At 44.8% G+C, this 72,089-nt stretch overlaps 1 protein-coding gene and 2 pseudogenes across 1 annotated transcript; all 3 read right to left on the reverse strand.

Moving 5' to 3' along the window:
* Nucleotides 1-1,846, reverse strand: part of LOC103633887 (uncharacterized) — a 3,676-nt pseudogene extending 1,830 nt beyond the window's left edge.
* Nucleotides 1,847-9,375: 7,529 nt separating this feature from the next.
* LOC103632387 (40S ribosomal protein S8-like) lies at nucleotides 9,376-28,892 on the reverse strand (annotated as a pseudogene).
* Nucleotides 11,783-28,274, reverse strand: LOC103633886 (demethylmenaquinone methyltransferase). The gene is made up of 7 exons (XM_020541310.1): nucleotides 28,189-28,274; nucleotides 13,007-13,056; nucleotides 12,569-12,802; nucleotides 12,324-12,473; nucleotides 12,099-12,194; nucleotides 11,970-11,990; nucleotides 11,783-11,890 (listed from the first exon to the last, which is right to left on the reverse strand). The coding sequence occupies exons 1-7, from the start codon at nucleotides 28,265-28,267 to the stop codon at nucleotides 11,783-11,785; spliced, it is 738 nt and encodes a 245-aa protein (XP_020396899.1). The 5' UTR covers nucleotides 28,268-28,274.
* Nucleotides 28,893-72,089: the final 43,197 nt, after the last annotated feature.

Consider the following 72,089-nt stretch of genomic DNA (forward strand, 5'->3'; position numbering starts at 1 on the left):
TTGCACTCATGAGGTATATATGAAGTGTGACATTGATATGTTACTGTTGGGGACTTTTTCTCAATGCTATGAGTTAAGAACAAGGCAACACAAAATGTTAATTGTTAAAGCCCTTCGTCCTTTGAAGCATTATCTTCATTAGGATATAATGATCTTCACACGAAGGTCATGAAGCACGTACCTTCATCATCACAGTATATATTAATGAAAGAAGAAACATATGAAACATGAGGGATAGCATGAATAATTATATGATATCCTTAATATATCTTTATTATATCATCATAAATGAACACGAACAATATTGAATTACATTTGTACCTTCGGCTTGACAGAAGGCAAAAGTCCAAGCGTGACGCACGAGTGGATACAAGTCAGCGTGAACAGTATGGGGGTACTGTTCATCTATTTATAGGCACATGGCGCAGCCTATGTAAAATTACATTCATGCCCTTTATGTTTACTATTGACTTAGGGACAATCCAGCGAGGACTAGATAGCCTTTTTCCCTTTAAGTCGGTTCCTTTTTCTGCTGCTGAGCCGAAGCTCCGTTGCGCATAGCTTCGGAGCTGGTTCAACCTTCGTCTTGGCCATGCTTTTCATATTGTGTACAGCTTTATTCCGAGTCCGAAGGTTCCTGTACATATATTACACTTGGGAAACATTATTAATCATGTTTTTGAGGACCTTCAGAAGACGAAGGCCCCCAACAGTTACTATTGTGGTAACTAGGTCTGTTGTACGTTGTATTCGTCCTGCACCTTCATAATAAGAAGGTTGTGAAATCAAGTGGTGGTAAAGCAATGTTCTTATGTGGTTAAATATTTTGATATTATTTTACTTGCTGAGACGTGTCATCTCACTCTTGCATTACTCAATGCAGATACTTGATTCATGTTGGGAATGAGGGAAGTAGCAGCACGTCCACCTTCACTCTCATAATAACGCTGCCTAGGCGCAGCCATGTTTTAATTAGAAACTTCTTGTCAAAGTATATTTGTTTTTAACTAGTCGTGTGCACTGCTAATTCAGTTCATGTCGTTATGGTTATCTTCCCATTGCTAGTAGATTATTAATGTCTAGTATGTTTTCTTATCATGATATCTATTTATACTCTGTTGCTTCCTCATTTATGCAATTTTCAAATGAGATGCTATAGAAATTTTATATATGAATGTTAGATGTGTAGTTTAGTAGCATCCCGGGGTGTTTATGGATCCCGGGGTCTTACAGTTGGTATCAAAGCATAGGCTTTAGATTCTAGGCAATTTAAAGATAAATTTGACACACTTGCACATATAGGAAGGCTATAAAGTCCATCCCAATCTCATCCCATTTCCACTATAAAGTCCATCCCAATCTCATCCCATTTCCACTGAGGAATCTGCAACGACTACAACAAATCTGCGGGCCTATGATGCTCTGCCTTGATTCTCTAACAGCTGTCGCAAATGGAAACATACTCTGGTGTCTCCATTTTCATTCTGTACCACCAGACTCTTTTATTTAGTTCCTCGTACATCTTCTTGCTGCTAGGGTGTATGGAATAAGCTGTCTAATGAGCTTCCTTGAGGATCAGTTCCCGAATCGATTTGATGTTGGGAACACACATCCTAACTTAAAACCATACTACGCCTTCTGCGAATTCCTGGAAATCTTTGCCTTTCCCATCTAAGATCAGCTGTCGAATTTCATTGATCTTCTCATCATCTTTCTGGCCCTTCTTGATATCTTGCTCTGTAGTGGGTTCTAGCTCAACTGTCACTCCTTGAGTGTTGTTCCGAAATCCAAGACTCAGCTTGTCGAATTCCTTTGCTAGCTCATATGGCATCGGATGAGCGGCCATCATGTTGACATGGTTTTTTCTGCTCAAAGCATTCGCAACTACATTAGCTTTGCCTGGGTGATAATGTATCTCCAACTCATAGTCTTTGATTAGTTCTAGCCATCTTCGCTGCCTCATGTTTAACTCTGACTAGGTGAAGATATACTTGAGACTCTTATGGTCCGTGTAAATATCACATTTCTGCCCATATAGATAATGCCTCTAGGTCTTCTGAGCATGAACCGCTGCTGCTATTTCCAGATCATGAGTACGGTAATTCCTCTCATGAATCTTCAACTGTCGGGACGAGTATGCCACTACTCTCCCTTCTTGCACTAACACACATCTCAGACCAGTGTATGAAGCATCACAATACACTAAGAATGGCTTGTGAACATCTAGTAGAATCAACACATGTGCTCTCGTCAACTTCTTCTTCAATGTCTCAAAGGACTCTAAAAACTCTAGGGTCCACTTGAATTCAACTTTCTTTGCCAGCAAGGCTGTCATTGGTGTGGCAATCTTGTAGAAACCTTCAATGAAACGCCAATAGTATCCAGCCATTCCAATGAAACTCTTGATTCCTCGGACATCTTTTGGTGCTTTCCAATCAGAATAGCTGCTAGCTTCTTACAATCCAGAGCTAATCCATCTCGGTTTATAATATGACCCAAGAATAGGACTTCGCTGATCCAGAACTCACATTTGTTAAGCTTGACATACAACTGACAATCACGTAGCCTCTGCAATACTTTCCTCGAATGCTCTTCATGCTCTTGCTCATTCTGGGAATATATGAGGATATCATTAATGAACACTACTACAAATTTATCGAGATAGTCCATGAACACGCTATTCATCAAGTACATGAAGAAAGCTGTCACATTCGTGAGACCAAATGATATGACTATGAACTCATAAAGTCTATACTTGGTGATAAATGTGGTCTTTAGTATGTTAGAAGATCGGATCCTGAGCTGATGGTAAACTGACCTCAGATCTAACTTTGAGAACACACTGACTCCTCTCAACTGATCGAATAGATCTTCAATTCTGGGCAGGGGGTACTTGTTCTTGATACTGACTTCATTCAGAGCTCGATAATCTATGCACATCCTTTTTGTACCATCTTTCTTCTCCACAAATAACACTGGGGCGGCCCAAGACGAGGTGCTGGGTCTGATGTAAGGCTTCTCCAACAACTCGTCTATCTGCTCCTTGAGTTCCACCAATTCTGGTCCGGACACTCTATAGACTCTCCTAGAAATATGGGCAGTACCAGGGTGTAACATCCCAAAATTTGTATAAAAATAATAATAATAAAATAAATACATGAAGAAATAAAATAGTAAATTCAAATATCTCAAATTATACTTGAGTGTTGAAAATTGAGAACTGAATTTTTAAAACCAAAATTTTTTTTAGAAGAGAAGTAATAGAAAAGCTTTCTATTCAACTAAATGATTATGCATTTCATTAAATGATGCACCATAAGCATTCATATACCTGAATATTTGATTTTGAAGTAACTTTTACTTCTTACCCCACATTCAAAATACTATTTTTCTAAAAAGAAAAAAAACAATACGTGTGTTTCATATTTCAAACATCTACCAAACAAATAAAATAATTAAAATAAACATATATCTATTGCATCATGTTGGAGTTAATTGATTGTGCATTTAAAAATAATAATAATAGTAATATGGATACAATAATAATGAGAATTAGGGTTAAACCTAAATTGAATCCTAGAAATAAGGACTTAAAATGGAAAAGAAGGAAACAAATACTATAAAACACAAAATAAATCCATAGGTAAATAAATTCATTCCACACTGGTATAGTCAAGTATTTAATGTGAGTACAAAATTCACAACCATATTTGAAATTCAAATTGGGAATTGAAAATAAGAAGAAAAAGAAAACCAGAAAAAGAAAGAAAAGGAAGGATTGGCTTCGTGGGCCGGGGAAGACCATTTTGGCCCAATTCCCCACTCGTTCGCGCGGCCCACTCATTTCCACCGCGCGCGCTACCGACCTCTGACACGCTGGCCCCTTCCGTCAGCCACGCAATGACTCAGAGTGCATCACTCTACTGACTGACATGCCGACCCCACTAGTCATCCCTGTCGGCGCGTCAACCAAATGCGCGGATTGCGCGATGTCGTTTCTCCGGTGGAATCGCGGGCCACGAACTCTTCCCTCCCCACTAGTCTCTGTGTGCGGGATTTGCGCTGCCTTCTGTTTCTCTGCTGTGTGGACCCGAGGGGCCAAGCCACGACTATGGCGGCTCTGTCGGCACCATAACAGAGCCGCCACCTTCCGCGAATGGATCGGTGGGTCGGATGCAATGACCAAGTCTGCCAGCTGGGGGTCTGTAACAGCCTCAGGCTATAAGTCGCGCCCCAAGCCTCTGGATAGCGCCTCTGTTCGCCCAACTCTTGACCGAGGAGAAAGGGGGCGGGGGAAGATTGCGGCTGTGGGCGAGAATCCGTTTGATCGCTGATTCGACCCCGTGGACTAGGCCAGGGGAAAACATAGGGCGCGGGGAAGATACTCGCGGGCGCGGTCAGAACAATCGAGTCTCAGGTTGGTGGGAATTGCTCGTCGTGGTTCGTCACCATCGCGGATCCGTGCCACCACGTGGACAGGAGGATCTTCACCCCGAACTGTGGTAAGTTGAGTACCTTTCTATCCGCCCTTCTCTAGGCATCGTGTAGGATCTTTTAATTTAGGTTTCGCGCAGTGATGGGCCATGTTGGCCGTCGCCGAAGACGCTGTGTCGGCACTGGTGTCGGGCACCATCGGGAAGGGGAAAACCACGGGGAAGACGGCTCCTGTGCCGTCTGATACATTTTAGATGGTGTGGATTAGATCAGCGAATAACCCTTCGCTTGAGCAGATCGTGACCATAGATTAGGAGTCCTATGGTTGCGAATGCTTACCGATTCGAAACTTTGAATCCAAGCCACTAATTCCAAATCGTGGGGCGCAAGTGAGAAATCTAGTTAGTGATTTAATCCTGACTGCTAGCGGTTGATCAGACCGTCCATGTATGCTCGTACCCCTTCGACTAGGAACTTTGCTAAAGAGTCCTCGGGGATTCTAGGAATTAACCCGCAATCTAAAGATGTTGTGCGCTGAGTGTTGGGAAAATTGTAGAATCACCCCGAGATTCCCAGAAAATCATGCGTGCAGTCCAGTCAGGGGGGTAATTAATATAAAAGAGATTAGAAATTGGTTTTTGGGTATAAAAATAATTGCATAAACCCATTTAAATCATATAAAATTCATATTAAATCCTTTTTGACCCATTCCAAATTCTATAATTTGATATTAATATTGTTTATCACTCAGTGTCTCTGTTTTGACATGAAAATCATATTAAAATTTTATCTCTTAATTAATCTCGTATAAAATACATAGAACATTCGGAAATTCATAACTCCTCCGTTTTAACTTCGATTTGATCCGTTCAAGTTGCGTTAGTCTCGTATAAACATTTACTATGCAATAACAACATTTATTGTACCATGTCTCGTTCTTTTATAATTAGATCTTTATTCAACTTATGTGGGTTAGTCTTGTTAATCTGCTTATCATTATAATCTACTAAAATATGATCTATGGTCAAATTATAATTTGGATTAAAGTTGAATTAATTACTACTTTAGGTTATCTTTTCTCTGGAATTATAAAATAAACATGGAACCTAGTTTAATCATTTAATCACATCATAACTTGATGACCACGACTCCGATCTTAGTAGTTCTCGATCCCACGATCTCGTAGCAACGCTTAGATCATTATTATGCAGTTTGTTCTTACGTATGGTGTGATGTTAATTTTGTCTATACTATGTTTGTTTGTATTACTACAACTAGCAGTGAGGTCACGAGGATATGAAGAATCACCCTAGTAATTGGAATCTCAAGTGCCAGGCAAGTTGTGCCCTTGATCACTTTCATTTACCCAATAATATTCTTTATTATCACTATTCAATGCATAGGTTTAATTTTGATGGGACCCAATTGGTCACCCTAGTCTGTTTATCCTGTTTACCTTGTTTACCCCTGATTCACTTGGGTAGTTATGCTATTGCATTATGTGGTTTCGGGTTAATATTTCATTATATCCATGTTCCTATTATTCTATTATGTTATTTATGTTCATGGTAAGATCATTATGTTAATGGGAACATGGAGCGACCACCTGGGAAAACAGTGCTACCACAAGGGTAGTATGGGATGCCCTTGGCTGATTAACTTGGAAAGCTAGTGGATGACTACCTTACCCGAAAGGGGCAAGGGCAGTAGGGGAGTGGTCAGTGTAGGGATGTCCTTGGGTTGATTTTGCTGCGATGGCGGTCAGGCAAGGGATCCCTGCATTGGAGCTTCCTATAAACTATAGCGGGTTTTCTGAAGCTAGTGGAACATTGTAAAGGCCTCGTAGTGTTACTCTGCCTCGCTTCCTTGGTAGAGGTGGATGGGATTCATGACCCCTTGGCAGATAGGTAACATGACTTGTGGGTAAAGATGTGCAACCTCTGCAGAGTGTAAAACTGGTATACTAACCGTGCTCACGATCATGAGCAGCTCGAACCCTCACATGATTAATCTATGGAATTAAAACTCAATTTGTCATTTGCATCGCATTGGGATTATTTTATTATTACTTTTACTTATTATTACTAAGGTTTGGTATTTACTTATACTTAGTAATTGCTAATAAAATTTTGACCAACATATAAAAGCAATGCTCAGCTTCAACCTTTATTTTGTTGATCAACCTTACACTTCACATGAACTCCCACCTTTGGTGAGTTCATGCCACATTATTCCCCACAACTTGTCGAGCGATGAACATGTGTGAGCTCACCCTTGATGTCTCACACCCCCCATAGGAGAAGAACATGTGGTTCAAGAGGAGCCACTTAATGAGGAGTTCGATTCGATATAGGTGGCGTCTCCCAGTTGACTTTGTGGCGCCAAGGATGGATTTTAGATCCTTTTATATTTATCTTTTATTTTGTAAGACTCCCGCTATGTAATAAGTACTCTGATGTTATTGTGACATTAATCTCTATACACTCTGTTATTATATATGTTGTCTTCTTTGGCGCATATATGAGATGCACCTGACTTTGTCCCTTAAATCTGGGTGTGACAGAAGTGGTATCAGAGCAATGTTGATTGTAGGATGAAACCTAGATAGAAATGGACATAACCATTACCTACTTACCTTACTATGATTCTTTCTATACTTATCTTGATCCTGTTTCACCTTCTACTATTCTACTCTGATTAACCTTACCTTTGCTACTTTGATTCTTTTCTAAACTTTTCTTAATCTTTTCTCATATATTTCCGCTTTACTCTGATTATTCTTACATGTTCCTTCTAAAGACAAAAGTGGATTTCACACATTGAAATCTTGTGCCTAAGGTGACTTTAGGAGTAGGAGACCTACTCTTAGGAACAAAAATAAAACTATTTTTATAGATATCTATACGCTTGAGTGTTTGTTCTTATGAAATCTGTCTAATTTGGATCTTTGATTGAGTGTGATTAGTTGTGGAGTAATGACCATAATTACGTCTGCATATACTTATAGGCATAAATGGAATTCATAAGATAAATAAACAACTTAGATTATCCTCCATTAAAATGTATCTATTTCATAGAGACCCCTCTTATCTTAAAAGACTCTCTCTTACCTTAATAGATTCATCTTGTCTTAAAAGGTACTCTCTTACCTTAAAAGATCCATCTCATCTCGAAAAGATTTTTCTTACCCTAATAGATCTAACTAATCTCAAAAGATTCTATCTTATTCTTAGAGACTCATCTTGTCCTAATAAGCATACTTATTCCCACCACCTTGCTTATCTCATAATAGGGTAACAAACATGATCTATTCCAAAATAAATTAAGTAGATCTTATCTAGTCTAATCTGATTACACCAATTTGATTCTGATCTCATCTGGTCAGATGTAATCTAATGGACAAACATGTTAGATAATACTGGTAAAATAAGATTGGATCCCACTCTTATAAATATGTTTTAACCTAAATTGGTGCTCTAGATTAACTAGACCACATACAACTACCACCATATGCGACTACCTTAACCATCAGATAGTTGCATAACCCCTCTGTTTTAACCTGACAGAGATTCTGACCTACCTACACTATATAATTCATCCTATCTCAAAGGATTCTAACATATCTTAATAATACATATTCTACCCTGGTAGATTTATCTGACTTAAACTAAGTTTAATCCAGTTATATCCAATCTAATCTAGACCCTACGTAATCTAATATGGTCTAATCCATGTTACAAGTATTAACTAAACCATATTCTTATAAATGAGTTTTAAAACCTAAAAAAATTGGTGTCTTAAACTAACTCGTCCGTAAAACCATGACCTCACCTATGTTATAGGTTGCCCAACCCATTTATCCCGAAAGCAAAGTAAAAACTCTGTTTGACCTATCTACTCCATGTACCCGAAGTTGTTATCCCAACTCAGATAATGGCATAAAAAGAATTTTAGGTGTATAATATATATATATATATACTGGAATTTCAAAAAGAAAAGGGTCAGCTTGGTATGCTTAACTAAATGATATTCTTAAATAGGATTATAGAATGTAATGAGAGTCATTTAACAAGTGAGCACTAGTGAAATAAACTAGATCCTACTTCTATAAACTTTGTTCTCCCCTCTTGCACTTAAACCTAAAGTTAGTGCATTAAACCAACTCAACCATGAGCACAAGAGCTAACCCAACCAATAGTGTCATGATGAATTGCATAACCTATCTATTTCTACCTAACATTAAACAAACTTTAATCTACATCATGTAGTCTATCTCACCCATATCTATCTCATCTTGACAAAATTCTATCCTACCTTGGATATTCACCTTATACGACTAGTTACCCCAATCTGGACATAAAACAAAGATTCAACCCTGCCAAAGAATCTTCAGTTCATAACCAGATACTAGCCTATTTGTTCTGTCTACCAAATAATTTCCCTTGCAAACTATTTTACCATATGCTTCTAACTTTCATGGTCAACACTAGGAAGGGAAGATTATTAGGCAACAGCAAACAGAAATGAATCCTCCAAATCCTCCACCAGTTGGAATCGATCAAGTGCTTGCCGCCCAAATGCTGGTAATACAATTAATGGTACACATGGTTATCGAAATGCAAAATCAGAAAAGACAAGAACGCGAGGAAATACGTCAGGACCAGCTGGAGATACGTCAAGAAATAAGGCAAGCACAGTTGGAAAGGCAACAACAACAACACCCACTACCTCCACCACCACCACCAGCTCCACCAAGCTACATAAATATATATATACTAGGTGAGTGCTCGTGCGTTGCAATGGAAACATATAATATTACAATAACTTATGTACAACTGTTTAAACGAGAATATATAATTTTACGATAATCTCTACTACTCTATAAGACTCTAATGTAGACCATCCGTGCACCGTGGTTCTGCCTCCCTCCCCCTCGCCCCCTCACGCAAGCCTCGCTGCCTCTGAAATGTCGCCCACACCTCGGCCGCCACACGCAGCCCCGAAACCTCGTCGTCTCCCTGGTCCTCGGCGTCCAGACATAGAATTGAAAAAACAACATGAAACAGTTACCCCGAGAAACATTAGGCACTCATCAGCTCCTTCATGTCCATCAGAGTTAATTGTCTCGTCCACATTTACTTCTTCAAGCTTTGATCAAATATTTAATGTCAATAATTAACTCTACTTTCTGTGGGTGATACTAGATACAAACATGCATCAATTAATAAATAATAAAAAAAGAATAAGGAAGAGTTAGTTGTCTCGTCCACATTTACCTCTGGAGCTTCTTCATGTCGAACTCGAGCTCTTTACCCTCAAGGATGTAGCTGGCCAATAAAAGGAAATGCCACTGTAGTTAGCCTCGAGGATGTAGCTGGACAATAAAAAGAAATGCCCAGCAACTGCGAGGAAATTTTAGGTGGAAATTGTAAGCTACTGAAGCGAGGTGAAATGGTCCAGTAGTCCTTACCCATTAGCTCGGCCACACTGCCCAGGACGAGCAGAAATGCAGGCCAACAATCTCCCACTGCCAAATTGCTCTTCAATATGAGTGTCGACTGCTCGATCCTGCTGACGCTTCTCAATCTTCTTCTGCACATGGTTACTCTTCTTTGTTTCCTCGACTATAGCCTCACCGTCTTGTTCCTGCACAAACAATAAATGGTCAGTTATAGGATACATCAATTGAGCAACAGAAAGGAAATTTTAATTTAACTATTGTTTTTCCTACAAAAACATCATAAGATGATTGCAAAAATCAAAATAGCAGCTTTAGTCTTTTTCACATAGAAATGTAAAACAAGCATAAACGAAGTAGCTAACAAAATACAACATGTTGATCATAGAGAAGGAAGAGATTCATTGAAAAACTAAGCCATAGAACTGCACATGTTAAAAACAATGCATTAATAAGATATCTATCAATCAGCTATTCACCAAATACAACAATTCATGAACTATTAATTCAATCCATTCTAAGGGCAAACAACAATTAATCCTTAAATTGAATGAATATACCTCAGTCGCATCCTTCTTAGCGACATGCATCTTCTTCTTCCTACCGATGTCCACTCCACAGTGAGTGAGGTACCACTGCTTGAATGGTGCAGCATCAACTTGTACAATGGCGCTATTCACAAGAGTCTGAGTCCTCACAAGCTCATTGTTTGATGAATTATAGACCACATCCAGGATGCGAGTCTTGCGGGTAAGAGCCTTACTTCCCCACGAGTAGTTACCGATATCCAATCAGAGAGCCCTCCACTTCACGTTGCCTCCACGGACACGGACCCTCCTCACTGTCTTATTGCTAGACAGTTTGGTGTTAGTAGGCTGGCGACCAAGCTCATACCTTCAAGATAAATGAGAACCTTAAATTAACTTCTGAAACTCATAATAATCAAACAACAAGGTTAACACAATATACAACAGTTATTAGCTTGCAGTTGTACTATGAACTGACTGAACTATTTACATTCACATTAACAAAACTTAGTGTCCAAACTTTATTTTTATATAAAAGAGATGTCTGTTATGCAAACAATTCTGCCTCAGCATCATAGAAATCACAATGTACTGCACGAACTGAAGGTAAAGTTGGATTTATATTTATGATTTAAATCACATAAGAAACTTTAGAGAATGTCTAATTACCTCTCCTCTTGAGCATGCTTTGATAAAATAGTTTTGAAGGTTGTTGGAGATGCTCCAACAACGAACTGAAGGTGACATCGAAGTAGCTAACTCATAGTTGAGTTGAAGAAAAACATATTACTGTCAGAATTGTTATGTCATGGCCTCATGGGTAACCATGATGACACGATTGATTCGATCAACTAAATTCCATTGCACAATATTTACTTAAGACCTCTGTTCCAGCCTTCTAAGAATTATTAACCCAAAATCACATATACGCTTGGCAGCACCAGCTCTTGTGCAATTTGAGATAAGTCTTGTATGTTTTATTTTCGATTTATACATCAATGCTGATTGGTTGGGTACCAGCTAATAAATATTTCAGAGTTAATTAAGGTTCATGAAAGTGATTCATGGCTACAATATCACATGAGTTTTTTTAGATTGGTTCCCTGAATCATCTGATCATAACAGTCCTAGTGTTGGACTTCATAATGTCCATGCGTGGAAGGTAAATTGGTGTACTTCGATTTGTTGTTTCACTCAGATTGCTCTACTTTATACAAGTGCAACCATCCCAGTAAGGATACAAAATTTCAAATAGTCAATTGTTGTACACCGGCCAGGCTTGGGATTTGATTGTCTGACCCAATTAGTAAGGCACGTTGCAGTGACGGTTCTGTGCCTGGGGTCTATCAGGACGGAGCAAACGTTAACAAAGCCCACTTTTCTCATCTTCTCCTCCAAATCCAGCATGTAGTACTCGTCTAGGAAAAGGCTCGGTTCTCTTCATCAGAGTGAACAAAACTTGGGATAGTTCCTAGAATACATGGAAATAAATGTCACCATCTAAGGTGTGTCGTTGAAACATGGTGCTGCTGATGGCTGCTGAAGCTTACCTGAAGTACTTTGGACTTCGGCTGCAAAGGATTTTATAATGAAAAATGGAGTTTTGTACGTTACATTCGATTCTTGAACAAGTTTGCACACTTGTACTCTATGAAAAGCGAGACAAAAGAAACTCCTACCGAATTGTCTGTTAAGGCGATTGTTCCTCCTGGGCGAAGGACCTTGAATGCTTCCTTCACCAATCCGGTTATCGCTCGTGCTGGGCACTCATGGCACTGCAGGTTTTTATAGAATTATGGTACTCCACAGAATCTCGAATATAGCGATAAATTTGTGGTAACCACTACTACAAATTTTAAATCCATGCAATAAAGAAGAAGATTTTGAATCTGGTAGAAATTTACCACATAAGCAAGGGAGACAAGGTCAAATGAATTTGAAGACAGCCCGGTCGCCTCACCATTGGCATGAACCCAGCGAATAGGCTTTGGCCGGGACAGTTTTTCTTCCCTTTGTGCCACCACAGCAAGAAAGTACGATGATAGGTCGAGCCCCTGCATCATTTAGAAACACTACTACAGTTTACTCTTTTGGTGAACATTGGTTGCTTGTGAATGATCCATGCACAGAAGGAGATTCCGGGGCTTACAACAGCTTGAGCTGATGGGAACTTCTCGGTGAGGTATCTGGTGCTTACTCCAATAGAGCAGCCAATGTCCAGGATGTCGTTTACCTGAGAGTTCCCCGAGTACTTCAGATGATGCTCCTCAATTACATTCAGCCAGTTGTCGCGGATGATTTGGCTGGCCTCTTCGATTGGTGTAGCCTCAGGTATGGCCCTCTTTGCGATTGACATTGTTGCAGGCTCGGTCTCTACTGCAACCTAGCTCATTCAACATCAAATTGTAAGTATGAGCGTGCACAAAATATGATATCCTTCATCTGTTTTTTTTCAACGGTGCCACATTCTCAAGATTTTAGAGAAAGAACGGTAACCTAGGATTGTTACGAAAAGTTATGCTGCAGATTATCAGAGTACATAAGAAAACAATGAGAAGCTGACAACAACAAATAAAAAGTGAATTACCAGCCATGATATATTCCCTTCGTCGTAGGCATGAAACGGGTTGAGATAGTCTGATCAAGAGAAATGAGGCGTTAGCAATATGTCAGTCCAGTTTACTTTACTTAATGTAGGGTATCTTTTGGTCGAATATGTCGGTACCCTGAAACTAGGGTACCCCTTACTACTGTATAAAGACACAGTAACCGCAGGGCTATCTTTAGTCAAATGGTATGTCGGTGTTTTGGGTCCAACCGCGCACCCAGGGTTGCCCCTCGAGGTGCTTTTTGGAGTAGGACGATGTTACCGACTGTAGCTCGATGGTTCGTGCTAAATGCACGATGGACAATGGACAAGGTTGTACAGGTTCGGGCCGCTTTGAGATGCGTAATACCCTACGTCCTGGCGTGAACACTTTGTGTGGTAGGTTACAAAGGGGGTTCTCTAGTATCGAGGATGTTAGAGAACTGAGTGGATGGCTAAGTAGTGAGATATGTTTTTGAGGGGATGCCCCCTGGCCTTATATATTCGACCGTGGGGTGTTACATGCGGATATGATAACAACGTGAGCCTAAGTAATAGTGAACTGACTGAGCCTATCTTCCTATAATTCTGCCGACCTATCTCCGTTTAGTTCCGATGTATGAGGACACTATACGGGAAGGTCGGATCATTGCTGCGGTTGCTGCTCAAATTCATCGGGTCGTCTGGGCTTGCGTTGATCCAATCTTGTGTCAATCCAGTTCACCGGATGTCCCTCCTCAGGCCCACGAAAGAATGACCTTGCGAACTATTGGGCCCAAGGCCTTTCGCAAGGTCTTTTGGCCTTCCATTGGACCCGGGTGATATCTGTCCCCCACAAGCCCCCAATCTTTGGGTTGATTTTGAAATAAACGGCCCAAAGATTCTAGGTCCAGCTTGCAGTTTTTGATTCTGATAAGGAATGCCTTGAAAATAAGTCTGTCGAGTCGTTGCTTCTGAACTCTGAGTGACTCGGTAAAAACGATCTTCTGTTGTTTTCTTCTGCCATAATTCATTGGTCTTCGATTTATTCCTCAGGAATCGGTGCTCTGTCTCAGGTTTATGCTTTGGAGATCAGCATTCTGCTCTTTGGAATTCAAAATTCATTGGGTGTGTATCCCCCGAGCTTCGAGTGGATTATTGGAAATAATCCACTCGAAGGTCTTCGTTTCAAGTCTTCTCAGAAATCCTTTTTTATCTTCGACTCATGCTTTAGAAGTCAGCATTGTTTTATTTTCATCTTACACTTTAGAAATCAGCATTCTGTCTTTTGGGGTTGATGATTCATTAGGTGCACCGAAGGTGCACCCAATGGGTGTAGCCCCCGAGCTTTGAGTGGATTACTGAAAATTATCCACTCGAAGGTCTTCATTTCATGCTGTTTTTAGAAATCATCCTTTCCTCTTCGTCGAATGCCTTAGAAATCAGCATTATTTCATCAACTTTATGCTTTAGAGGTCAGCATACAATTTTGCCTTTGAGATCGAGCACGCGATCTACCCATATCTTGTTAGGTTTGAAATTTATTTGATCCGCGACAGATTGGACGTTCGGTAGATGGCTCTTGGCTAGTCTTCATATAACTTCGTGCTTCAATGCTTCTGTTGATTAGACTTGTACCTCATCGGCTATATTTGGCTTTCCTCTGATCTCCATCGATATCTTCCTTCTATCTTGAGGTATTCATTGCGTATACTGTATGGATGTGACTGCTTGGGAAAATCTATTGAAAATTCCTGGACATCCCCCCAACGGGTGTGGGCAAGGGACGGCTTGGTGCGCTGAGCATTCAGCAAACTGCCCCTGAGTAGTAACTTGACGTGACCGTGGGTGTAATCATATCATCCAAATAGTTGACTTGAGTCCCAATGGGTGTCGTGTTACATGAAACAGCGCCAGTCGCCTGACTTGTTTGCAGACGATTTGAATTGCTTATTGAATATTTGCGACTGCTCAATCACCACGGTAGGAGATGAGCAGTTGCCTTCTTCTTCTATAAATAGAGCGCTTGTTTCACTGGTGTCTTCACACATCTCTCTGCCGCTTGCTGCTTACTCTCTTCTCTTCTCTTCTACTCCACCATGGGCAAGAGCAAGAAAGGCTAAAGCTCCTCGCACCATTCCGGTGACAAGCGGAAGCGTGAGCTGACTCCTCCTTCAGATGACTTCGGCGATTCCGAGTACTCGGAGGAGGAGTTCTCCTCCGAGTGCGAGGGATCGCCGGTCCATGCCTCTCCCACGGCATCGTCTGACTACTCAGACGATTCCCAGGGGATTGCTGCAGAAGTGTGGACCTACATCCGGGCTGTTGAGCGCGCTGGGCTCGAGGGCTCGAATGAGTCGGAGGTCTCCTCGGATGAGGGGGACTCCTCTTACTCGTCCGAGGAGGGGAGCGATGGCAACGACGGCGGCGAGGGCGACGGCAACGATGGGGGCGACGGTGATGGCGGTGGCGACGGCAGCAAGGGCGATGGCAAGGGCGACGGCGGCAGCGGCAGTGGCAACGGCAAGGGCGGCAGCGGCAGCGGCAGCGGCAAGGGCGGCAGCGGCAGCGGTAAGGCCAGTGGCTAGGCACCACTGGCTTAGATGTTAGTATAGTAGTAGAAGTAGTATTAGTAGAATAATGTAGTAGTAGTTAGTAGTATAGTGTAGTGAAATGTAATGTATTAGTGTAATGTACTGAATAGTGGGAAGAAGATCAACTCATAATGAGTTGGTTTTTAAGTTTGTGAAAAAACTTCCCCTCCTTATATAACGAAGAAGACTTCTCATCACTTTGTACGCGTTTCTTGCTTTTCCACTGTTTCTTTTGCAATTAGCTGATCGACTGTATTTGTGTTTAGAGTAACCGAGTCCTTTTGAGCCACCTCGGTGTTTTAGATATAACAGCCGAGTGATTATGGGTGACGTCGGCGTTTTAGAAGTAACAGCCGAGCTATACTGAGCCATGTCGGCGTTTTTAGAAATAACAGCCGAGTGAAGACCGGTGACGTCAGCGTTTTAGAAATAACAGCTGAGTTATATCGAGCCACGTCGGCGTTTTAGAAGTAACAGCCGAGTGAAGACCGGTGACATTAGCGTTTTAGAAATAACAGCTGAGTTATATCGAGCCACGTCGGCATTTTAGAAGTAACAACTGAGTGATGACTGGGCACTTTTACAATCGGTACTTGGCCCGGGAAAACCCCATTTGTACCATGCCGTCGCATGCCTCTGCTTTCTGAGCCCTAGCCTTACTTTCCGATTCCAGACCTCCTCTGTTTCCCTTTGATCTCGCTTCCGCTCAGTTCACCGACGAGATTGAGATGGCGCCCAAGCGAAAGAGTCAGAATTCCGCCGCTGCGATTAAGCCTCCCATCGATCCCAACAGTCAATTGCGTTTTGCAGGTAATCACATGTCTGTTGTTTCCGAGTCGGACCTTCTTCATCTTGTTTCTGTCGGAGTTCTTCCCCCAAAGGAGCTTTGCTCTTGGCGGATCTGTCGTGGGGTTACTGTCCTGACTGAGGATACCCACGAGTCCGTTATTTACATTCCTTTTCTCATCCGCGGCCTTGCTCTTCCTATTTCTCCTTTCTTTCGCGGTTTCCTTGATTTCTACCATCTGAATCTGACTCATCTGAATCCCAACTCTATTCTGCAAGTTTCTATTTTTGTTCACTTGTGCGAAGCCTATCTTGGAATTCTGCCTCATTTTGGCTTGTGGAAGTACTTATATCATTGTCGGCCTGGAATGTCCGAGGGGCATCACCATCTCGTGGGTGGTGCGAGTTTGGAAATGCGCCGTGGGAGGAAGACAGAGTACCTCGACATCCCACTCAAGGACAGCATCAAAGGATGGCTCTTGGAGTTGGTTTATTGTAGAGAATCATGGCAAGTTCCTCACCCTCAGTCGGGGAGACAGCCAGATGTCCGTGCTCCGAGTTGGACTGAATCCCCCACAGACTTGGAGATAACCGAATCCAAGGTTCTACATGCTGAAATTGGCTTGTTGAAGGAGAGAGGTCTCACTGCTGAAGCGGTAGTTGTAGACATTGTTTTCAAGAAAATTCAGCCAATGAAGGATAGAGCGTACCCAGTTTATTTGTATAGTGGTGTCACTGATTCTACCCGGGTTACCAACAAGAGGATTCCTGCTGTGGATTTGGTGAGCCGACTCGAGATGATTCTTAGAGGCAGAGTGTCGAATATTGGTGCTCCTATTGCATATTCTGCCTGGAATCTGCCACCTTCCAAGACTTTTTTTAGTTTTGTGTCCAATCCTCCTGCTAGCGACAGTGGCCTGGGTCTTAGAGTGCGACCCTCTCCCGAAGAAGTCGAGGCTCTGGTTGCTTCACTTGGTGATCTCCCCAATGATGAAAGGCAAGTTCACTTTGAGATGCCTATAAACCCAAGTGATGCAGAGATAAGTGCTATGCTGGACATGTTGGCTGAGGATTCATCTGATTTCGTCCCTGCTGAAACCATAGCTATTGCAACTGTCCCCGAGCCTGAAAAGACCTTGATTGCTCAAAAATCTGATGGTGCTCGCCCAAAGCGCCTTCGCCCGGCCAGTCACCCAACTGCTCCTGCCGAGGGGAAGAAGAAGAGAAAGAGGAGGCTTCGACGAGTGTCATGTTTGAATCAGGATGTCGGCCCTTCTGCTCCTGCTGCTGAAGAAGTGCTAGTGGAACTTTTTTCTGGAGCTGATCCCAATGGGTGTGACCCTGCTGATGCTGACCCCAATGGGTGTGACCTTGATGATGCTGATCCCAATGCGTGCAATCCGGCCGACGCTGACCCCAATGGGTGTGTTGTTCGTATTGTTGACGAGTATGAGGAAGAAGAGGAGGAAATCCCCTTAATTCGGAAAAAACAGTCGGCGTTACCTAGTTAGTGGGGGGAGTAGTGATATTTCTTCTCCAGCTTTGTCTGCTCTCGTTGGTCTGCAAGAGTTGTCCATAGCAAATTTTGACCATGCTCTCGAGGATATGGTTCCTGAAGATCTGTTGTCCGAGCCAACAGATGGTGGTATGATGGACATTTGCACTGACATTCCGGATGTGGAGTTAGAGTTATCCTGAGCAGCGTCTCGTGCCTCATCGACCTTGGAGTGTTGTCTTCAGAGTCAAGAAGCTGGTCTAGGTTGCTTCATTCCCATGGAGGTGACTGAGAATCCTTCAGCCTTAGAAGTGGCTGCTGCAGAGAACTCGGTCCCCAACGATGGCGCCAGCGATTACCCAGCCCCCGAGGGTGTTGCCGGCAATGATCCGGCTCGGGTGGGTAGCGCGAGCTACAACCCAGCCCCCGAGGGTGCTGCCGGTGGTGATCCGGCTCCAATGGGCGATGCAGGCTGCGACCCAGCCCCCGAGGGTGTCCGAGCGGGTTCCCATTCTCATACCTCCATGGATGTCCACGTCGGGTCTTCTCCTCCACATTCTGATTGCATGGCAGCAGCACGTGCTTCAAATCAGGAAGTCGCCTTAGAGACCGGCATACCCAACGCTAGAGTTTTGATTCCTGCTGGTGATGTTGAGTTAATCCCCAATGATGCTCTTTAGATTGCCTCGGCTGATATTCCCTCATTGAGTCACCAACAGGTTTCTCATGATTTGGGGCTTCCTTCATTCTTCTCCAATCTTCAGGTAACTTGGTTTTTCCTGATCTGGCTGTACTTCGGGCGAAATATTATCTTTGCACTCACCTGTTTTCAATACCAGGCTTTGGTTGACGAGATGGCTGATCAGCTGAGATCACAGGGTGCTTCTGTCCCAGAAAGAGCTCTCTCTCTCTGACGCATTGGAATCCAGTGCTACTTCAGCGGCGGGTATCTGAGTTGGAGATGACAAATGTTGGTTAGTGCCTCTGTTTCCTCTTTGGCTACTTGATTAATCTGATTTTTGCTGAGTATCCTTCTTCAACCATTTCTTGCTAGATATGGTTCGGCGGTACTCTGAGCTCGAGGAGAAGTACTCTTAAGGTCAGATGTACCTAGCTCGAGTTTCTGCTTCTTTAGACGACGCCAACTTATTGAATTCCTCTCTCAGTTCTCAGCTTGACTCTGAAAGGGTGGCTAACGAAGTAAGTTTACTTTGACTTCCTTTGCTGTGTTCTTATTGCCCGCTGGGTATTTGAGAGCTGACCCTTGTCTGCAGGAAGAAAAACGTGCCCTTGCAGCTTCTCGCGATAACCTTGATAGGTTGTATCGCGATGCCAACAATTCTTTGACTATCTTGGAGAAGAGCCATCGCTTTACCATGGCAGACTTGGATAATCATCGTTACAAGCTGCAAGAGTCCTAGGATGAACTCATTCGTGTTAGGCAATTGGTGTCAAGCAAAGATTCTGTCATCAAGGATTTGCGCGCTTCCAAAAGATCAGTCGCCCAGGAGCTAGAAACTGCTCGGCTGGATGTTAAGGCTGCTGAAGACACTTCTACCATCTTGAAGGCTCAGCGCGACAAGGCTATGGACAAAGCCATTCACGCGGGGCGGATCTTGATGAGAAGGCCGGGTGTGATTGTTCCTGACGACATAATTGCTGATGTCAACGCTGCTCCTGACTCTTCGAGTCACCCTTCTTCATCAGTTGATCTTGAGAAAAACATTAGTAAGTAGAAACACTGAATGCATTGTGTATGTGGTCAATGTGCTCGAATATTCTGTTAGAAAATGTTCTCGGTACTGACCGCTATTATTATTTTTCTGTTGTTTGAATTCAACAGTCGTTATGATTGCAGAAGTAAGTGCGGTGTCATGGTTTTTGAAACTTCTTCCTATTTCGCGGGGCATAGAGATCGCCCTAAGATGAGCAATCGCAAACGTGCTTATGCTGAATCGAGTAGTCGCAAACATGTCGTGCCGATTTAAGTCACTATCAACTTAAACCGGATGCTCCGTTGGTAGGGTCTAGTGGTCACCCTGAGTTAAGTAAACGTGAGCATGTCACACCGCCTTAAGTCTTTGTTGACTTAAGTCAATTGCTCCGTTAGCAGGGTATAGTGGTCACCCTGAGTTAAGTAAGCGTGAGCATGTCACACCGCCTTAAGTCATTGCCGACTTAAGCCGATTGCTCCGTTAATAGGGCATAGTGGTCACCCTGGGTTAAGTAAGCGTGAGCATGTTACACCGCCTTAAGTCATTGCCGACTTAAGCCTATTGCTCCGTTAATAGGGCATAGTGGTCACCCTAGGTTAAGTAAGCGTGAGCATGTCACACCGCCTTAAGTCATTGTCGACTTTTGCTGATTGCTTCGTTCGTAGGGTATAGTTGTCACACTGAGTCGAGTAAGCATGCAGAAAACAATTCGAGTGCCTTTGAGAATGAATTCATTTTATTGATGGGGTATCTCCCAATTACAGAATACAATGCCGTCCCAATAGCTTTTGAAATCTAGCTAGGGGTAAAACTTCCTGAGATGCTCTATATTCCATGAGTTCCCTATTTCTGTGCCATCCATTTGAGTAAGACGATATGATCCAGGCTGAGTGACTTCTGCTACTATGAATGGTCCTTCCCATAGTGGCGACAATTTGTGTCGTCCCTCCCCCGCTAGAATTCGGCGGAGGACAAGATCTCCCACTGCAAAGGATCGATGTCGTATGGCCTTATCATGATAGCGCCTCAGAGTTTGCTGATACCTGGCTGACTGAATCACTATATTCAATCGTTCTTCTTCTATTATATCAACATCCTCCAATCTAGTAGCCTCAGCTTCAACTATGTTTTCGAAGATCAATCTTGGCGCCCCAAACTTGAGATCAGCAGGCAGCACTGCCTCCGAATCATAAACCATAAAGAAAGGAGTGTTTCCATGCAAAACTCGTCTGGGTTGAGTTCTTAGGCTCCAGATCACATACGGCAACTCTCTGATCCATTTTCCTGCGAACTTTTCATTCTTGTCAAAGACTTTCTTTCTGAGTGCTTCCAATATCATTCCATTGGCTCTTTCTACTTGCCCGTTGGCTCTTGGGTGTGCCACTGATGCATATTTGATCTGGATGCTTTTTAGTTCGTAGAAATCAAAGAACTCCAAACTAGTGAAATTGGATCCTAGGTCGGTTATGATGTTGTTCGGTACTCCAAACCTGAATATTATGTCATGTATGAATTTCACTGCCTTAGCTGAAGTTAGAGAAGCAATGGGCTTGTACTCTATCCACTTAGTGAATTTGTCAATAGCAACCAGTACATGAGTGCATCCTCCTTGAGCTTTCTTGAAGGGTCCAATCATATCCAGTCCCCAGCACGTGAATGACCATGTTATAGGTATGGTTTGCAGTTGTTGTGCTGGTAGATGCTACTGTTTTGATAAGTATTGACAAGCTTCACATCTCTGGACTAACTCGGCTGCGTCACTCTTTGTCATTGGCCAGTAGAAACCAGACCTGAAGACCTTCCCAACTAGAGTCCTAGATGTTGCGTGTATCCCGCATTGCCCAGCGTGGACCTCATCTAGCAGTTGCTTCCTAGTGGCCGAAAGAATGCATTTCGTGAGGACTCCTGTTGTGCCCCTTCTGTATAGTGTTTCCCCAATGAGAGTGAAGTGAGCTGACTGCCTTGCAATGCGCTCTGGTGCATTTTTGTCATCCGGCTCCTCCTCATTCTTTATGTATCTGATGATTGGCTCCCTCGAGTCATCAGAATCTGACTCTGGTTGGCTCAGAATATTGCACTCTTCTGCTCGATCTAGTGAAATGCTCGAGCGCAGTACTTCTTGGACGAAAACTCCAGGAGGGACCTGAGTCCGACTGGATCCTAGCTTGGACAATGCATCAGCTGCCGCGTTGCGATCTCTCTCAACATGATGAAATTCCAGCCCTTCAAACTTGTCTTCTAGCTCTCGGACGACGGTGCAGTATTTCCCCATGGAGTCATTCGAGCAATCCCACTCTTTGTTTATCTGACTTATGACCACCAGTGAATCCCCATATACCATCAGCCTCTTGATGCCCAGTGATATGGCAATGTTCAGTATGTGAATCAAAGCTTCATACTCTGCCGCGTTATTGGACGCTCAGAATAGTAACTAAAGAGCATATTTGAATTGTTCACCTCCAGGTGCAATGAAGAGGATTCCTGCGCCTGCCCCCTGCAGCTTCAACGAGCCATCGAAATACATTCGCCATACTTCTGTAGTCTCCGGGTTATCCAGCACTTGTTGCTCGGTCCATTCTGATACGAAGTCAACTAGTGCTTGAGTCTTGATTGCAGTGCGAGGGCGAAATTCAATGTCGTGAGCTCCTAGCTCGCAGGCCCACTTGGCTATTCTTCCAATGGCTTCTTTGTTGTGGAGAATATCCCCTATTGGAAATCCAGTGACTACTATGACTTTGTGATCGTCAAAGTAGTGACGGAGCTTGTGTGCAGTTAGAAGTACTGCATACAATAGTTTCTGAACATGAGGATATTTCTTCTTCGAGGGACCCAGGACTTCACTGATGAAATAGACGGGATGTTACACTGGGTATGCGTGTCGTTCTTCTGCTCGCTCGACTACTAACGCGATGCTCACCACGTGAGTCGTGCAAGAGATGTATAACAGCAGATCTTTAGCCGGTTGACTCGGTGTGGCTCGGCGCGGCGGTTTTAGCACTGGTGGTGTTGTTAGGAATTTCTTCAATGCGTCTAGAGCTTCCTGAGCCTCTGAAGTCCACTAGAACTTGTCTACCTTCTTGAGCAACTTGTAGAATGGTAGGCCTTTTTCTCCCAGCCTTGATATGAACCTGCTTAGGGCTGCCATGCATCCAGTAAGTCTTTGTACTTTCTTCTGCGATCGTGTTGCCTCCATTCTCATGATAGCCTCAATCTTTTCTGGATTAGCCTCAATTCCCTGGTTGCTGACAATAAACCCGAGCAATTTTCCTGCTGGTACTCCAAAGACACACTTTTCAGGATTAAGCTTCCATCGATATCGCCGCAGACTGTTGAAGACAAGTTGTAAATCTTCAATGAAATTTTCTGAGTTTTCTGTATTGATCACCATGTCGTCCACATAAGCTTCCACACGCTTGCCCCAGTGGTCGGCTAAGCATGTCTGGATGGCTGTCTGGTACGTCGCTCCAACATTTTTGAGGCCAAACGGCATGGAGGTATAGCAGAAAGCCCCGAACGGGGTGATGAATGCTATTTTTTCCTCGTCTTCTTTTGCCAAGCTGATCTGATGATACCCGGAATAGCAATCTAAGAAAGGCAACACCGAACACCCAGCGGTCGAGTCTACCACCTGGTCTATTCTGGGAAGTCCGAAGGGATCCTTCGAACATTGTTTGTTGAGATCCGTATAGTCGACGCACATGCGCCAGTCCACTTTATTCTTTTTAAGTACAAGAACAGGATTTGCTAACCACTCGGGATGTAATACTTCTCTAATGAATCCTGCCGCGACCAAGCGAGCCAGCTCTACACAGATGGCTTCTCTCTTGTCGGGCGTGAAACGACGTAATTTTTGTCGGATTGGCCTTGCTTGGGGGGTAAACCTTCAGTTTGTGCTCGGCCAGTTCTCTCGGGACTCTCGGCATATCCGCAGGTTGCCATGCGAATACGTCTCAGCTATCTTGCAGAAACTGGAAGAGCGTGCCTTCCTATTTGTCATCTAGGCTAGAACTGATGATGGCATTCTTGCGCTCATCGGCGAACCCGAGGTTGGTTCTCTTGGTTTCTTCAGTCGGCCGCATAGAGGTCACGGCTTGAGCTTCATTCGCGGGTACCGTGAGGTCTTCCTCGGGCTTTGAGTTCGCCTGCGCAGAAGAAGTCGCCGATGGTTTGGTGGTGAGGGCCGCATGAATGGCCACTCGGAAACAATCTGCGACGCCTTGGAAGTCAACGCGCACAGTTATGATTTCTTGTGGTCCTGGCATCTTCAATATCATGTATGTATAGTGTGGAATGGCCATGAACTTCGCCATTCCAGGCCTGCCGATGATGGCGTTGCATCCGCAGTCAAAATTCGCCACCTCGAACCTTAGGAACTCGGTTCTATAGTTTTCCAGAGTTCTGAAGGTGACCGACATGTAGATGTGTCCCAGTGGATATTCTCCTTCAGTCGGCACGATGCCGAAGAAATGAGTGTCTGACTCGTGGAGCTCTTTGAGGGGAACTCCCAAGCCTTGCAGTGTCCGGGGGAAGGTGACATTGATGCTGCTTCCCCCGTCCGGGGGAAGGCGAGTATTTGCCCGGGTGGTCGAAGTTGAGCCACTGATCCGCCCGAGTGAAGGTGATCGGGTGTTCGGACCATCGATACGGGGCGGGAGGACCAGTGGTCACCACCAGTATCTGATGGTCGTTGAGCTTCTGCTGCCTCTTGCTTTCTTGCGACCCATGTCCGCCGAAGATGACATTGACTTCTCCGTCGACGCGTGGGAACGCCTCGCCTCCTCCCCCTTCTGCTGTTGAGGTTGTCGAGGTTCTCTAGGTCCTCCTCGTGGTGGGGGAGGTGGCAGAGGTTGGAAGGGTCGGCCGTTCCCATGGAGTGCTTGAAGTCTCTGCAGTTCCGGAGGGTGTGGCGCATGTCCTTGTGGTACGGGCATTGGGCATCGAGGATGTCATCTAGCGTATGTTCGCCTCCGCGAGGTCCTCCTCGGGCGCGAGAGGTGGGTGGTCCGGCGGCGTGGACTTCTTCACGAGGCCTTTTCTCCCAACGTTTGTCGGGCTGTTGGTTTGCGTCACATCGCGGTGCTGCCGGCGTGGGCTTTGCTCCTCCGATGAGATCCTGAGGTCGTTCGTCGGCGGTGATGTAGAGGTCGACTTCCCGGAACAACTGCTCGGAGGTAGTCAGCGCCTTCTGCAGTATGGCTTGGATTAAGGCCGAGTCATTAGATCCCCAGTAGAAGTCCTCGATCACTGCCACTTCTGCGACCTCGGGGATACGATTTCTCATGGTCTGAAATCTTTTGAGGTATGACCGGAGAGTCTCATCCCCTTCGCGCTTGATGGAGTTGAGGTCCCATGGCTGCGCCGGTTTGTCGGAGAGAGATTCGAAGTTGGCGGTGAAACGCCAACTGAAGTCGCTCCAGTCGTCGATGCAGTGTTGGGGTAAGTGTCGAAGCCATTGCAGTGCATCTTGCCCGAGGACGATAGGGAAGTATGCGGTCATCACATCTTCGGTTGCCCCAGCAGCTCGGGCGGCAGTGGTGTAGACGGCCAACCAGCCTCTTAGATCCTGCTTAGGCTCGTACTTGTCGATGTTGGAGACTTTGAAGTTAGGGGGCCATTGAATGGCCCTGAGGCGTGGAGTGAGCGCCGATACTCCACACGTGTCCTCCTGTCATCGATGATGACGTCTGTCCCAGGGAGGAAAGTTGTTGTCGTGGTGTCTCGACCGTCCTCGGGTTGTGCCACCAGTCGAAGCCGTTGCCAACTCAATTCTGGTGGTCTGACTCCGTGCAGGGATGTCGTGGTCTCGATCATATTCTTCTCGGTGCCGGATCTCATTCTCGTGTCGTCGTTCGCGCGAAGCGTTGATGGAGCTCTGCGTGTCCCATCGACTGTTGATGGCGTGTCGTAGATCACTTGGGGGATGAGCGAGAGGTAGAAGATGATTAGCTGCCCAAGTGAGCAGCCGCCGATAGCCCTCGGCGTCCGGAGTCCGGGGGAGGCCATCGGCTATCCGAGCCAATACTCCATCGACCTCACTCGCTGTGTTCATGGCTAGGGCAAAGTCGGGGTTCAGATTCCGTCCGAGAAGAGGATTTTCTCGGCGTTGTCTTGCTTCCAGCTCAGCTTGCTCTTGAGCTTGCCGACGATCACGTCATCGGGAATTCCTCCTTTCCCTGAAGACCCGTTCTTCTGGAGTCTCTCCCATCTCCGAGACCTCGTCTCATGACACGTGCTGCGTCAGGTCCCGCTCTCCGGCCTCGTGATGTCACCGAATATTTCGACGTCGGTTCCTTCGTCGGCGAGATTCCCGCTGAAGAGGTTCTTCTCCTGGCGCGGTTGGTTCATCGTCAGAGACGGGATTTGATTCTACTCTTCCCCCGGTGAAGAGGACATCAGGGTAGAACGGAACCGTCGTAGTGGCGAGCTTCTCTCTGTTCTCCTTTGAGGGCGGAGATACCGGAAGAGCAGTTTGACGATCCTTGACCTTGTTCACCTCCTTTCTCCTAGTGATCTATGTCCATGTCTCTGTGGAAGAGGTGGACAGCAGAGTTCTCCGGGTAGACGGACCCTCTGCTCCTGGTTTGCAGGAGATATTTTCTGTTCTGAGCGTCGGAGGTCGCACTTTTTCCTACTTCGCTCCGACTTTTCCGGAGTTTATTGAGGAAGGCTTTCTCTCCAGCGGATCCACGATGCGACGTAGAGTTCCTTCTTCATCTTCTACAGACGAAATGGTTCCGAAGCAGAACGTGAACCCGGGGCGGAGGACGATCTTGTGCTGGAAAGTGATGGCCATTGAGCTAGCTTGGATCAGTGACACACCTCTACCTGGCGCGCCAGCTGTCAATGTTTTGGGTCCGACCGTGCACCCAGGGTTGCCCCTCGAGGTGCTTTTTGGAGTAGGACTGTGTTACCGACTGTAGCTCGATGATTCGTGCTAAATGCACAAGGGATAATGGACAAGGTTATACAGGTTTGGGCCGCTTTGAGATGCGTAATACCCTATGTCCTGGCGTGAACACTTTGTGTGGTAGGTTACAAAGGGGGTTCTCTAGTATCGAGGATGTTAGAGAACTGAGTGGATGGCTAAGTAGTGAGATATGTTTTTGAGGGGATGCCCCCTAGGCCTTATATATTCGACCGTGGGGCGTTACATGCGGATATGATAACAATGTGAGCCTATGTAATAGTGAACCGACTGAGCCTATCTTCCTATAAATCCGCTGACCTATCTCCGTTTAGTTCCGATGTATGAGGACACTATACGGGAAGGTCGGATCATTGTTGCGGTTTCTGCTCAAATTCATCGGGTTGTCTGGGCTTGCGTTGATCCAATCTTGTGTCAATCCACTTCACCGAACGTCCCTCCCGAGGCCCACGAAAGAATGAACTTGCGAACTATTGGGCCCAAGGCCTTTCGCAAGGTCTTTTGGCCTTCCAATGGACCCGGGGGATATCTCTCCCCACATGGTAAAAGAGCTGTATGTGGGACCAGGCCATGACTCGCCCCAGCCTCGAGCGACTACTCTGGGCCAGCAACAGTGCCTGACCCCACCACATGGGCGGGTCCGGGGCCACCACGTGTCCAGAGAAAGTGATATACTCCAAGGCATCAACAGTGAGTGCGGACCCCCATGGGAGAGTGTCGGACCCGTGCCGGACCCCTGTATATACGATCCAGGCCTCCAAGTTGGCTTGGTCCAGGACATCCACGTGTGCAAACCGGACCCCTAGAATGGGATCCAGACCCCCCCCCGTATGGGGTCCGAGCCGCCCACAGTGGGGTCCCAAAGTTCTAGGATAGAACATACCCGGGCCTTAATCAGGACCCAGGCGGGGGTCCGGAGCCAACACGTGTCTAGACCTGGTCTGGTGGGATCCATACCTATCCGCCTACACTTCTGCTCCCCGCTTAGGCGGAGACCCGATGCTGCCACCTGGCATACTGCGCGCGGCTTGAGCCAACGAGCGGAACCTGGCATGACGCCTCTGGGCTGCACGCGCCTTCGCATTCATTTCGGATAAGACGTATGCCTGTCCATTCCACTGATAGGCGGCGTGCTCAGTCCATGATACATGGGCCGTGCAGTTACTTACACGTTGTCATATCGAGGGCAATGACTCACCATTACTCGTACGGGTTATTACCTATCAATGCTGCATGGACTGCAGTCATCATGACTCCCGCTGATTACTCATGCGTTACTCTGTCAGCATTAGTTATTCATAATATATTTCTTCCATTATGCTCCTAGGCCCGCTTGTCGGGGCTCAGCATCCTTGTATGTGCCTCCCTTAAACTATAAAAGGGAAGGCACACAACGTTACAAGGGACAGACTCAATCACACGCTCAATACTACTTACACACAGTGGAGGTAGGGTATTACGCTCCGGCGGCCTGAACCACTATAATCCCTCGTGTCCTCTTGTGTTCATCCCGAATTCACCAGACAGGTAGACCGCTTAGGCCCCCTCCTCATCTTAGGATTAGGGCAGGTGCATTCCGCCACTCGGCTGGTGGATTTCCCCTCCGACAGAATATAATGGTGAAATTTTGTAATCAATGGAATTGAAGGAAATCAAAGAAAAGGCAAGGCAAGGGAAAGTTAGCTGACAGTCAGGGTACACGAGGTTTGGGTCTTGGATTCTCTCGAACACCTCGTACACGTCTGACTCCAGCACCTCCTTCGTCATCTCCCTCCACGGGATGTTCTATTTCTCCACCGTCCTACACGCATGCATTCTCTCACCGACATCTCTGCCATCCCCAAGGAGAACAAGTGAAGAACTGCAGAAATGTCTAGAAAGAGCGACAGAGGTTTCTATTTTGTACGACTACCTGATGATGACCTCGCGGGAGGCGAGCTTCAATACCAAGTAGAGCGGCGTGAAAGCGATGAGCGCTCCAACCAGACGCGACAGCGTGGTCTCGCCGGACCACGCCGGCCGTTCTAGCGCCCCTCTGGTAAAACCTCAAATAGAAAGATACAAATTTTCACCACTGTGACCCTTCTAATAATTCATTAAAATACATACATAATTTCCATAATTTAAGTAGCTTGTTGTTCAATTAGCAGCATCACACTACGGTTTCAGGATTGAAGGGGGTAATCGATAAGGCTGAACCTCATAGAGCACTGGAGGTAAATGTAAATCTACCAAACTAAGACCCTGGCCCAGCAAAGCACTAAACAAATCTAGAGATATATAGAAAACACATATGTAAGGAGTGAAGAGAAACGACAAGCAATTACTTTCGCTTCTTGCGCCACGCCTTCTTCTTTCCACCGGTGGCCCGACGCTTGTGCATCAAATCACGTGAGATACATGCGTGAAGAAACCCAAAACAACCCACGACGCCATTAGCACTGCTACCACTACGCCAGTGCAAGCAAAACAAACGAGAAGCAGATGAAGGTGGGGGAGCTCTACCCATGGTTGTAGTGGAGGTGTCGAGGTAGTCCGGCCACTCTACTCCGCCTCCTCGTCATCCTGCGGCACCGCTGGTATGGTTGGGTACCAGCTAATATGGTTGGGTACCAGCCTCGGCGATGGCCTTGGTGACGGATTGGTGGGCAGTGGCAAGGGCTCGCAGCTCCCGCAGGGCCGCGACGCGGGCCTGGCCCTTGAGGGCCTGTCTCCTAGGCATCGCCGTGCCCTAGAGGCCGTGGACGAGATCGGTGGCACGACCGTGGAAGTCCGCGGAGCGCTTATTAAACCTTGTGTACCGGCGGGAGAACCAGGCGGTGATGAGCTGTCGGAGAGTGGCGTTGGGGGTGAGGGCATCGTCCGAGAGCTCCTGCATCATGGTCGGGCAGGTCCGGTGGCCCAGGGCGATCCACCACGAGATATTGGCCCGCTCATACGTCTGCCCCGTGCAGAGCGTCACCGGATCCACCATGGGCTCGAGGGATATGGGGCAAATGAAGACTGTCAGCACCATGGGCTCGAGGGTGAGGCTGCGTGCCCACGAGCAGGAGGGAGGTTTATGGTGGCCGCGGTTAAGGGGATCCGATCGACGTCGTTGGGGATCCGCGGGCGGGCGTGGAGGGAGCGCAGGATCCACAAGGATGGGGGATCTTATGGAAGGAGGGCGGAGGATGAGTGCAGAGGATGGAAGGAGCGTGGCTGCGGGTGGATGATGGAAGGAGCACGGCTATGGGATGCGGGGCTGCCCGGATGATGGAAGGAGCGCGGCCGTGGGATGCGGGGGAGGGTTCGGCCGCGGGTGGTTGCGGGGCGGATGCGCGCGACAGAACGTGCACCGGGGGTGTGTGGATGCCTACAATACAAACATAATTAGTAGTAGAGATTACCATTTTAGTTAAATGTTACTTTAGTTAGTGGTTGGTATGATACTATGTTAAGAGGAATAATAAGGTCTAATTGAGCCCATGTGCTGCTAATAAATTGTGCATCATGTTGAGACTTTTTGTTTGTGCATATGTGTTGAGACAATATGAGTATACACCCTTTCCTTACAAATCTCGAGGATGAGATTTCTGTTAAGGGGGGTAGGATTTGTAACATCCCAAAATTTGTATAAGAAAAAATAATAATAATAAAATAAATACATGAAGAAATAAAATAGTAAATTCAGATATCTCAAATTATACTTGAGTGTTGAAAATTGAGAACTGAATTTTTAAAACCAAGAATTATTTTAGAAGAGAAGTAATAGAAAAGCTTTCTATTCAACTAAATGATTATGCATTTCATTAAATGATGCGCCATAAGCATTCATATACCTGAATATTTAATTTTGAAGCAACTTTTACTTCTTACCCCACATTCAAAATACTATTTTTCTAAAAAGAAAAAAACAATATGTGTGTTTCATATTTCAAACATCTACCAAACAAATAAAATAATTAAAATAAACATATATCTATTGCATCATGTTGGAGTTAATTGATTGTGCATTTAAAAATAATAATAATACTAATAAGGATACAATAATAATGAGAATTAGGGATAAACCCAAATTGAATCCTAGAAATAAGGACTTAAAATGGAAAAGAAGGAAACAAATACTATAAAACACAAAATAAATCCATAGGTAAATAAATTCATTCCACACTAGTATGTTTAAGTCAAGTATTTAATGTGAGTACAAAATTCACAACCATATTTGAAATTCAAATTGGAAATTGAAAATAAGAAGAAAAAGAAAACCAGAAAAAAAAGAAAAGGAAGGATTGTCTTCTTGGGTCGGGAAGACCATTTCGGCCCACTTCGCCCACTCGTTCGCGCGGCCCACTCATTTCCACCGCGCGCGCTACTGACCCCTGACATGCGGCCCCTTCCGTCAGCCATGTTATGACTCAGAGTGCATCACTCTACTGACTGACACGCTGACCCCACTAGTCATCCCCGTCGGCGTGTCAACCAAATGCGTGGATTGCGCGACATCGTTTCTCCGATGAAATCGCGGGCCACAAACTCTTCCCTCCCCACTAGTCTCTGTGTGCGGGATTTGCGTTGCCTTCTGTTTCTCCGCTGTGTGGACCTGGGGTGCCAAGCCACAATTATGGCGGCTCCGTCGGCACCATAAGGCCTTGTTCGTTTCTGTCGGATTAGTGGGTCGGAACGATTCCTAGCCGGATTGCTTCTCTAATTTATATAAACTTTGATTAGCTGGAACGATTCCGGGTGCAAACCGATGTAAACGAACAAGGCCTAACAGAGCCGCCACCTTCCGCGGATGGATCGGTGGGTCGGAAGCAATGACCAAGTCCGCCAGCTGGGGGTCCGTAACAGCCTCAGGCTATAAGCCGCGACCCAAGCCTCTAGATAGTTCCTCTGTTCGCCCAACTCGTGACCGAGAAGAAAGGGGGCGGTGGAAGAGTTCGGCTGTGGCGAGAATCCGTTTGATCGCTGATTCGACCCCGTGGACTAGGCCGGGGGAGAACATAGGGCACGGGGAAGATACTCGCGGGCGCGGTCAGAACAATCGAGTCTCATGGCAGTGGGAATTGCTCGTCGCGGTTGCTCACTGCCGCGGATCCGTGCCACCACGTGGACAGGAGGATCTTCACCCCGGACTGTGGTAAGTTGAGTACCTTTTTGTCCGCACTTCTCTAAGCATCGTGTAGGATCTTTTAATTTAGGTTTGGCGCAGTGATGGGCCATGTTGGCCGTCGCCGGCGACGCCGTGTCGGCACTGGTGCCGGGCACCGTCGGGAAGGGGAAAACCACGGGGAAGACGACTTCCGTGCCGTCTGATACGTTTCGGACGGTGTGGATTAGATCAGCGAATAACCCTTCGCTTGAGCAGATCGTGACCGTATATTAGGAATCCTGTGGTTGCGAATGCTTACCGATTCGGAACTTTGAATCCAAGCCACTAATTCCAAATCGTGGGGCGCAAGTGAGAAATCTAGTTAGTGATTTAATCCTGACCACTAGCGGATGATCGGACCATCCATGTATGCTCGTACCCCTTCGACCAGGAACTTTGCTAAAGAGTCCTCGGGGATTCTAGGAATTAACCCGCAATCCAAAGATTCTGTGCGGTGAGTGTTGGGAAAATTGTAGAATCGCCCCGGGATTCCTAGGAAATCATGCGCGCAGTCCAGTTAGGGGGTAATTAACATAAAAGAGATTAGAAATTGGATTTTGGGTATAAAAATAATTGTAGAAACCCATTTAAATCATATAAAATTCATATTAAATCCTTTTTTACCCATTCCAATTTCTATAATTTGATATTAATATTGTTTATCACTCAGTGTCTCTGTTTTGACATGAAAATCATATTAAAATTTATCTCTTAATTAATCTCGTATAAAATACATAGAACATTCGGAAATTCATAACTCCTCTGTTTTAACTCCGATTTGATCCGTTCAAGTTGCGTTAGTCTCGTATAAACATTTACTATGCAATAACAACATTTATTGTACCATGTCTCATTCTTTTATAATTATATTTTTATTCAACTTATGTGGGTTAGTCTTGTTAATCTGCTTATCATTATAATCTACTAAAATATGATCTATGGTCAAATTATAATTTAGATTAAAGTTGAATTAATTACTACTTTAGGTTATCTTTTCTCTGGAATTATAAAATAAACAGGGAACCTAGTTTAATCATTTAATCACATCATAACTTGATAACCACGATTCCGATCTTAGTAGTTCTCGATCCCACGATCTCGTAGCAACGCTTAGATTATTATTATGCAGTTTGTTCTTATGTATGGTGTGATGTTCATTTTGTCTATACCATGTTTGTTTGTATTACTACGACTAGCAGTGAGGTCACGAGGATCTGAAGAATCACCCTAGTAATTGGAATCTCAAGTGCCAGGCAAGTTGTGCCCTTGATCACTTTCATTTACCCAATAATATTCTTTATTATCACTATTCAATGCAAAGGTTTAATTTTGATGGAACCCAATAGGTCACCCTAGTTTGTTTATCCTGTTTACCTTGTTTACCCCTGATTCACTTGGGTAGTTATGCTATTGCATTATGTGGTTTCGGGTTAATAATTCATTATATACATGTTCCTATTGTTCTATTATGTTATTTATGTTCATGATAAGATCATTATGTTAATGGGAACATGGAGCGACCACCCGGGAAAATAGTGCTACCGCAAGGGTAGTATGGGATGCCCTTGGCTGATTAACTAGGAAAGCTAGTGGATGACTACCTTACTTGAAAGGGGCAAGGGAAGTAGGGGAGTGGTCAGTGTAGGGAGGTCCTTAGGTTGATTTTGCTGCGATGGCGGTCAGGCGAAGTATCCCTGCATTGGAGCTTCCTATAAACTGTAGCGGGTTTTCTGAAGCTAGTGGAACTTTGTAAAGGCCTCATAGTGTTACCCTGCCTCGCTTCCATGGTAGAGGTGTATGGGATTCATGACCCCTTGGCAGATGGGTAACATGACTTGTGGGTAAAGATGCACAACCTCTGCAGAGTGTAAAACTGGTATAGTAGCCGTGCTCGCGGTCATGAGCAGCTCGGACACTCACATGAATAATCTATGGAATTAAAACACAATTTGTCATTTGCATCGCATTGGGATTATTTTATTATTACTTTTACTTATTATTACTAAGGTTTGGTATTAACTTATACTTAGTAATTGCTAATAAAATTTTGACCAACTTATAAAAGCAATGCTCAGTTTCAACCTTTATTTTGTTGATCAACCTTACACTTCACATGAACTCCCACCTTTGGTGAGTTCATGCCACATTATTCCCCACAACTTTTTGAGCGATGAACATGTGTGAGCTCACCCTTGCTGTCTCACACCCCCCACAGGAGAAGAACAGGTGGTTCAAGAGGAGCCGCTTAATGAGGAGTTCGATTCGATCTAGGTGGCGTCTCCGAGTTGACTTTCTAGCGCCAAGGGTGGATTTTAGATCCTTTTATATTTATCTTTTATTTTGTAAGACTTCTGCTATGTAATAAGTACTCTGATGTTATTGTGACATTTATCTCTATACACTCTGTTATTATATATGTTGTCTTCTTTGGCGCATGTATGAGATGCACCCGGCTTTGTCCCTTAAATCCGGGTGTGACACAGGGATAAGCTCTATGGCAAATTCTACTTTTCTTTCAGGTGGCATGCCTGGTAAATCCTCGAGAAACACATCCGGGAATTCTGATACAACTTTTATGGCTTTCGGTGGGTTGACTTCCTCAATATGGGCAGTGATCTGGTGACAGCTTCCTTTCCTTGGTACGAACAAGACGAACTCCACCGACACTTTTTCTCCTGACAAGGACACTAATCTCATAGTCCTCTCGTCATAGCTAAGGCTTGCTTGATATTTGGTTAGCCAATTCATCCCTAGGATGAGATCTATGGTTACATCCCGGGTACCCATTACTATCAGATCAGTGGGGAAGTGTACCCCCATTATTCGAACTCTTGCACTGGGGCAAAATCTATCTGTTTGGGTCTCCCACCAATTGAACTAATCCTCATAGGTGGATACATGAGTGCTACTAGTATGTTGTGTGTTTGTACCCATGATGCAGTCAAGAAAGAATTTGCAGAATTAGATTCGATGAAGAACGTACCTAGTGCCACTCCTGGGGTCTCCTGCAATGTGTCGGCCTCCAGGTGGTTCACCTTTCCGTACTAGGCACAAGGTTGCCCACGGTTGTTTGCTCCTTGCTGTGATGCATTCTGTCTTGCTGGGGCATTGGGAGCGGACTGCTGTTGAGCTACTTTCTTTGGGCAATGATTCATCTAGTGACCTTGTTCCCCACAGTGGAAACATCCATGGCCTCCTCTTTGAGTTGGCGTTGTCTGGTTGCTATGATTGGTTCCTGGGGTAGGAAGGCAAGGTGCCTAGTTGTTCTGGCGGTACTGATGCTGTTGCTGCTGAGGGAAATGCCTCTGATACTGCTACTGTGCTGACGCTAATGCTGATGCTGGTGCTGGTGCTGGTGTCCTTGAGGATGACTTTATTTGAACTACTGGGTTGAATTGCCTAAGAAATGGGGATGGCTACTGCTCCTGACCTGAGATCCGTGATATTGTGTTTCCTGTCTTCCATCTCCTAGCGCTTCCTCTCAGTCAGATAGCTCTGTCGATCAGATGCTGAAAGGTAGGGAAGATATGGTTCGTCATCTGTTAGTGAAGGGGGTCAACCAAACCTCTCAAGAAATGGTACTACATCTTGGCATCTATGTTGACATCCTCGTGGACATAACGAGACAGTTGCAAAAATTTATCCACGTACTCACTGACAGACAGGGGACCTTGCTTCAATACCAGAAATTCCTCCTTCCTTACTATCATCAATCCCTCAGGCACGTGGTACCGGCGGAAGTTGTCCCTAAACTCCTCCCAGGTGATGGCTTCAGGGTCAGCATGGGTGGCAAGGTAAGACTCCCACCAGGATTGTGTTGCTCCCCTTAGCAGACGGGGACCATACAGAACCTTCTCACCATCGTTGCACTGAGCGGTATGCAACTCCCGCTCCACTGTGCGCAACTAGTCTTCATCGTCCATTGGGGTCGACATAATGGGCAAAGATAGGGGGATGACCCCTCATGAACTCTGCACGCTTGTCCCTGGGCATATGCGGCATCTGCACATGCATTTGGGGTTGAGGCAGGGGTTGCTGCTACTGCACATGTTGCATAGCTGCTAGAGTCTGGCCAATCACTTGGACTGCCTGGGTCTGCATCAAAAACATCTGCTCAATGGTCATCGGGGGTGGTGGTGGCAACTGCCGCTAGGGTGCCTCATCTTGGGGTGCCTACTGCTCCTGCTGAGCACGCCTTCCACCTTGGCGCCTGTTGTCAGACATCTGTAGAAAGCATACACACGTCAGACCTAATCCTGCAGTCTTTCAGCATAAGAAAAGATATATAGAAGACTTCACAATACTGAACAAATGAGCATCTTCATTAACTCTCAACACAACCAACACATCTTCTTAGATAAAGAGGAAAGTGGAAATTAAGACTTACCAAAAAAATGATTGAATTTATTAATAACTACACCATGTTGCAGGGGATGCCCACTAAGCAAACTAAAGCTAACTAAGATTGACTAAGACTCTGATTTAAACATTATTATAGACTCTGACTCTATCGATCTAGGGCTCCAAGTCTATCTAGGTCCTGCAGTCAGGGGTGCCATAAGCATAATGACCACAGGGCGGCGAGCGGTAAGTGTGTTGAATCTCGAAAGGAGCGGGGGAACCACCCTCCTGATGGCGGCGCGCCGTGCGCTCAGCACGCAGTTCCGTAATCTCCGCCCGAGCTTTGCTCAACTCGTCAAGGGCATGGTCCAGCACGGTGTTGAACACGGTGACCAGGTTGACCATGCTGCTCAATCTAGGATTACCCTCACCAACGGGCGAGACAATCACACCTCTGGCACTACCGGTCGAATGAACGGCGAGGGTAGTACTTCTGGTCGAGGCCATCAGCTACCCCGCTGAACAACGAACAGTACTGCGAAAGTGCACACCGTGCAACATCCTGCATGGCTGCCTCGGTAGTGTCCCTCTCAATGATTGAATAATGCTCTGAGATGGCCTCTGCACCCCAGAGATCATTGTCCGGGCAGCGCACCAAGCAAGTAGCCTCCCACTAGTCCGGGTATAACCCGCGACGATGCTGGTAGACCACACAACAATACTCGATGGACCAAGTGTGTCGGTCGAAGGCCCGACGCAGCAAGGTGTCGAGGGCATCGTGGAAATGACAACAGCGAGCGGTGTCACGAGTAATGAGCCGAGCGATCCATCCTTCTGGCTCTTGTTCCTCTGAGAGCTCCGTGCTGTGGCTCGAACTGCCCACCATCATCGTCGTCTTCATCTCTATCAATGTCTCCTTCGGCAGCCAGGATGCCCTATGGTGCATGGGCATCCTGGCTGAGGCGTAGGGGAAGGCTGCCTCCTAGACTCCACCTCCTTCTGAGGCGAGGGGAAGAGTCCTGCAGCTCCTGCTCCTCGTGCCGGTGGCAGTGCAGTCTCTCTAGGTGGCTAGACTGACCCGTCACCATGCTGCGCAGTGGACGCTCCGCAAGTCGAGTGGGCAAAAAGGGGATCACCGACTTACGTGCAGTGCATCTAAGACGAGCCATCTACAAAAGACATCGTAAGCACAAGAGTGAGAATAGAACTATATGACCAGCAAGTAAACCAACAGTAAAGTGAGATAAAACTTTTGTAAGATGAGAGTAATATAACATAGAATTGGTCAAGATGACCAACTTTTGAAGTGACACCAAATATCAAGATGAGAATAAGGGTCTATAATCCTTATAGCGACCATTCTAGTCTAGGTTAGCATTCCTACAGTCAGCAAGGCTTTGATACCACTTATGTCACACCCAGTTTTGGAAGGTAAACCGAATGCGAACCATGTACATGTCTGTTGGGGGTCTTCTTCTCCACCGAAGGACCTCAAGACATGAACCATCAGCAAAATGATACTGAGAATTTCCATTTCTCTCTGCCGAAGATCCTCAAGACGAAGGTCTCGTCTGGGAGCAATGATGGCAAGCGCCGAAGCTGCCGCTAGCTTCAGCTTAAATCAAGCAGAGGATGAAAAGACCAGATAGTCCCTAGTGATTTAAGTCATGATTATAAACAAATGTTGAAGGTCATAAATTGTAATACCCAAAATGTAAATAATATAAAGAGAGTTGATCTCCTTAAATGTTTTGCCATCTACTCATTACAACAGGGGAACATCCTATTTAAGTGAACAAAAAACTAATAAAATACTCTATGCATCATGTTGGAGTTTTGTTTGTTTGTACATTTAATAATAATAACAATAATATTAATAAAAATATAATAGTGAGTTGAGAATTTGAATTGAACCCCAAATTGAAATTTAGGAAATTGGGGAATAGAAAAGGAAAGAGAAAAATACTATACAACACAAAATAAATGTATAAATAAATAAATCCATCTGATGTTCGCATGTTCCAATCCTACATTCACATCTGGGTACAAATTTACCACAAAAATTTGAATTCGAGTTGGGGAACTCAAAAATAAAAAGGGAAAACAAAACAGAAAAGAAAAAGAATAAAGAAAAAGAAATATCAACCGCACTTGGGCTAGCTACCTGGTTTCAGCCCACTTAACTACTGTAATACCCAAATTATAAGACTTATAAAAGAATTGATCTCCTTATGTGATTTACCATCTACTTCTTGAGACATATGCTTGATCATAATTAAGAGGGAATAATCCCTTATTAAAAATCCAAATAAGACATGCATCATGCTGAAGTTTTGTTTGGTTGTGAACTTAATAAAAAGAACAATAATATGAATAAAAATATAATAATAATGAGATGAAGATTTGAAGTAAAACCTAAATTGAAATTGGATTTGAAAATGAGAAAAATGAGAGAAAAGAAAAGGGAATTCAAAATAAAGCAAAATGGAAAATAGAAAGGAAAATATAAAAGAAAAAGAGAAAACACCTGCGCATGGGCTGACCACCCCTCATTTGGCTCATCTATCGTTTCCGGATACGCAGCCTAAGTCCTACGCAAGCGTCGACAGGTGGGACCCGCAGATCGGTGCTCTGTCTGCGCGCGTCTGAATGAGACCGTACTGGCGAGCCTGGGCTGTCGGTAATTCTTGTGCAGGGGTGACGCTGCAAGGCGGGCCGGCCGCGACTCTTTTGGCCCAACTAATCTTTTCGGCCGCATGGCCCGACCAACGACTCCACTGTGCCTTTGGTGTTGCTGACTGGTGGGACCCTTGGGTCAGCCACTGCGCGCTAGAGCGGTGCCCCACTTATGTCTGACTTGTGGGGCCATTGAGTCAGCCAATCAGCACTTGTTAGATCGTGCGTCGTGGCACTGGCGATGTGGGGTCCGCTTACCAGCCGCTGAATGCGCTCCCTCACCGCGGCGTGGTTGTTGCAACTAATCATCGTAGAAACCGGCCAGCTGGGGGAGGTCCGCTCAACCATATAACTGCACAGCAGGATTGCCCAGGCCATCTTTCCTACCACCACGCGCACGCCAGAGCAGTACTCCAGGAAGAAGAAGGAGCGCGGGGCGAGTTTGGGGCCACCGTCGAGGACAATTCCATTGCGGGCACCTTTATCTTCGGTAAGTCGCCCATATCCTCTACCACCTCTGCGGGATGGATTGGGGCCAATAGGATGGGAAATTGTGGTGTAGTTCATGAACTAATTTCTCACCGAACTTAATTTCGCCGCCGGATATCCCTCACCGTGTGCAGAGCCGAACTCAACCCTATCAGCTAGCATGACCCCTTTTCGTGGGTCGCTGGTGTTCCCTGGCTAGTATTCGTCTTGCGGGAGTAAGATTCTAGGACTGGGGTCCAGGCCATAACCTCCGGCCATGGCGCCAACGTGCCAAGGCGCGCCGCCGGACTGGGTTGGCCGTGGGTGAAACGTGGGGCCGGCGAGTCGGCACCGTTAGATCTGTGTGTAGCGGCCAGGATTAGATCTCGAGATATCCTTTCGACTTAACCAATTTAGACCATAGATGCTTAATGTGATGGATGTAGGTAGACCGTGGTAAAATTAAAACTGGGTCGCTGATCTTGGATCGGGGGTTGTGCGTGGATACCGGTTTGCCGGTCTAAATTATATTTAATTCATTTTACTCTAAATTAATTCATTCCAGAGACATTAATTTTGTTTTAATATTGTATATCATCTAGTACCTCTGTTTAGCCATAAAACTTGAACTAAAATTTATTACTTGAATTACTCTATTCTAGATACTAAATAACTCCCGAAATTCATAACTAAATAACCGTAACTCCGAATTTAGTGATTCTTGTTCCTACGATCTCGTTACGAAGAGTAGAATATTATCATGCATTCTGTTCTGTTGCTTAGTGTGATGTTAATTTTTGCTATACCATGTTTGTTTGTATTGTTGTGAGTAGACGAGCAAGCCACAGAGGATCCCGGGGTTCAGCAGGTGGAGACTGCTGAGCAGGAGCTCGTTGAAGGCAAGTTGTGTCCTTGATCACTTCCTTTTTACGCAGTCATGTTATTATTAATCATAATGACCTACATAGGTTAATTTTGATGGGACTCAATAGGTTGCCCTAGTTTGGCTATCTTTATATCTTGTTTTACCACTGAATTTTTGGATAGTACATGTCATTGCTTTATGTGGTTTTGGGTATGGAGATATACATATTCATGATCACACTTTTAGTATCAATTTATTATTTAATGTTCATTACAAGATCATTATGTTAATTGGAACATGGAGAACCACTCGGGAAAATGGTACTACCACAAGGGTGGTATGGGACGCCCTTAGCTGACTAACTAGGAAAGCTAGTGGAGGATTACCTTACCCGATAGGGGCAAGGGCAGTAGGGGAGTGGTCAGTGAGGGGAGGCCCTTGGGTTGATTTTGTTGCGATGGCGGTCAGGCGAGGGGTCCCTACATTGGAGCTTCCAAGAAATTGTAGCGGGTTTTCTGAAGCTAGTGCAACTTTGTAAAGGCCTCGTAGTGGTACCCTTCCTCGCTTCCTTGGTAGATGTGTATGGGGTCCAATCAACCCCATGGCAAATGGGTAACACGACTTGTGGGTAAAGATGTGCAACCTCTGTAGAGTGTAAAACTGGTATACTAGCCATGCTCACGGTCATGAGCGGCTCAGACACTCACATGATTAATTTATGGAATTAAATTCAATTTGTTATTTTCATCGCATTGGGATTTATTATTATTTTGACTTACTATTACTATGGTTTGCTATTTACTTACATTTAGTAACTGCTAATAATATTTTGACCAACTTATAAAAGCAATGCTCATATTTAACCTTTATTTATTGATGAGCCTTATACTTCACATGAGCTCCCACCTTTGGTGAGTTCATGCATATTATTCTCCACAACTTGTTGATCTATGATCTTTTGTGAGCTCACTCTTGCGATATATAAACCCCTCACAGGTGAAGAGCAGGTGGTTGAAGAGGAGCCGTCGTACAATGAAGCATACGAGTTGATATAGGTGACGTCTCTTAGTCAGCTTTGTGGCGACAGGGAAATAATATTTAGTTTGTTTTATTATTATTTATTTTCTTGTAAGTCTTTCGTTATGTAATAATGACATTTATGATATTTATGACATTTATCTCTATACACTTTGTCATTATATGTGATGTTCTTCCTTGGCGCACAGATGAGACGCACCTAGCTTTATCCTTTAAATCCGAGTGTGATGCACCTGGCTTTATCCTTTAAATCCGAGTGTGACAGAAGTGGTATCAGAGGAAATGTTGACTGTAGGACGAAACCTAGATAGACCTGGACAAAACCCTTACCTACTTACCTTTTTCTGATTCTTCCTATACTTTCCTTGATTCCGTCTTACCTTCTACTGTTCTACTTTGATTATTCTTACCTTTTCTATTCTAAGACAAGGAGGATTTCACACTTTGGAATCCTACATTATGACCCCCCTAAAGAGATAGGAGACCTAAGACAAAATTTAATAAATTATTTTCTCTACTTAAAGTAATTGGATGATTGTTCTTATGGTAAATGCTTGATTTGCTTCTTTGATTGATTGAATCTGTATAGCACGACATTCTAGCATGTACCACCATAAGGTAAATAAAATGAGTAGGTGACACTAAACTACTTAGCTAATAAATCCCTTAAAAGATTCTGCCTCATCAATTCTTGTCTATTCTACAATTCTATCTTACCATGTATTTCTAACCCAGATGGTCAATACTAGGAAGAGAGGAGGAATTGATCTACCCACCAATCCACACAACAACATGCAGACATGGATCCTCCAAATCCTCCACCATCCGGAACTGATCCAGTAGTTGCAGCCCAGATGCAGATGATGCAATAGATGGTTGATATTATGGCAGATATGCATGCGCAGATGCGGTAGGAACGCCAAGAGATGCGCCAAGAAAGAAAAGATATGCGTGAGGAGATGCTTCAGGAGAGGATGGGGCAGCAGCAACAAGCTCCATTGCCAGCACCGCCACCACAACTTCCACCCCGGGACAAGCACCAGGAATTTATGAGCCACAAGCCACCTACCTTCGCTAGCTCACCAGATCCTTTGCACGCCGATGACTGGTTGAAGTCAGTGGAGAAGATGCTAAACATTGCCCAATGCTCTGACCGGGAGAAGGTTTTATATGCTTCTGGTTGTCTGACTGGTCCTGCTGCTGATTGGTGGGATTCTTATGTTGCTGCCCATGACACTGCTGACACTATTACTTGGGCAGAATTCACCACACAGTTCAGAAACTACCACATTCCTATTAGACTGATGAAGATTAAAAAGAAGGAATTTCTGTCATTGAACCATGGCAACATGTCTGTCAGCGAGTACTATCACACCCGGGTTTTTTAACGCCCTGAATTTGGGGGTATAATTTTTTTTCTTCTTTGATACTCACCAAATTCAGGCGTTACTCTCTTTTCTCTTCTCGCTTCGCTCTTTCTTCCCATTTTCAAAGCAATATAACGACTGGTGTCCGTATCGCGTGTAAACAAAAACCTAAGTTGACATGGGTGTTGCATCATGCCGAAGCATATTTCTTTAGTCTGATGTTGTGTTTTATCGCGCGTCCATCTAGCCTCGTTTCGGATTTCGATTCGCTATTGGTTTCCGATCAGTGGTCGTTCGTGCTGTGGGTTTTCGGCCCGCGACGCGACCCAGCCCAGCCCGGCCCTGGCCGCGCGCCCCTGGCGCCCCACCCCCCATGCGCGCCCCCTCTCTCCCTTTCTCTCATTTGTTTTTCCCGCGCAACAACTCCCTCTCCCTCTCTTCCACCTCTCTCCCACCTCTTTGCCCTAGGTGAACCGGTGACGGTTATCGCCAGATTTTGGATCCCCAAGGTGAGCTCTCCCTCTCCCTCCCCTTTCCCCTCTTCCCTGCGCGCGTCCCCGCCCTTCTCTCCAGCGCGCTCGCCCCTGCGCGCGGCCCCGACGGATCCCTGGCGCGCCCCTGCGCGCGGCCCCAGCGGCTCTCCCTGGCGCGGCCCCTGCGCGCGGCCCCGACGGCTCGCCCTAGAACGACCATGGCAGCGCGGCCCCGGCGGCTTGCCCCGGCGCGGCCCCGTGGCGTGGCCCCGCTGCGCGGCACCCCTGCCCTGCCCGGCGTGGCCTGCGTGGCCCCCGGCACGCACAGCGCGTTCCCGCGCGTGCAACCCTAGCGTGCACGACGTTTAAATTTCGGTTTATCTAATTTTAAACTTTTAGTTAACGTGCTGCGTCTCGCACTTCGTCGCACGACGATTTCTTTTAAATTCATATTCATTAATGTGCTGCGTTGCACGCTTCGTCGCACGACGAATTAGTTTAATTTCAGATTTATTAGTATGCTGCGTCGCACGCTTCGTCACACGACGGTTCATTTTAAATTATTTAATGTGTGGCATCGCGCGTCTGGTCACGCGACGTTTCGTTTTAAATTGAGTTTAAGTGACGTATGGTGTCGTGCGCTTTGTCGCGCGATGCTTGACGTTATTTTCATAATTAATTCAAGTGTCCCATTGCGGGCTTCATTGCGCGACGACTCGTTTTATGTTCAGGTCAATCTAAGTGTTGTGTTGCGCGCTTCGTCGCGCGACAACTCATTTTATTCTCAGTTTATTTCGCGTGTGCCGTCGTGCGTTTTGCCGCCCGACAATCCTTTTAAATTTACTTTGAATTGTTTATAATAATTAAACACGTAGCGTGACTTTATCCTATGCATAACGTGATTGTCAAATTAATACTATTATATTTAGACGACTACCTTAATCTATAATCGCTTAATGTGACCGCCCTTCGATCGTAGCCTTGACCGTTGCTTTCTCTTTCTCGCTTAGTCGTAGCTACGAGCCATACGCCGAGCGTCTGCTTATTTATTATACTTTACTGCATGTTGTACTGTTCTTTTTATATTAAATTTGTGGAATGTATGTTTGAACTCGTATAGATAACGGTCAGTTGGCAGAGTTCGAAGGTGTTGCAGGTGAAGACCCTGAGCAGTAGCTGGTTGGTGAAGGAAAGTGTCCCTTGACCCATCTATGTCCTACTCATTTTATAATTCACTCCCTGCATTTACACAATTTATACCTAAGGATTGACTTGCTTTTGTTTATCTTGTCCTTGTTTACCTATTTGGGTTGGGTTATTTTGGTTCAGCTTTATGCTAGTGCTTGACATTAATCAATGAATATGATGAGATTATTTATGCTATGCTGTTTTCCTTTTCGATTATGATGATGATAATGTGACATTTAAGGGGACTCGAGCGGTTTCTCGAGTGCCTCTCCGTAAGGACTGGTTCGTTGGATGACCGCCCGGAAAAACAACGCAACCATGAGGGTGGTATGGGACGCCCTTAGCTGAATAATTAAAGCAACTGGGTTGTAGTTCGCTTCGCCATTGTGCCGTCAATGGGGCTCGGTGTATGCGGCTCGCTCTGCCGAGGGTGGATTGCCCCTTGGGAGGAGTGCGGTACATTTAGGAAACCTAACGGGCGGCTACAACCTTAGGGAATCTTTGTAAAGGCTACGTAGTGAGACCCTGTGTGGCGGAACCGCTCGAATTATTCCAGCTTAAGTGCCCAAGTCACTCCTTAGAGGCAGCAACACACTTAAATCAGAATAAACCGTCAGTCCCTCAGATCTAGTCTGATAAAGCCACTTCCCCGGGATCAAATACCACTAGCTCACTCGAAGGCGAGTCACAGAGAAAATACAATAAAGCAAGAAACCACAAATTAAAGTACTGGAGTTATTACATAAATCGGAGTTTTAAGTAAAAGGGAACAAGTTCGTAATTAAAATGCAGCGAATAGTCGATAACGTCGAAGGCTGAGGATTAGGGCAAGGCCTAGCCCACTACTCCTCCCGCTCCTCTCCTGTCGGAGCAGCATCCCACTCGACCGTCCAACCCGGTGGTAGGGTGGAAGGCCAAGTCACACCATCAACCATGTCCTGCAACGTACCTGCAAAAATTGTGCCACAAGCAAGGCTGAGTATACTAATACTCAACTAGACTTACCCGGTGTGAGGAGTCTACTCCTCTACCTCTAAACTATGCAACTGTTTGGCTGAGGGGTTTGGTTTGCCAAAAGCACTAGCTGAGTCTAAAATCAATTTTAGCTTTTCCAATTCTAGCATACTTGATTTAGCTAGGTTTGCTCCTTTCTAAGCATACATGGTGACAATCATTTGGTACAATCAACATGTTATCTCAAGTAAACCTCATTTCACTTCTTACTCAATGCAGTACAAGGGGTCAAGCAGTCTCATTAGCTACGAGAAGCAGACGATTCGAATCAAGTTTTTAAACCTTGCAAGGTAAACCTAAACACACGACATGTAGGGGCACTCCGTCCCCACACACGTCAACCGTCCCCATTGATTCTCCGGCTGCCGTCGTGCAGTGACCGTGCCCGGCTTCACTCAGGTACTAGGTTTACTGGTTACTATATTTCCTGACATGTGTTTAGTACTTTCAAATGCTTGACTCAGGTATCCACACATTAATCCTTAATTCCATTTCCGTCTCATGGACAAGGCATCCACCCTGGATCAAAGTCCATAGACCATCATAGATCCCGTTGTCAATATGAATACAATCAATTCCTGACCTCGCGCGAGTGCTAGAAAAATCACTCGACTTCTACCGAGATCCTGATTAGCAAAGCAACTACTCGACCTAGCATACTAGTATCCATCTCAAAAAGGAATCCTGAGTTCATGCAACTAAGAGTTTCAAGCAACTCCTACACTTAAGTGCACATTACAAGCCTACAAACATTAAGTGTAGTAAAGTAGCATATATAAATTGGTTATGCATAAAACCGGGGCTTGCCTTCAATTGCTGGGGCTGCGGGTAGATCCTCTGTGACAGGCTCGAGAGCTGGCTCCTGGTCTTCCTTGTGGATAGCTCCTTGCTCGGGAATGAGCACGTACTCTCCGTTAGCGAGGTTGCAATCTAATGAATGCAATGAGTGCGATATATGTATGCCATGGTATGCAATGTGGTGGTAATAGAAATGATTAAGTTGATAGAGTAAATTTAAATCTTACTACGGGAATGCTAGTGGTATACTTAACCAAATTAGGGTCAAGTATGGTTAAGTTAAATGGTCAGATTATTTTAGTGCCCCACTGATTTCCTTTTAGTGTCTTAGTGAAAGTTTATTATGATCCTTGCTGAATTCATTGGGGTGAGAATCATTATCCTTACTAATTCTCTCTTCTTCTATTTTTCTATTATGCTTTTAAAGTGGGTTTGAACTACAACATAGCTTTATAAATTTCCAAAAATTCTGTAAAAATTACATTAGTTTCTCACTGGTGTATAACTGTCAGTCTCAAAAATTTAGGACTAAAATGTTAAGGTTTCATTCTGTACAAAAATATGAAGTTTTGGGGTAGGAAGGGTGCTTTGAATTACAACTCTCTTCTAATAGTAGATTATTCCCTAAGGCTTATTTTTACTGGCATTTAGGTGTAATAATATGACTTCATAACAAGTTTTAGCCACTAATACCTATTGGTCATTTTACTATGATTTTCTAAAGTTCTTGGCCATAGGCATGCTTTCTACTACCACTATATTTGAAAAATGTCAAACAACAGATTTAAAATTTTTGTTATCTTTTTCTTTGTGCAAGAGCAATCATTCTAGAATTTGGCAACTTTTTGCTTAGGGGAGAGGGTGGTAGAAATTTTTGGAATATATGGTCTTTTTCATGGGGTAGGGGGTAATGTGTGTTACCTTACCTTTTTAATTGGGTTTCATATTTTTCTCTAGTGGTTTACTTCATAAGTAGTTGGTTAAAAAATTGTTTGCCCACTGTTGCACAATTTTAGGCTTCCTCATGATTTAATTAGCACATGGGCCAAATCCATGTTTTAATTGTTCAATTCACTTATTTTGATAGATTGGGTGTCTAATATTTTTGTAGTGGTGTTCTAGCAGTTAGGAGTCTACTGAAATTTCGTTATCATTTTTGCAGTTGTCCTTATATTTTTAATCATGGTTTTTCTTGATTTATTAGTGCCTAATAAAATAATTAACCTTGGATTAGCTCTGGACTAGGGTTCTCTGTATTTTTCCTATGTTTTTTATCACTTAGGTATACTAGGGAAAATATGTTCATCCTCTGTTTATTATTTTCCTTTGCCTTTCTTAATTTTCTAAGTTTTGGGACGAAATAGTTTTTAATGGACAATCTTGAGTTATTCTTGTACACTGGGGTGCTTAGTATTTTTAAACAGTGTGTATGTTGGGTATGTATCTCTACAAATTTTCTTATGCCTGGTATAGAAGTATTTCTATTTTTCTCTGGATTAATAGGTTTTGGGTATTTTCCTAATTTAAATCAAAACTCTAAAAAGTATTGCAGAAACCATGGGTTTACTATTTTTGCTGGATAGTCTATAATATGTAGGTCTTAGAAAAATTGGTTTGACTAAATTTAGTTGAATAATACTCAAGTTATGAATTTTCTAAGTTCTCTGCTCATTTAAAAAGAATAAACAGAAATGGTTAAAGGAAAATGACTTTGCATCGAGGTCTCTGGGCTTATTCCTATTTGAGTTGTTTAAATCGTGCCCCTAAAGCACTATTCACCTGAGTCACTGACTTCGCACTTAACCCCCTAGGTTTTTATCCCATCTAACCCGCGCTCCTCCTTCGCCTGAACAGTGACCGAAGAAGAAAAAGCGGTGGCGCGGCTTACCGATGGCGGTAGAGGTCCGGCAAAGGGTCGGGTGAGGTCCGGGGGTCTCTAGCGATCACGTCGAGGTGCGGATCGTTGACGGTGGTGGTCGGAGATGGGCTGGCCACGTGCGCAGGTGGTCGAGCTCGCTGACGATGCATGCTCCGGCCTGCTCACGGCGGTAGAGTCAAATTAAAGTGCTCAGGGATCTTCAGTGGAGGTCAGCGGTGATGTGGGTGCGAGGAATTGGACAATGACTCACCGGGTGACTCGGTCCACGCGCGTTGGCGGTCGGCCGAAGTCCGCTGAGGTCGTGCTCGCTTCTCCGGTGAGGCAATGCCTCAACTCAAGCTTGGGAAAGCTTCTCCGCCTCTCGGAGGCTGGGGGTCGTCACGAAGAGCTGGCCACGGCGGCCGACCGCTCGGTTGACTTGGCGGGCGGCGCAGAGCTCACCGGAGCTAAGGACTGGGCTGGGACAGTGAGGGCAAGCACGGAGTGAAGTGTTGCACGTCCGGGGGTGGCCTTCAAAGGTGTGGCACGGTGCACGGGCGGCGTGGACCAGAGTTGGCACGCGGGCATGCACGGCTCAGCGCGGGTGCGCAGGCTGGCGTGCACCGGGCATGTCAGTCGTGGTCGAGCACGTGGCATGGTTTCTTCTGCTCCTGTTCTAACGTCGATAGGGCGCAGATCTTTGCAAATTTGGGCAAGATCGCCGTGTAGGATTTGTTCCCTGATGTTAGCTTTGTCGTTTATGTGTGGAAGACGAGCGGTTTCCGGCAGTGTACAAGGAGTAGTCGTGTCAGCAAGATGGCAGTGTCAACCTGCTGCGACCCGAGGCAAAATCGTGTGAACTCATGTCCAATGGTGGAGATTTGCCCCCAAATTTTCCAGGATGTGCCTATGGTAATTTGGCGCCAATTTGGTATTTGGACTCTGTGGATTTGAGCTTTGGAAAACCAAGAACACAACTGAACTTTGATAAGGGGCTGAAATTCAGATTCTGAATTTCTGAATTTTTCCAAGAGCCTTCACTTTATGGGCTGTTTTGGGGATTTTGGAAAATTCAAATGACCAATCTCCCTTACTACATTTTGTAGTTTATTTTATGCTCTAAAACTTTGTTAATTGGTTCATATCAAAATTTTGTATTTTTCCCAAGTTTTTTCTCTAATTCCCTTTATGTGCTTAAATGGCCCATTAGGAGGGTGTTAGGGTTTTGATGTTTTTCTCACTTAAGGTGCATAATGTGCTTAGCTATAATTCTTGAGTTGAAAAGATTTTTGCTTAGGCTTTTAACCCTTTAAGTTTGGTGTTTCTTGCATTATTAGAGCCACATGTGATAATTGTCATAAGTTGGGGCACTGGAAAAACCCTTGGTAACACTAGGGTGTTACAACCTTTCCCCCTTAAAGGAATCTCGTCCCGAGATTCGGGTCAGAGTCCTTCGGGGTGAAGAGAAGGTTATGGCTTTCTTGCAGGGTGTGGGTTTGTTTATTAAGGTTCTCTAGTAACTACTCTTCGAATGTCACCCTCTTTGCAACTTCAGAAGGAAGTCCATTTTGATTTAGTTTTACAACTAACTCATTTTATGTTAAGATCATTCTTCTTATATTTAGATTCAAAGGGCAGGGGGAGGGGCTGGGCATGATTACGTACCGATTCCCTTAGGTAGATAATTGAGGAAGTTCGAACGTAGAAATTCCTCAATCTCCCAAGTAGCTTCTTCCTCTGAGTGATTGCTCCACCGGATCTTATACATTTTGATTGACTTAGCATGAGTTGATCTTTCCTTGTTACCTAGAACCTTGGAAGGGTACTCTTGATATGATAGATCTGGACCTATCTCCACTTCTGGTTCTGCTATAACCTCGGTTGGCAATCGAACACATTTCTTTAATTGGGATACATGGAACACATTGTGGATGGCAGACATTTTCAGAGGTAGCTTGAATTTGTATGCCACGGGTCCACATGCTTCCACGATCACATAAGGTCTAATGTAGCGAGGGGCTAACTTGCCTTTGATCCCAAATCTTTGCACTCCTTTGGTGGGTGACACTTTCAGATATACGAAATCTCCTGCTTCAAACTAGAGGGGTTTTCTTCTCTTATCATGGTAACTTTTCTGCCTGGCCTGAGCAGCTTCTAAATTCTTCTAGATTAGTTTTACTTTCCTTTCAGCTTCAGTCACTAAGTCAGGTCCAAAAATTTCTCTTTCTCCAGGCTGAGACTAGTTGAGGGGTGTTTGACACCTTCTTCCATATAGGGCTTCGAAAGGTGCCATCTTCGGGCTGGACTGATAACTGTTGTTATAAGAAAACTCTGCCAAAGAGAGGTACTTATCCCAGTTCTTGCCGCAGTCGATCACACAAGCCCTTAGCATATCTTCAAGAATTTGATTGACCCTTTCGGTTTGACCATCAGTTTTGGGGTAGTAAGTTGAACTCCTTATTAGCTTGGTTCCCAAAGACTTTTGCAATTGCTCCCAAAATCTGGCAATGAATTGGGCTCCTCGGTTAGAGATAATGGTTCGGGGTAACCCGTGCAAACACACGATTCGGTCAATATACAATTCTGCATACTTCTGAGCCTTATCGGTGGTGTGCACTTGAAGAAAATGTGCCACTTTTGTCAATCGGTCCATAATGACCCAATCGAATCATGATGTCGAGAGGTGTTGGGCAGACCCACAATGAAATCCATGCTGATGTCATCCCATTTCCATGAAGGTATCGATAGGGGCTGCAAGGCACCAGCTGATTTTAAGTGGCTTGCCTTTATCCTCTGACATGTGTCACATTCTGATACATATTGGGCTATTTCCCTCTTCATTCTGGTCCACCAATACAAGGGCTTCAGGTCATTGTACATCTTGGTGCTTCCTAGATGCATAGAGAATTTGGAGAGATGAGCCTCATCCAAGATTTTCTTCTTGAGATCTTTATTTTTAGGAACCACCAATCTGTCTTCGAACCACAATATCGCCTTGCTGTCTTGGTGAAAACACTTATACTTCTTCGCTTTCTGATGGAGGTTCTCCTTAATGATTTGCACTCCCTTGTCACTAAGTTGGTCCATAATTATCTGGTCTTGCAAGGTTGGCTCAATGGAAATGTGAGACAAAGCACCAGAAGGAATCACTTCGATCCTCATCTCGCTCAACTCATCACATAGGGTATTGATGCGAGAATCCATCATAACACAGTTGCATTGTGACTTCCGACTTAGGGCATCAGCTACCACATTGGCTTTCCCTAGGTGGTAGTGCACTTCCAAGTCGTAGTCCTTGATTAATTCTAGCCATCTTCTCTGCCTCATGTTGAGATAAGCCTGAGTAAAAATGTACTTGAGGCTCTTATGATCTGTGTAGATGCTGCAGTGGGTTCCTATCAAATAGTGCCTCCACATTTTCAATGCATGAACCACAGCTGCTAACTCCAAGTCATGAGTAAAATAATTCTGCTGATGAGGCCTGAGTGCCCTTGATGCGTAGGCAATGACTCGATTGTCTTGCATCAAAACATAACCCAGTCCAGTGCCAGAGGCATCACAGTACACATCAAATGGCTTGTTGTTGTTGGGTTGCGCTAACACAGGTGTTGTGGTCAGATGCTGCCTCAAGGTGTGGAAAGCATCTTCACACCTCCGACCCCAATCAAACTTGGCTCCCTTCTTCAACAATTCAGTCATGGGCATTGCAATTCGAGAGAAGTCTGGAATGAATCTTCGATAATAACCAGCCAATCCCAGAAAACTTCGCATCTGACGGACAGTTGTTGGCGGCTTCCAATTCTTCACCTCTTGCACTTTATCTAGATCAACAACTATTCCCTCTTGAGAGATAGTGTGACCCAAGAATTTGATTTCTTTCAGCCAAAAATCACATTTAGACAGTTTGGCATAAAGGCGGTGTTCTCTCAGACATTGGAGCACTACATGCAAATGACCGGCATGCTCCTCTTCATTTCTTGAGTACACCAAGATATCATCAATGAAAACCACCACGAACTTATCCAGTTCTGGCATGAAGACTGAATTCATCAGATACATGAAGTATGTTGGCGCATTTGTTAACCCAAACGACATCACCAAATACTCATACAGTCCATATCTGGTTGAGAAGGCAGTCTTTGGAATATCACTTGCTCGTATCTTGATCTGATGATAGCCGAAGCGAAGGTCTATTTTGGAAAACACTTTGGCTCCGACCAATTGATCGAAAAGAACATCAATACGAGGCAAAGGATACTTGTTTTTGATAGACACCGCATTGAGTGGGCGGTAATCTATACATAGCCTCAAGCTTTCATCTTTCTTCTTCACAAACAAGGCTGGACATCCCCAAGGCGAAGTACTTGGGCAAATGAAACCCTTGTCCAACAATTCTTGCAGCTATTTCTTGAATTCTACCAATTCAGCGGGTGGCATCCGGTAAGGCCTCTTGGAAATAGGTGCTGTTCCCTGTTGCAACTCGATGACGAATTCAATATCCCGGTCTGGTGGCATTCCTGGCAACTCATCAGGAAAAACATTTGCATACTCACAGACCACTAGAATTTTCTTTAAGGGTAACTCTATCATAGCAAAAGCACATGACCAAGTGGGTTCTTGGCTGGGCAGATACAATGTAAGGTCTCCGAAGGTAGGAGAACAGATTTCTAGAGCTCTCGCAGCTACATCCAACACCACCCGGTGTTGAGTCATCCAGTCAACTCCGAGAATAATGTCCATGCCCTCTAATCCCAAAATCAGGAGTGTGGTTTTGAAGATTTTACTTTCTAGTGAGATAGACACACTTCGATTTAATTGGTTTGTTGCAATTTTGCCCCTAGGTGTTGCTATCATGAAAGACCCTTTTGTATGGTAGAAAGGCAGTTGGCATTAAACGCTGAACTTCTGGCTAACGAAGCTATCTGAGGCACTAGAATCAAACAGAATTAATGCAGGTTGATTAAAAACTGAAAAGATACCAGTCATGACGGGTGCTCCTTCAGGTAGCTCCTCCAGAGTAGTGAAATTGAGCTTCCCTTGTCTGACTTGCACCTTCTGCTTCCTTCCTTTATCTTGATTTGGTGCTGGCATCTGCCTCCGCTAATTTCTCAGGCAATTCTTCGCATAATGGCCCACATTGCCACATGTGAAGCACTTGTTTCCATTACCCTGGCGGAACTGTTGCTGCTGCTGCTGGGGTTGATTGTTCCTTGGGGCGGGAGCTGGAAAACGATTGGGTGATTGCTGCTGCTGAGGTGGCCTGATAACCCATCTTCCTGCCTGCTGCTGAAACCCTCTGCTCTGATTGTTGGAGACAATCCGGAACCTCTGGGTGGAGCTGTGGGTCCTGACATTGGTGCTTTCCTTTTCTTCTCTGCCCGGTGAGCTACAATACAGTCTTCCTGTGATATGGCCAGGTTGACCAACTCATTGAAGCTATCATCTCGAACAGTGTTGAGACGCTCACGCAACTTGGTGTTGAGACCCCTGCGGAAGTGGTCTCTCTTCTCATCAGAATCAGTGTGATAACCCGCATACTGGCACAGGTCATTGAAGGCCTAGGCATACTGTAGCACAGTGCGGGTTCCCTGAGTCAATGCCAGAAACTCATTCAGCTCGCTATCCAGAATCCCTGCTGGAATGTGGTGTCCTCTGAAAGCAGTCTTGAATTCTTCCCATGTCACTTCATGATCAGTAGGTACCATGGTGCGGAAATGGTCCCACCATGTCCGAGCAGGTCCGTGAAGCTGCTGCGCGGCGAAGAGAGTCTTGGTGTCGTTAGGGCAAGCTCCCATGAGGAGGGGAAACATGGACTCCACGACCTGTAGCCACACATCGACGTCAAGCGGATCCTCTGCCTTGGTGAACAAAGGTGGCTGTATGCTCAGGAACTACTTATAGGTTGCCATGGCCGGAGGTCGCTGCAGCTGGCCTCCACCATACTGCTGAGGGTGGGGCTGGTGCTGCCATAGCTACTGCAGAATCTCATTCTGCTAAGCCATCAGCTCTTGCACAGTGGGAGCTGGAGGAGGTGACGGGGGAACTTGCTCGTTCTGCCCGTGACGCTGCCTAGCTGCCATCTGAAAACAGAAATTGTTGCCATTGTTATCCCAATTCACGATTCCGAACAATATTCTTTATATCATACGGAAAGGAAATGTCATAACATAACATAAAAAATCGGACGAGGATAACATGATTTCATTCACTTCATTACTCATAAAAGTTCTCCTGGGTTACATCAATTTAGGGGAAAGAACCCATAAGCCTAGTCCAAAATCTGATGCCAACTAAGCTCGTGTGGGTTTCTATCCTCCTAATGCGTCAAGCTAACTCATCAACCCTGAGTAGTAGAAGCGACACTAGATACGGGCGAAGGGGGAATCTCGGAGGGAGTCGCATTGGTACCAGGGGCTGGTTCTAACTCCTCGGGAGCCTCCTCTCCCTCGCTTTCGGCCTCGTTTGCCTCCATATCCTGATGGTGCATCTCCAGGTGGTCGTTAGCTTCCTCAAGCTCCTCCTGCACATCACGGAGCTGGTTCTCTAGGACATCAATGGTGTTGTCCCGAATCTCCGCCTGCTGCTCCAGGGTGGCAATGCGCTGGCTCAACTGTTCCACCTGTAGGTCTTTCTCCACCAATTCTGAAGACAAGTCGACCACGAAGTCCTCCCGGCTGTCGAGGGTGAGCTTAGTGGTCTGAACAAGGTTAGTGAGGTGTGCCATGGCGTCGCTTTGCAGGGCCTGAAAACGGTACAGTGCACTCATGCACTGAACAGTGATGCTCCCAACTTGGTCGGGATGCATGGCCCACACGTCCTTCACATGGCTCACACGGTTGCACCACATGGGGTCATCCCTCTTCTCGGCGGGGAAGAGTCCCAGTGGGTGCATTACCATCTCCAAGGGATGGTAGCCGCAGAAGGTCGTCAGAGTCTTCATAGCTGCAGCCTCGGTGGTGTCGTCTGACCTGAATCCAATAGTCTCGGAGTCAAGGGAACGCCAACCCAGTTGTAGGGGGTGACCCTCCAGAGTCAACCAGACTCAGCAACGTGGTACCCTATGCTCCTCGTACAGCTGCACCGTGTACAAAGGGGGTGTAGGGTAACCGGCGGAGCTGAGCACCTCCCACAAGATGGAAGGGAAACCCTCGTGGGAAAGAAAATCGGAACTGAAACGAGTGTCTCCTCCATTGGCGGGGGTGGGTGAAGTCATCTGTGGAAGAGGATTAGACGCAAACGTTATGGTAGTGGAAAGGAAAAACAACAGTGCCCGGGTTGTTTAAAGGAGGTGGGTTTGATTTGATTCTACTCCTTATGTTACTTATTATAATCCCTATTTGCTATATTCATACTTAGAAGCATTTTTCCTTAAATTTCTAATCCTTTCATGTTTTATAATGCATGCATGCTGAAAAGAAGGTCTCCTCACCGACCAGAAGGGTGCTTTTAGGGCATTCTTACAATTCTAAAACTGACCTATATGGCCTACTTAATTAGCCACCTGTTTTTCTCCACTATTTCTAAGGCCTTTTGTCCTAGGTCTAGCGTTCTAGTCCTGACGATTCCAATACTGGTTTCTAAGCAAGTTTTATTTTTGAAAAGTTCGTATTCACGATTTATTGCTTTCTCTGTGGTGGTATTTGCTCCAATACCAGCTGTGGCGGAACCGCCCGAATTATTCCAGCTTAAGTGCCCAAGTTTCGCCTTAGAGGCAGCAACGCACTTAAATCGGAATAAACCATATGTCCCTCAGATCTAGTCTGATAAAGCCACTTCCCCGGGATCAAATACCAATAGCTCACTCGAAGGTGAGTCACAGAGAAAATACAATAAAGCAGAAAACCACAAATTAAAGTACCAGAGTTATTACATAAATCGGAGTTTTAAGTAAAAGGGAACAAGTTCATAATTAAAATGCAGCAGATAGTCGATAACGTCGAAGGCTGAGGATTTGGGAAAGGCCTAGCCCACTACTCCTCCTGCTCCTCTCCTGCCGGAGCAGCATCCCACTCGATCGTCCAACCCGGTGGCAGGGTGGAAGGCCAAGTCACACCATCAACCATGTCCTGCAGCGTACCTTCGAAAATTGTGCCACAAGCAAGGCTGAGTATACTAATACTCAGCTAGACTTACCCGGTGTGAGGAGTCTACTCCTCTACCTCTAGACTATGCAACTGTTTGGCTGAGGGGTTTGGTTTGCCAAAAGCACTAGCTGAGTCTGAAATCAATTTTAGCTTTTCCAATTCTAGCATACTTGATTTAGCTAGGTTTGCTCCTTTCTAAGCATACATGGTGACAATCATTTAGTACAATCAACATGTTATCTCAAGTAAGCCTCATTTCACTTCTTACTCAATGTAGTACAAGGGGTCAAGCATTCTCATTAGCTGTGAGAAGCAGACGATTCAAATCGAGTTTTTAAACCTTGCAAGGTAAACCTAAACACACGACATGTAGGAGCACTCCGTCCCCACACATGTCAACCGTCCCCATCGATTCCCCGTTCACGGCCAGGGCTCACCGCCCTGGCATACAATGCTCCACTGACCCTGCTGCCGCCGTGCAGTGACCGCACTTGTACCCACCGCCGTGCAGTGAGGGGGAAAGTCCACGACCGGCTTCACTCAGGTACTAGGTTTACCGGTTACCATATTTCCCGACATGTGTTTAGTACTTTCAAATGCTTGACTCAGGTATCCACACATTAATCCTTAATTCCATTTCAGTCTCATGGACAAGGCATTCACCCTGGATCCAAGTCCATAGACCATCATAGTTCTCGTTGTCAAGATGAATACAAGCAATTCCTGACCTCTACCGAGATCCTGATTAGCAAAGCAGCTACTCGACCTAGCATACTAGTATCCATATCAAAAAGGAATCCTGAGTTCATGCAACTAAGGGTTTCAAGCAACTCCTACACTTAAGTGCACATTACAAGCCTACAAACATTAAGTGTAGTAAAGTAGCATATATAAATTTGTTATGCATAAAACCGAGGCTTGCCTTCAATTGCTGGGGCTGCGTGGAGATCCTCTGTGGCAGGCTCGGGAGCTAGCTCCTGGACTTCCTCGTGGACAGCTCCTTGCTCGGGAATGAGCACGTACTCTCCATCAGCGAGGTTGATCTAATGAATGCAATGAGTGAGATATATGCATGCCATACGCAATGTGGTGGTAATAGAAATGATTAAGTTGATAGGGTAAAGTTAAATCTTACTACGGGAATGCTGGTGGTATACTTAGCCAAATTAGGGTCAAGTATGGTTAAGTTAAATGGTCAGATTATTTTAGTGCCCCACTGATTTCCTTTTACTGTCTTAGTGAAAGTTTATTATGATCCTTGCTGAATTCATTTGGGTGAGATTCATTATCCTTACTAATTCTGTCTTCTCCTATTTTTCTATTATGCTTTTAAAGTGGGTTTGAACTACAACATAGCCTTATAAATTTCCAAAAATTCTGTAAACATTACAGTAGTTTTTCACTGGTGTATAACTCTCAGTCTCAAAAATTTAGGCTTAAAATGTTAAGGGTTCATTCTGTACAAAAATATGAAGTTTTAGGGTAGGAAGGGTGCTTTGAATTACAACTCTCTTCTAATAGTGAATTATTCCCTAAGGCTTATTTTTACTAGCATTTAGGTGTAGTAATATGACTTTTTACCAAGTTTCAGCCACTAATACCTATTGGTCATTTTACTATGATTTTCTAAAGTTCTTGGCCATATGGGTGCTTTCTACTACCACTATATTTGAAAAATGTCAAACAACAGATTAACAATTTTTGTTATCTTCCTCTTTGTGCAAGAACAATCATTCTAGAATTTGGCAACTTTTTGATTGGGGGAGAGGGTGGTAGAAATTATTGGAATATATGGTCTTTTTCATGGGGTAGGGGGTAATGTGTGTTACCTTACCTTTTTAATTAGGTTTCATATTTTTCTCTGGTGGTTTACTTCATAAGTAGTTGGGTAAAAATTTGTTTGCCCACTGTTGCACAATTTTAGGCTTCCTCATGATTTAATTAGCACATGGGCCAAATCCATGTTTTAATTGTTCAACTAACTTATTGTGATGTGTTAGGGTGTCTATTATTTTTGTAGTAGTGTTCTAGCAGTTAGGAGTCTACTGAAATTTCCTTTCCATTTTTGCAGTGGTCCTTATTTATTTAATCATGGTTTTCCTTGATTTCTTAGAGCCTAATAAAATAATTAACCTTGAATTAGCTCTGGACTAGGGTTCTTTGTATTTTTCCTATGTTCTTTATCACTTAGGTATACTAGGAAAAATATGTTCATCCTCAGTTTATTATTTTCCATCGCCTTTCTTAATTTTCTAAGTTTTGGGCAGAAATAGTTTTTAATGGACAATCTTGAGTTATTCTTGTATACTAGGGTGCTTAGTATTTTTAAACAGTGTGTATGTTGGGTATGTATCTCTACAAATTTTCTTAAGTCTGGTATCGAAGTATTTCTATTTTTCTCTGGATTAATAGGTTTTGGGTATTTTCCTAATTTAAATCAAAACTCTAAAAAGTATTGCAGAAACCATGAGGTTTACTATTTTTGCTGGATAGTCTATAATATGTAGGTCTTAGAAAAATTGGTTTGGCTAAATTTGGTTGAATAATACTCAAGTTATGAATTTTCTAAGTTCTCTGCTCATTTAAAAATAATAAACGGAAATGGTTAAAGGAAAATGACATTGCATCAGGGTCCCTGGGCTTATTCCTATCTGAGTCATTTAAATCGTGCCCCTGAAGCACTATTCACCTGAGTCACTGACTTCGCACTTAACCCCTAGGTTTTTATCCCATCTAACCCGCGCTCCTCCTTCGCCTGAATAGTGACCGAAGAAGAAAAAGCGGTTGCGCGGCTTACCGGCGGCGGTAGAGGTCCGACAAAGGGACATATGAGGTCTGGGGGTCTCTGGCGATCACGTCGAGGTGTGGATCGTTGACGGTGGTGGTCGGAGATGGGCTGGCTGCGTGCCCAGGCGGTCGACTCGCCGGCGATGCGTGCTCCGGCCTGCTCACGACGGTAGAGTCAAATTAAAGTGCTCGGGGATCTTTAGTTGATGTTAGCGGTGATGTGGGTGCGAGGAATTGGACAATGACTCACCGGGTGACTCGGTCCACACGCGGTGGCGGTCGGCCGAAGTCCGGTGAGGTCGTGCTCGCTTCTCCGGTGAGGCAATGCCTCGGCTCAAGCTTGGGAAAGATTCTCCGCCTCTCGGGGAAGTCGTCCTGGGCTAGGGCGAGGCTGGGGGTCGTTGGGAAGAGCTAGCCATGGCGGCCGAACGCTCGGGTGGCTTGGCGGGTGGCGTATAGCTCGCCGAAGTTAGACTGGGCTGGGACAGTGAGGGAAAGCGCGGAGTGAAGTGTTGCGCATCCGGGGGTGGCCTTTAAAGGAGTGGCGTGGTGCACGAGCGATGTGGACTAGAGCGGGCGTGCGGGCGTGCACGGCTCCGCGCGGGTGCGCGGGCTGGCGTGCACCGGGCATGTCAGCCGCGGTCGAGCACGTGCCATGGTTTCTTTTGCTCCTGTTCTAACGCCGATAGGGCACAATTCTTTGCGAATTTGGGCAAGATCACTGTGTAGGATTTGTTCCTTGATGTAAGCTTTGTTGTTTATGTGTGGAAGTCGAGTGGTTTCCGGCAGTGTACAGGGAGTAGTCGTGTCAGCAAGATGGCAGTGTCAACCTGCTGCGTCCCGAGGCAAAATCGTGTGAACTCATGTCCAACGGTGGAGATTTGCCCCCAAATTTTTCCAGGATGTGCCTAAGGTAATTTGGCGCTAATTTGGTATTTGGACTCTGTGGATTTGAGCTTTGAAAATAGAGAACACAACTGAACTTTGATAAGGGACTGAAATTCAGATTCTCAATTTCTGAATTTTTCCTAGAGGCTTCACTTCATGGGATGTTTTGGGGATTTTGGAAAATTCAAATGACCAATCTCCCTTACTACATTTTGTAGTTTATTTTATGCACTAAAACTTTGTTAATTGGTTCATATCAAAATTTTGTATTTTTCCCAAGTCTTTTCTCCAATTCCCTTTATGTGCTTAAATGGCCCATTAGGAGGGTGTTAGGGTTTTTGATGTTTTTCTCACTTAAGGTGCATAATGTGCTTAGGTATAATTCTTGAGTTGAAAAGATTTTTGCTTAGGCTTTTAATCCTTTAAGTTTGGTGTTTCTTGCATTATTAGAGCAATATGTGATAATGGTCATAAGTTGGGGCACTGGAAAAACCCTAGGTAACAATGGGTTCTTACACTCTGCCTGTTCACCTTGGTAGTGTTTAAGGGTTTGATCAGCCCAAGGCAAAAACGGAATCACGGCTTGTGGGTAAAGTGCGCAACCTCTGCAGAGTGTTATAAAACTGATATATCATTCGTGCTCAGGGTTATGAGCGGCCAAGGGAGCTCCATTGATTAGAGATAGTTTGATCAGAGATGTTTGGTTTACAAGTGGTGATGAGGATGATGGTTATGATTATACTTATGGTAATGTTTTTGGTATTCTTTCTGTTTGGAAAGGGTACTTTTGGGTTAACAACTCGGGTTAATGCTAAAACCTGGCTCTCTACTAGTAATAATAACCTGACCAACTAAAAGCAACTGCTTGAATTAACCCCACATAAAGCTAGTCCACTACAGCCAAACGGGACAATTATTGAGTATGTTGATGTGTACTCACCCTTGCTTTACACACCAAACCCCCCCATGTTGTCCACGTTGCAAGCACTGCTCTGGAGAAGATGAAGTCGTGGAGGAGGACTTCTAGGAGTTCCAAGAGTACGATGAGTTCTAGGCGTGGGTTAGCGGCAAACCCCCAGTCGGCTACCTGTGAAGGCCGTGTGTATTTACGTTTCTGTTCCGCACTTTGATAACTGTAAATGACTATGTGATGTCTAGGACATCATGATTTAATCGACTATTACTATCTTTTATGTTATTATTTGAGCACTGTGTGATGATGTCCAGGTATGTAACTATTGTGTACGTGAATTGCTGATCCTGGCACGTACATGGTTCACATTCGGTTTGCCTTCTAAAACCGGGTGTGACTTAGGTGGTATCAGAGCCGTGATGACTGTAGGACTGCTAACCTAGAGTAGAATGGTCGTTCTAAGGACTATAGACCTCTATTATCACCTTGACTTTGGTATCCCTTCAAAAGTTGGTCATATCGACCAAATCTATGTTTTATTATATATATTATACCTTGCTGAAAAATTTTGTTTATTTCTAATTCCTAATTTTTTATGGTCTACTTGCTGGTCATATTAGCTCTGTTCTCACTCTTATGCTTACGGTGTCATTTGTAGATGGCTCGTCTTAGACACACCGCACGGAAGTCAGTCATTCCTTTCTTGCCTTCTCGTCTCGCGGAGCATCCGCTTCGTCGTCCGGTGTCTGGTCAGTCTAGCCATTTAGAGAGGCTGCACCACCGCCAGCACGAGGAGTAGGAGCGTCGGTGACAGGAGTTGGATCAGCAGGGCTCTTCTTCCTCGCCTCAGCAGGAGGTAGAGTCTGTGAGGAGCTGCTCCCCTGTGCCCCCGCTGGAGGCGCCCCCTGCACCACCACTGGGCGTCCCGGCCGCTGGAGTAGCTGTTGGAGGAGACCCCGACAACGGAGGTGACGATAGCAGCTCGAGCCACAACACCGACCTTTCAGAGGAGCAGGAGCCGGAGGGATGGGTTGCTCGACCCATTACTCGTGACGCCGCTCGCGGGTGTCACTTCCACGATACGCTCGACACCTTGCTGCGTCAGGCACTTGACCGGCGTACCTGGTCTATCGAGTATCATTGTGTTGTCTTCCAGCACAGTCACGGGGTTTACCCGGACCACTGGGAGGCGACTTGTTTGGTGCGCCGTCTGAAGAACAGTCTCTGGGGTGCGGAGGTCTACTCAGAGCATTACTCTATCTCTGAGCGGGACTCAGCGGAGGCGGCCATGAAAGATGTCGCACGGCGTGCGCTTTCGCACTACTGCTTAGTGCTCAGTGGGGTGGCTGATGGTCTCGACCTGAGGTATTACCCCCGCCATCCATCTGGCAGCACAGGAGGCGTGGTTGTCTCACCTATCGGTGAGGACAATCCTAGGTTGAGCAGCACAGTCAACCTAGCCGCCATGCTAAACACGTAGCTAGACCATGCTTTAGATGAGCTGAGTAGGGCTCGTGCTGAGATCGACCAGTTGCGGGCTGAGCGCGCGGAGCGCCGTCACCTTGAGGATGGCTCCCCCGCCCCGTCTGTACTCAACACCCGTACCGCTCACCTCAGCGTGGACACCATGCCTACAACAACCCCAACTACAGGACTAGGATAAATTTAGAACCATAGATTGTCAGCGTCGGATCCTGTAATTAATGTTAAAAATAGAAGTCTTAGTCTTAGCCTTAGTCTTACTCTCAGTTAGTTTTAGTTAGACAGGGTAGTTTGCTTATCCTATGTTTTTATGTTTGTCATGATGGACTATGATGGATTTGGATCTTTGTAATGAGTGTCGCCAGAGTGTGGGTATCCCCTACACTTTGGTTTACCTGTTAATGTTAATAAAAATTAGTTATTTAGTTGGGAAGCCCTTTATTCTACTTACCTCTTTATCTGGGAAGTTGTGCTTACCTGTGTTGGGAGTCAGTGAAGATGCTCATCTGTTAAATATTGTGGAAGAATTCTATACTCTTTTCTTATGCTGCAAGTTTTGCAAGATCAGTTCTAATGTGTGATTGCATTCTGCAGATGTGAGACAACAGGCGCAGAGGAGGAAGGCGTGCTCAACAGGAGCAGCCAGCATCGCAAGATGAGGCACCTCAGCAGTAGTTGCCACCACCACCCCCGATGACAATAGAGCAGATGTTCTTGATGCACACTCAGGCAGTCCAAGCTATTGGTTAGACTCTGGCTGCTATGCAACATCAGCATCAGTCCCCACCTTAGATGCCTCAGATGCCTAGAGACAAACGTGCTGAATTCATGAGAGGTCATCCCCCAGTGTTCGCTCACTCTACTGACCCCATGGATGCTGAAGATTGGCTGCGTACCATGGAGTGGGAGTTGCACACCGCTCAGTGTGATGACAGAGAGAAAGTTCTGTATGGTCCCCGTTTGTTGAGGGGATCAGCTCAGTCTTGGTGGGAGTCCTACCTCACCACCCACGCCAACCCCGACACCATCACCTGGGAGGAATTCAGAGATAATTTCAGTTAGTATCATGTTCCAGCTGGTCTGATGATAGTGAAGAAAGAGGAATTCCTGGCGCTCAAGCAAGGGCCCATGTCCGTTAGTGAGTACCGAGATAGGTTTCTGTAGCTGTCTCACTATGCTCTTGAAGATGTCAACATAGATGCCAAGAAGCAGTATTGTTTCTTGAGAGGCTTGGTTGATCTCCTGCATTATCAGCTGATGAATCATACCTTCCCCACATTTCAGCACCTGATTGACAGAGCAATCATGACAGAGAAGAAGCGCAAGGAGATGGAGGATCGCAAGCGCAAGATCAGTGGGCCTCAGCCTGGAGGCAGCAATCACCCCCGTTTCTCAGGCAACCCGCCTCAGCAGTTCAAGCAGAATCAGTGCCCGCCTCAGCAGCAGTTTCAGAGGCAGTACCCCCAGCATCTGTAGCAGAATCGCCATAACAGTCAGACAGAAGGAAGTCAGTTCCAGAGGCAGAATCAACAAGCACCTCGCCTCCCCGCCCTAGGAACCAACCAGAGCAGTCAAGCAACCCCAGTGCAAGGCGGAGGCAGGGCATGTTTCCATTGTGGAGAGCAAGGCCATTGGGTGATGCATTGTGCAAAGAAGGCAACCCAGCAGCAGTCAGGCCCTAGTGCCCCAGCGAAACAGAAATATAGAGCTACAAAGTCAGCCCTATTCAACTAAATTTGGACTTAGGCATATGAAATGCATAGGGTGCCTTTTTGCAAATAAGCCCAAATCCCACAATTTGACTTGCAAATCCTCAAATGTGAGAAACACATGTTTTGTGGTGTTCTATTACTTTGGTATTTGCACTTGGGTCCAAAAGTACACAAAATTTACAATTACCCCCCTTAGGGTTTTAATTAGGGTTTCTAGGGTTTGTCTATAGGGTTTTGGGCAGATTAGGGTTTTGGTGCCACCAAGGTCCATCACATGTGATACCTTATGACCATTTCTCTTGTCCTTTGGGGTTTTAGCTTCTTTGGGCTTCACTTATATTCATAAGCCCTAAGTTAGGGTTAAGCACTCTACTTAGGGTTTATCACACATCAAATCATATCATTACAACTTAATTGAAATTTTTACCTAGTGAATGCACTTCTAGGTGTAACAAACACATGATATGCCAATGCTCATGATGTTATGCTCAAGTTTTAGTGACAGTAACACCAGGGGTGTTACATCCTTCCCCCCATAAAAGAATCTCGTCCCAAGATTTAAGGTCCTAAGGCAAATAATGGAAAAGGAAACATGTCACATCTTTATTTCCTTAATTGTCTTACAAAGCAAGGGGTGGTATGGGGTCTTTTCCATTTTTTACAACTGTACACATCTCACAAGTTACATGAAGCTAAAAACCTAGGAAAATTCTTTTCCAAGAAGTCTTGAGTCTCCCAGGTAGCTTCATCTTCAGTATGTTGGTTCCATTGTACCTTATAGAATTTAAGAGTCTTCTTTGGGTGACCCTGTCCTTTTGATCCAGGACTCGAATGGGAAGTTTTGAATATGTTAAGTCTGGTTCCAAGGTAACATCCATCACCTCAATGGTTCAATCTGAAACCCAAAGACACTTCTTCAATTGGGATACATGAAACACATTGTGCACTACAGATAATGTTTCGGGTAGTTGGAGTCGGTATGCCACTGGTCCACATCTTTCAAGAATAGGAAACAGACCAATGTATCGGGGTGCAAGCTTTCCTTTTACACCAAAACAGGTTACACCCTTCATTGGTGATACTTTCAGGTACACATAATCTTCGACTTGAAAGTACAAGGGTTGGTGTCGTTTGTCTGCATAACTCTTTTGTCGAGCTTGCGCCTCTTTCAATTTATGTATGATTCGTTAAACCTTTTCTTCCATCTCTTTCACCATATCAGGCATGAAAAACCACCTTTCTCCTGGTTCAGACCAATTCAAGGGGGTACAGCACCGTCGTCCATATAATGCTTCAAATGGTGCCATCTTAATACTTTCTTGATAACTATTGTTATACGAAAACTCTGCCAATGGTAAACATTCATCCCATTTTTGTGGAAATTCCAGAACGCATGCCCACAACATGTCTTCAAGTATTTGATTTACTCTCTCAGTCTATCCACTTGTTTGAGGATTATATGCCAAACTATGGAGCAACTTAGTACCCAGGGACTTATGTAGTTCTTTCCAAAATTTGGATACAAATTGCGGTCTGCGATCTGACACAATTGTTTTTGGGACCCCATGCAGACTGAGAATACGAGCAATGTAAAGTTCCGCATATCTGGCCACTGTATACTTGACTTTAACGAGAAGAAAGTGGGTGATCTTTGTTAGTCGATCAATTATAACCTAGATAGAGTCAAAACCTTTAGTTGTTCTAGGTAATCCCACAATGAAGTCCATGCTAATGTCCTCCCATTTCCAAGTCGGGATGGGCAAAGATTGCAGTGGTCCGGCGGTCTTCATATGTATGGCTTTGACACGTCTACAGGTGTCACATCTTGCCACATAGCATGCAATTTCAATCTTCATTTTTGTCCACCATTAGCGTTGTTTCAAATCTTGATACATCTTAGTGCTTCCAGGATGAATGGAATATCGACTAAGATGAGCTTCATCCAAAATTTGTTGGTGGACATCAGTATCTTTAGGCACAACTATACGATCATTAAACCATACTATGCCTTGATCATCCTTTCTAAAGCAACTAGCTTTGTCGACTTCTATTTTCTCATGAATGTGTTTCATACCCTTACCATTTCTTTGGGCATCAATAATCTTTTGCAGAAGAATTGACTCAAGCTTCAACTGGGTCAAAGTTTCATGTTGTATCATTCCTAGGTTTAACTTCTCCATTTCTTGACATAATGTGATGTCAGGGGTTTTCACTGTAAGACAATGGCAGGAAGCCTTGCGACTCAGTGCATCTGCCACCATATTGGCCTTTCCTGGGTGATAATGGATTTCTAAATCGTAATCCTTAATCAGCTCAAGCCATCTTCTCTGCCTCATGTTTAGTTCTGACTGGGTAAAAATATACTTCAGACTTTTATGATCTTTATATATATGGCAGATATTTCCCAGCAGATAATGACGCCATATTTTAAGGGCATGAACGACAGCAGCTAATTCCAAGTCATGAGTTGGATAATGCTCCTCATGCCGACACAACTGTCTTGAAGCATATGCTATGACTTGGCCCTCTTGCATTAAGACACATCCGAGACCACTGCCCGATGCGTCACAGTACACATCAAAAGGCTTTTCAATGTCCGGTTTAGCTAATACCGGACCAGTGGTCAACAATACCTTTAGTTGCTCGAAGGCTTCGTTGCATCTTGAGGACCAGTCAAATTTTGTATCTTTCTTCAACAAACTTGTGAGTGGTTTCACAATCTTGGAGAAATCTGGAATAAATCTGCGGTAATAGCCAGCCAGCCCAAGGAAACTTCGAACTTGATTTACAGTGGTTGGCGGTTTCCACTCTAGAATATCCTTTACCTTGCTGGGATCAACCGCAATCCCATTTGCATACAATACATGTCGCACAAATTGGATTTCCCCCAACCAAAACGCTCATTTGCTGAATTTAGCATATAATTGGTGTTCCCTTAAGCGCGTTAACACTATCCGTAAATGTTTAGCATGCTCCTCTTCATTCTTGGAATAGATCAAGATATCATCAATGAAGACCACCACAAATTTATCCAACTCGTGCATAAATACTGAGTTCATTAGATATGTGAAGTGGGCTAGAGCATTTGTCAATCCGAAGAACATAACCAAATATTCAAATAATCCATACCGCGTAGTAAATGCGGTCTTGTGGTATATCTTCGGGTCGAATACGGATCTGATGATAGCCCGACCTGAGGTCAATCTTGGAGAATACCCGGGCTCCGGTAAGTTGATCGAACAAAATATCGATCCGGGGAAGAGGATACTTGTTCTTAATGGTGACCTCATTAAGGGGTCGGTAGTCCATGCATATTCGAAGTGCTTGATCCTTCTTCTTGACAAAAATTGTGGGACATCCTCAAGGTGATGAACTGGGCCGAATGAATCCCTTCTCAAGCAAGTCTTGTAATTGAGTCTTGAGCTCTGCTAATTCATTTGGTGGCATCCGGTTCGACCTTCTAGAAATAGGAGCTGTACCGGGCTTTAGTTCAATCACAAACTCTACATCCCTTTCTAGAGGTAATCCAGGCAGATCTTCAGGAAATACATCCGAAAATTCACATACTACCGAAATATCTTGGATTTCTGGTATGATAGCTTCATAGACACGTCCAAATGGTTTAGCTGGGATAGCTACAGGGATGGACAAGAGAACCTCCTCATGGCCATGGCTTAACTAGATAGTCCTAAATCCGTGTTGAGGATAACTTTATGCTGGGCTAACCAATTCATGCCTAGAATTACATCTATGTCTTGGCCTTTTAAGACAATCATGTTGGTGGGAAAATCCCGTTCAGCCAATGTTACTGGCACATGGAAGGATATTTCCTTAGTAAATATATATTTGTCCCCCAAGCGAATGGATAATAAACCTTCCCTTGATTCAGTGCAAAGAATGCAATGCTTTTATACAAATTTCTTGCTTATGAATGTATGTGAAGCACCAGAATCAAAGAGAATAACTACTGGGTGATTGGCCACAAGGAACGTACCCATCATTACTGGCTCTCCTTCCGGTGTAGTGGCCACTTGAGTATAATAAATTCGCCCAGTCTTCTTGACATTTTTGCCCGCTGAATTATTAGCCATGTTCCCTTTGCCTTGATTGGAACTCCCAGAGTTCTGTTGATTGTTGAACTTATTCTGCTTCGGATATGGACAGTCTTTTATAAAATGACCAAACTTTCCACGGTTGAAGCAGCCAGTTGAAGAACTAGGGAGGGCGGGGTAACGAGCACCAGGGGCACTCGGCTGATTTGTAGAAGTGGGGGCAGTGGTAGGACGAACGAAAACAGGTTGTTCGAATGGATAGGAGGGTGGACGAGGCGAAGAACGATTCTGATTAAAAGGTCGGATTACCAGCCTGGTTCGCTTCTCAGGTCCCTGATTGGACATGTCACCTCCAAATTCCTTTGATTTTCCCTGGCCTATGTTCTTGGTTTCTACTGCTAGCGCCGTGCTGATAGCTCTGTTGTAAGTAAGATCCAGACAGGTGGCCATTTTCCATTGGAGTCGGTCGTTGAGTCCTCTCATGAAGCCATTTTTCTTCTTTAGGTCAGTGTTTACTTTTTCAATAGCATATTGGGACAAATGGTTAAACTTGTTGAGATACTGCATTACATAATCTCCCCCTTGTTTTAGTCGAATGAACTCCTCTTGTTTCATGTGAAGCACTCCCTTTGGAACATAGTGTTCAAGGAATGCTTGTTTGAATTCATCCCAGGTGACCTGGTGTCCAACTGGTTGAACTGCCACAAAATTTCCCCACAAGGTACTGGCAGGGCCTCTCAGTTGTTGGGCGGTGAATAATGGCTTATGTATTTCTGTGCAACGGACTAACCCGAACTTCTACTCCATTACCCTTATCCACTCATCAGCTTCGAGAGGGTCTTCGGCTTTAACAAAGAGCGGAGGATGCGTCTCGAAGAAATCCAGATATGAGGTTTCACGTGGTCCTTGGGGAGGAATTCTCCTGCCATGTTGCTAGAATTGATTACACGCCATCTCACGCAAAAAGCGGGTATTATCTACAGTCGAATTGACCAAGGCAGCGATAGCCTCGGCCAGTGTTGGTGGTACAGGTGGCGGATTAGGAGTATCTTCTCGACCACGGGAAGTCCTCGCACCGTCGTGCGCACGAGTTCGCGATGGCATCTGAGGCAAAGAAACATTTGGGAAAAATATGACATGCCAACACATACCATCACGTTACATTACCAAAATGTAATTATATAGACTCACACGTACAACATGACTTCATTACTTATTTTACATAAGCATTATATCTAAACTATACTATTCTAGTCTTCATCACCCTTTGCTACTCCATTTCCTGCCGCAGGAGACCGTTCGTCAGCTAAGTTCATGGAAGGAGGAGGCTGAAAAAGGTCCAACTCCTCGTCAAGTCCTTCATTTGCTGTTCCTGACAGTCTGAGTCCCATAGCAGTGTCGCAAGCCATGTCTGGGTGTAGTCAGGCATACAATACATGCACTTCCTCATATAAAGTATTGCAGTATGCTTGCAAGTTGTCGAGGGCTGCACTAAGCTCAGTCACTCGAGCTCAAGATTTGGCTTCACGGTTCCAATCAATCGAACGTGAGTTCACGGCCCAATCAACCGCCAGATCTCGTTCAGAAAGCTCGTCTTGCAAGCGTCTGACGTCAGCTGCCAACTCATTTATACGCTGACTATCTTCTGCCGACACCCTATTTTGGTGACGTAGCTCCGTTTGAAGCTGTTCCACTTTAGCTTCCAAGTCTCTGATTGGATCGTTGTTGCCGCCGATGCTCCCTTCATGTCTGGAAGCCAACTGATGACGAGGCACGCCAATAGGTCTAGTGGAATTGCGCGTGGTTTTCCTCGTACGCGGCATATCTCCATAAGAGGGGAAGATTTATTATTGTAATTTTTAAACACGATTCATGCATAACCCAATGATTACGGAATCAATCTTCATTGATCCCACTTCCTATATATTGCACTATATTTCCTGGTCTTTCAAGATGAGAACTTCCAGAAAGTGGCAAGGTAAGAATGAAAGAATATTTCTTGGATAAGTATTTGAAAATTCTTTTTGAAATGCTTCATAATATCTGAAGAGATGGGCTTCGTTCTGATACCAGCTGTGATGGAACCTCCTAAGTCATTAGGCCCACCTACAGTTGTCCTTGTCCAATGGACCTTGGACAACCCTGTAGATGCACATAATCACTCGACAAGTTTGGTAACTGTATCCTTTTCCTCGCCCAAGAGCGTTTCACCCGTCACGTAGATATTACAACACATCAGAGGAACGAATAAGCGGAAACGATTTGCAATAACTTAATATACATTTATCAAAATATAGAGAGAGTGTTATAGTTATTACAAAACCAGGGTATATGAGTGCATAAGTATTAATATTACAGACTTGGGAGGCAAAAACCCCTCCCGCATAAAAGTATAATGTTTTTCAAGTGGGAGGCCAACATCCTCCCGCAGTTTCACTATTGAGGTTCTTCTTTGGGCACCACCTTAGAGCAAAAACAGCAAAAGTCTGTTGTTTCCTCACCTACAACGACATGGGTTCGAAAACCCTGAGTACGGAGTGTACTTTCATAAGTCTTACCCGTCAAAATAAAAGACTCTCAAGGATATGCTGGCTTAAGGGAGTCAAGGTGAGGCTGATCAAGTAGCAAAGACTCGGTTTGCAAAAATGGTTACTAAAAGTGGATCCTTAAAAATCCAGTTTTATTGCCAAGTTAAGTCATTACCTGAATCTAGAGTTCCTTCTACCCTAGTTCAAGTACTTGACCTGCACTAGTCGTCTTTTTATCAACCCCTTTCTGTTCACTGGAATGCTACGTGTATGGTAGTGACCAAGTCTTCATGTCTGAGAAGTAACAGCAATCCGAATCGATTAATACCTAGATGGGGATCTCCAATCACACGACATATGTAGCACTTAACTCTTGCATATGTCAACTCCCCACCGGGTTTATTAAGACCAGACCGGGTTCACGCCAACTGAGAGCACAGATACACCACTGTCCAGCCTCTTGCCACGGAGGGTACACGCTACTCTCGCCATCTCTCCACTCCCATTGCGTATTGGCCTTTCTGGTATTAGTCTGCCCGAGGCAAAGCTTACCCATGATGAGGCATGTGACCAGTTAAAAGGTCCTCGATCAGCAAGCCTACATCGACACGGTCCTTAATTGACTCAGACGGAGACACTACACCGAGACTCTCTTCTCGTGCAAGTCACCCGCCCGGTCTCAGCTTTATCATTTAAAACCCAAAGTTTGGTACCGGGCAGAGGTATATCTTTTCCTATGTTGAACCCATCATGGCCATGATGGATTCACCATCAAGTTTTATTTTTGAAAATTTCCCATCCAATCTGTAGCATCACTTTTGTTTTAAAACAAAACATTTTGTTTTTCTAAAGCAAGGCTAAGCATCATAAAAATCCTTTTTATAAAAGGGTATCAAGGAAGGGTAATTAATTTTCCAAGGAAGGAAATGCATCAATTGTTTGGCACACAACTCCTATCACCTAATGCATCAAACAAGGTGATAAAGATTTTAAAACAACAAGGAGGTGGCAAATGCACCGGGGCTTGCCTTGTGTTGTAGGGGAGTTGGGCTCTGTTCCACAAATATCAAAGTAAAAACGGTTCCTGACAGGTGGATTTTCTATTGATGGAGTAGTCTACTCTTCTTCAAGAGTCACTTCTTCCTCGTTTTCTATATATAACCATATATAACCATGAATGCTTATGTAATTCTTATGAAAATGCAATGATAGAAAAGATACATCAAGTTGTATCTTAAATACAACTTTCCTTCACGGTACTCCAGGGAAGTAGGGTTTTTGGAGTCAGTACTTCATTTGATAGGGCATACACTACCTAGAAGACTAGGGTTTTATGTTAGGAATTCAAACAATGTCGAAAACAAGGAAAATTCACTCATGGGATCTACATACCATATTAGGCTTATCCAAAAAGTTTGGTGATTTTTGGAGTTATTAAATAATTTCTAAAATTCCAAGAGACCAGGTTTTGACCTTCTTAAATACTACATAATTCCTAGTTTGGACTAAAAAACTTAGAACTATTTTTATTAAATACTAGAGAAATTTAGGAGTTCAACAAAATTGGTCTCATATTTTTAGCATTTTTCTAGAATTTTTCTATGATTTCTCTAATCCTCGCAGAAAAGGAAAAAGAGAAATGGTGAACAGTGGTGGGCTGAATCTGGCCCGAGTCGGCCCACACACAGGAGAAAGCGCGCCCGTGCGCGCCCTCGGTGTTCACTTTGCGCAGAGGACCTTAGCCTTTCAAATAACTAGTAAGGAATCCTGCGCACTATTCACACGGGTCACTAACATTTGCACCGGGGCCCCTCCCTTTCTATTCCTTTACAAACCCAAGTCCCCGACATCGAATGGCGGTGAGAGCGTCCTCCGGCGAGCCAAGACCGGCCGGAAAACACAACGACTATGCTTCTTCGTTGC

This window comes from Zea mays, chromosome 7 (genome assembly GCF_902167145.1).
Source record: "Zea mays cultivar B73 chromosome 7, Zm-B73-REFERENCE-NAM-5.0, whole genome shotgun sequence".
Classification (NCBI taxonomy): domain Eukaryota; kingdom Viridiplantae; phylum Streptophyta; class Magnoliopsida; order Poales; family Poaceae; genus Zea; species Zea mays.

Bases quoted from the DNA above. Each gene is read 5' to 3' on its own strand.
- LOC103633886 (XM_020541310.1), bottom strand. From the start codon at position 28,267: ATGACGAAGGAGGTGCTGGAGTCAGACGTGTACGAGGTGTTCGAGAGA. The intron at 13,057-28,188 runs GTCAGCTAACTT...TCTCTTGATCAG, and splicing joins AAACCTCGTGTACCCTGACT to ACTATCTCAACCCGTTTCAT. The intron at 12,195-12,323 runs GTAAATTTCTAC...AAAAACCTGCAG, and splicing joins TTGTCTCCCTTGCTTATGTG to TGCCATGAGTGCCCAGCACG.